At 46.7% G+C, this 72089-nt stretch overlaps 1 protein-coding gene and 1 pseudogene across 1 annotated transcript; one reads left to right on the top strand and one right to left on the bottom strand.

Annotated features, from left to right (window-relative positions):
- Positions 1–25543: 25543 nt before the first annotated feature.
- On the bottom strand, positions 25544–26689 carry LOC115329767 (annotated as a pseudogene).
- Positions 26690–29435: 2746 nt separating this feature from the next.
- On the top strand, positions 29436–35313 carry LOC121835427. The gene is made up of 2 exons (XM_042289608.1): positions 29436–29462; positions 34039–35313. Exons 1-2 carry the CDS (start codon positions 29436–29438, stop codon positions 35311–35313), a joined length of 1302 nt encoding a protein of 433 aa, XP_042145542.1.
- Positions 35314–72089: the final 36776 nt, after the last annotated feature.

The raw sequence follows: 72089 nt of genomic DNA, 5'->3' as shown, positions 1-72089 counted from the left end.
AGTAGAAGTGGCGACTAGACTGAATCATCCTGGCCGGACCTTACCAGGACTCCCGTCTACGAGAAGCAGGGGCCGAAGTGGTGTATTGCCTCACCCGGAAGGCCCCGAAGGGTCCAAACCTACCCCGGGCTCGGCTCAACCACCAGGATGCCCTTTTCCCCGGACACGGGAAAGCCACGCACAGCCATACGTGGGCGGGCGAACCCGCATGGCTCGGAGTCCGTGGAGACGCCACTCTCCAAACACCTGCTTTCACAGGTGCCCCCTGCGGGGTGAAGCAACCTTGTTGAGTTCAAGCGACGAAAAGCCAAGGCTCGTTGGACTAGGAAGCAGGCAAAGCGGAAGTCGTGGATGAAGGATCTCGCTTCTTTAACCAGCTTTGTCTCAGCCAAAGAGGCCTGGGACAGATACAGGAAAGTAAATGGGGATTACAGGTGCTTTGCCATTCCAACGTTTAATGCTCCTTCTTCGTCACTAAAAGATATTGGTAACATACTCGGAAACATTTTTATAATTCATCTAGTTCGGCCAACTTTAATGTTTCCTTCTGACAGTTAAAAGGTCGTGCGGAACGACAGAAGCTTGTCATGTCAGGAGGAAATTCAGCATCCTATAACCAATCATTTACACGATGCGAGCTTGAGATGGCTATTAATGTGACAATGCTCTCTGCCCATGGTCCCGATGGAATTCATTATGAAATGCTGCGCCGCCTTTCTCCGGAATCCCTTGAAAACCTTCTCCTGTTTTTTAATCTTTTGTGCGAAAAGGCATGTTTCCCTCAGGCTTGGAAACACGCATATATCATCCCCCTCCTAAAGCCTAACAAAGACCCCTCAGAACCATCAAGCTATCGCCCAATTGCACTGACAAGCTGCCTTGGGAAAACATATGAAACGCGTATAAACAGGCGACTGGTCTACATGTTAGAATGCCAGAGGGTCTTTGATAAGTATCAATGTCGATTCCGCCAAAGTCGATCTACCCTTGACCACTTAGTTCGCCTGGAAACTGTGATACGTGAGGCATTTGTTAACAGGCAGCACTGTGTTGCGGTTTTTTTCGACTTAGAAAGGGCATGTGACACAGCGTGGAGGTACGGGATTTGGCGAAACCTGGATGCCTGTAATATCCGGGGCCGTATGCTGCGAACCACAAAGGAATATCTGACAGACAGGACTTTCCAAGTTCGTCTCGGCTCAGCCCTATCTGACTTCTTTGTTCAAGAAAATGGAGTCCCTCAAGGGGGTGTTTTATGTGTGACTTTGTTTTTGCTAACAATGAATTCACTCACACGACTGCTGCCACCCTCAATTTAATATTTTCTTTATGCTGATGATATACAGATTTCATCATCGTCTTGTAACCTTTCTAGCTGTGAGCGCCAGTTGCAGTTAGCCATAAACAAACTGTCCAAGTGGGCCGATGAAAATGGGTTCAAGTTCTCTGCTTCAAAAACGGTCTGTGTTCCTTTCTCTTTGTGGCGCGGGCTGTCTTTGAATCCGTCCCTGGAAATAAATAGAACCCCTAACCTAGTTAAAAAGGAGCACCGATTTCTTGGTGTAATGTTTGATAGATAGCTTAATTTTATTTCCCACTTTAAAGCGCTGAAGCAAAAATGCCTTCAGTCGACAAACGTGGAAGTTTTATCTCACAAGTCTTGGGGGTCTGATAGAAAAAGTATCCTGCAGCTATACAATGCCCTCGTGCGATCCCGTCTTGACCATGGTGCAGTACTGTATGGATCGGCTTGGCCCATCTGCTCTTAAGATGTTGGACTCGGTTCACCATCTCGGCTTGCGACTGGCAACAGGAGCTTTCCGGACGTCCCCCGTCCTCAGTTTGTATGCAGAATCCAATGAGCTGTCCCTGAACACGCGACGTACATACATATCTCAGTGTCATGTATCAGCTGGGGGCCAAGAGATGGCGTCACCGGGCACAAGCGCTTATCCCGCGCTTTTGAAGAGCACGGACCTGGGGCACGGGACGGGTGCTCGGGCATTGCAATTCCAGGCTCCATTAAAAGCACATCTGGACGCTCCTCGGTGTCGTGGCTCGAGTTTCGCCCGGGATGCATTACATTTTTGGCGACGAGTCAGTCAACATACAAGGACTACAGCGGGAACAATGACCACGCAAGGAAAGCTGGAAGGATTAAACCGGACAGCTTAGACATCCTGGGTCGATCGTTTTGGTTTATACTGCGAGCCAAACGAGATAGCTGAGCCTTCAAAGAAGAGGGCTCTACTGCTTACGCTTTGTGGAGCACAGACATACTAAGTAGTGCGAGCACTCGTTGCACCCAGGACACCAGGAAGCGTCCCTTTCGACGAACTCATGGCGATGCTGCAGACGCACTTAGACCCCCGGCCGTCAGAGCTCTTCAGCGGAACGAAGTTCCAGCGGAGAGACCAGCAGCCCGGGGAGTCCATTGCAACCTACGCGGCAGCTCTAAAGAAGTTAGCCGCTGACTGCAATTTCGGGATACTGGTGACACAGACAGCTGCGCCATCGCCCAGCTCCACCGGCGTGGCTTCGGCGGCTACTGTAATGACTGCCGACCCCGCCAGCGCGGACGCCTCTGGAACTGCGGTCACCGTGAGTTCACCAGTACCCAACCCTACCATGCTGCCTCTGGACGTAATCCTCAGGGATCGGTTCGTGTGTGGCATAATGGATGAGCACCTACATCAACGTCTCTTTGCGGAAACCAACCTAACGTTTAAAAAAGCATACGACATGGCTGTGAGGACAGAAGGTGCGGCACAGCATCAAAGGGACATGAAAGCCCAAAAATCGAAAATTTACGCCGTTAAAAAAGCACAATTACCTCCTGCGCACCTGGAACAGAAGGAGAAAAGACAGCCAGAACCACTTACATGTTACCGATGCCTAGAACAGCATTCGGCCTTCTCGTGCCAGTCCCGAAATGCACGATGTAACTTCTGCCACAAGAAGGGGCATGTAGAAAAGGCTTTTTTCAAGAAGTCAAGGGTGCATCACCTATCGCAGACGACACACCACGTCGAACAACACGAGGAGACTCTGCATTCTGATGATGATCTTTCGGACAAGTCATGGAACCTGCACGAGCTGAATGCAGTACGGGCATCCAGCACGCTGCCAAAGTTCATGGTCACCCTGAAGATCAACAATCGCGAGCTGGAATTGGAGGTCGACTCGGGAGCTCCTTGCTCAATCATTAGCGAAGCCACGTATCGTCGGTTGTGACCCAAGAACCCTCCAACGTTGAACCAGGACGGGCTGACCCTTCATACTTGGTCAGGCGAGGGTTTACAAGTTCTTGGAACGGCGAACGTGCATGTCAGACATAAATCAAAAGACTACATTTTGCCATTGGTCGTCACCCGCGGAACAGGCGGCAGTATTCTGGGAAGAAACTGGTTTCAAGACGTCAAGATTCTGGTCAGTGGAATTCACCATCTAGGCACCAAGGACAGCGTTGCGAACATTTTGAAGGCTCATGAGGTTGTTTTTGACGCCAACATCAGTGGCCATAGTGGTCCACCAGTAAACCTGGAAATAAAAGAGGGCGCTACTCCTCATTTCCTCAAATCACGACCCGTGCCATTCGCACAACGTCCGATGGTAGAGGCTGAGTTGAAAAGTCTCGAGAGCCAAGGTATTTTAGAAGCAACACAGCATTCCGAGTGGGCTACACCTGTGGTGGTGGTCCGGAAGAAAGACGGGACCATTCAACTATGCGGAGATTATCGAAGTACAGTAAACAGGGAAGCGAAAACAACGGTGTATCCTATGCAAACAATTCCAGAAATCCTGACCAATTTGCAAGGAAGATTGGTATTTTTTACTCTAGACCTCACGCAAGCGTATCAGCAGCTACGATTGACAAGAGATACAGCTGATCTGTTAACCATTAACACTATAAAAGGCCTATACAGAGTCAAGAGGATGCCGTTTTTGATCACCGCGGCACCAGCGATTTTCCAGCGATTCATGGAAACAATACTTGCTGGAATTCCGGGGATCGGGGTATACCTCGATGACGTGATCATCAGCGGTGCGACCGCAGCCGAACACCTGACTCGACTGGACACAGTACTGATGCGACTCGCTCAGGCTGGACTTCGACTCAAGAGATATAAGTGTCGTTTTGCAGTTGAATGAGTAGAATACCTCGGCCACACCATTGGTGCTGCTGGAATATAGCCGACAGATGAAAAACTGAAAGCCATCAAGGAAATGCCCGAGCCAACATGCCGAACAACGCTACAATCGTTTCTGGGACTCTTAGCGTTTTACGACCCGTTTTTGGAAAACCGGGCAGCAATTGCAAAGGACCTCTATGCACTGCTGGGGAAGGACGTCCCTTGGACATGGCAAGAAAAGCATCGGCAAGCTTTTCGACAGTTAAAGCATGCCATCGCACAGCGAATTGTTCTCGCGCCTTATGAAGAGAACAAAAGCCTGATTGTGTCATGTGACGCATCACCCTACGGCGTGGGAGCGGTATTAGCTCAGCTCGATGCCGATGGCAACGAAGCTCCAATCGTTTTCACATTGAGAACGCTCGGCAAAGCCGAAAAGATTTACTCACAGTTGGATCGTGAGGGACTGGCAATTATTTTCGGCATGGACCGTTTTCATCGCTACGTCGCGGGACGTCAGGTGACGATTACAACAGACCATCAACCTTTGTTGGGGATCATGGGCCAAAAATCTTCAGTACCAACTGTGCTTTCGCCACGGATGACACGCTGGTGTGTTCAGCTGACAGCTTACGATTATAATATGATCTACAGGGCAGGAAAACAGAATCAAAACGCCGATGCCTTAAGCAGACTGCCGTTGCCGGAAACTGACGACGAGCAACGTCCTCCAGGCGATGTCTTGATGTTGGAAGCGCTCACGAAACCTCCCATGACTGCAACAGAACTGGCGAACAACACAGCAAAGGATTCCATACTAGCTAAGGTGTTCCAAGCGGTCAAACATGGCGAAGTGAGAAAGCTGGACGGTGATCGCTTCGTCGCATACAGGCTGAAGGCAGCAGAGTTGTCAATTCATCGTGGGTGTCTCATCTGGGGATCGCGCGTGGTAATTCCCGCGCGATCCCCGCGTGCGACGGCCGCCAGAAAGATTCGGGTTCTCAGCCAAGTGAGGGGGAAGTGTCATGTATCAGCTGGTGGCCAAGAGACGGCGTCACCGGGCACACGCGCTTATCCCGCGCTTTTGAAGAGCACGGACCTGGGGCCGGGGGCGGGTGCTCGGGCATTGCAATTCCAGGCGCCATTGAAAACACTTCTGGACGCTCCTCGGTGTCGCGGCTTGAGCTTCGCCCGGGATACATCACACTTAGTCTAACATATGCTTACAAGATTCTGGCCGACCCTCAGCATCCAACTTACTCTTCCCTCACAAGGTCAAGATTCTATCGCCTTTTTGAAAATAAATCGAGCATTGTAACACCGTTCAGCTTCCGCATTGAACATCTTCGCTCTTCGCTGCACCTTTCTCTGAACAAGGTCGGCCTCGTTCGGAAAGTCAACGGTATTCCACCTTGGAAAACACAGCGAGTTGAATCCGACTGGTCTCTCGCGAAGTTCAACAAGCACGGCATTTCCCATGGTGTAATTAAGCAAGAGTTTGGGGAACTGCAAAATAAGTATGATGGTTATCTTCATGTTTATACAGATGGCGCGAAGACTTCATCTCTGTCGGTTGCGCTGTATACTCTGAAAGCTTCTCCAAAGTTCAACGACTTGATTGTATTGCCAGCATTTTTACTGCGGAGCTCTATGCGGTATCAATGGCGATTGAATATATTATCAAAAGGAAAATACTGAGGGCGCGGTCCTGTTTGTTGACTCTCAAAATGTGATTCTTGCAGTTTGCTCTCTTAAAGATACTAAAAATATGCTTGTACAACAAATTCGATATAAACTTAACTCTGCTTTGCATGAGGGTCAAAATATATAATTTTGTTGGGTACCCAGTCACATTGGCATTCAAGGCAATGAAGAAGCCGACAAGCTTGAAGGATCTACCGGGAACCTTCCAAAATCGCTGTCCTGTTTACAATATCAAGATATTAAGCCTTTGGTGAAGTCCTCGATTCTTCACTCTTGACAATTGGAATGGGACATGGAGTAGGATAACAAGCCCCATGTTACCAAACCTGCATTGGGAGCTTGTGAAAGCTCTTCATGCCAGAGCCGACTCCATAAAACGTTGTTGTGCCGCCTGAGAATTGGACACCCATTTATAACTCATAGGTATCTGCTTTCGGGAGAAGATCCCCCTGTGTGTGATCGGTGTGGTGACAGGCTCACTGTTTTGCATATCTTGTGGCTGTGTCCCAGCCTTCAGTCCAAGCGCCGCATTCATTTCCCTGATTTTTTTCAATATCATATCCCATTTCATCCTGCTCTCCTTGTGGGAGAGAATCCTCTAGTCTCTTTTCAACGAGGAATATAATTTATTAGTAGTATTGGACTTTTACACAGACTCTAGCCTTTTGGTCATCCTTTTGTAAAACCCTTCCTTTGATACAATGATCCTTACATTTAGTTTGGCGCAGATGGCGTCGTAGCTTTTGCGCCATAAATTCCAAAATCTCTCTTTCTCGGTAATAAAGGTTTGTCTGCGGAACAATTACATCCTCAACATCTGCGGGAAACAGGAGTTCAAAGTAGTCTTGTTCACATGAGGTTTTCATGATGCCCGAGGTACGGACTCCGGAAGACGACGAGTCAAAACTTTGAAGAATCAAGCATGGGAGCGAAGTCACCTGTAGACCACTTGTAGCCAGTGTTGTTGAATTTTTTTCTTTGAGTAGCCTCTCAGGTGGCGTCGAGTCGTCGCCGCTTTCGTCACTCTCCAAAGTACACTCGGTTTCGCTGTCATGAGATTCTGAATTAATTAGAAGTTCCTGTAATTCGGCATCCGTCAAGGGGCGTGAAGTCGAAGTACGTACATTCGCCACTGGAAAAAAATGTTGACGCGGAAACGCATACGCAAGTGGCCTTTACCCTTTACAAAAATCTCCACCTGCCGTCAAGGGGCGGAACCACCGCTCAAAACATTGATTAAATTGGTTGTCCATAGATGCCGCTTCCTGTTCAGAACAATATTGTCAGCCCGAGTTTAGCCGGGAAAGGCAATGAGTAAATTGAAAACCCGAAACAAGTATAGACTATTCCATTTAGCGCTCTCTGGGCGGCACCATCTTGTTCGACGGCAGCGCCCTCTCCATACATCCGGGAAAGTCAGTGGGTTCGGCGGGGTAAAACGAGAGAGAGGGCACGCGCCCGACTCCGCTAGCAGACGACAAACCGGGAGGTTGCCATTCTCCATCTTTGGGTTGTACGGAACATCGAACTCTCGCTCGTGGCTGCAGTTGTGAAGTGGTTCGCGTTCTTAGAACAGTTATGGCTACTCCAAAATCCGCCTATAGCTCTCTGTTGTTCCAATTTGCTAAATGATCAACTAGCATGTCTTTTTTCCGTTACTTAAGTAGCAGTTGAGTCAGCCGGCAGTGCTACCCTACCCTCAGCTACTGCGTGTATTGCGGCAGGAGAGCACGTTTTTATTTATTATTTTAGACTTCTACTCATGTTCGCTAAAGGCCTCCACCAGTACGAACTTTGTATAGTAAAAAGGGTACAGCAACCGATTTACTTTTCGTCAGAGACCGGCCAATCTGACACAGTTTTCCCTATTTTTTTTATTTGCACGCAGGTTACTGCGCAACTGGACCCTGCTGGTCTTTTTATCTAGCATAGTATTACACGACAACTGGCATACCAAAATCTGCGCATCTGCACTTGAAACTTATAAATTGACGCGATTTTAAACAGAGTTTGCACGCCAGCCGGATGCTAGGTACAGCCCACTCGGCGGAGGAGACGACATGCGGGATGAGAGGGGGAGGGCATTTTTTTCTAACTATACTCTCTCTGCTATGACCTTAACGGCAGGGAGTGTGCAGGGAAGCGCGCCCGAGTATACTCGGGCGCGGCACTCAAAGGCTTAGAAGGTTAAAATAAATAAAAAATTTCATTTTGTTCATGTTAGACCTTATTTAATTATTTTTAATTGGTTTAAACCTGTTATATCGTTTGGTGGTGCAGGTAAAGAAACAAAATTTATTCTTATTCATTTTAGCTCTTGGTTAGAAAATGTAAAATCTCTTTTACCCCCACGAAACGTCCCACTAGAAAAAATAGCCCTTTGTCCCAGTGTCGAAAAACGCATTCGCCAAAAAAACGCCGTTTTTGTCAATCTGTAATTAAAAAAGTAACGCAAAAGTAACGTTCGTTACATTTTATCGGTAACGGTAACGCGTTCCTTTTATTTTGAAGTAACGTAGCTCGGTAACGCGTTCCTTTATTTTCCAAGTAACGTAACGTATTTGGTTACTTTTTTTGGTGACGCCTACAACATTTCTTGTTACCCGCACTAGTCTTTTTTTTTTCCTGAAATGCAGCACGAAGACTACTGGCGCGCGGACAATGCCCACACAGGATGCTGAGTGAAATAAGGGTGCAGGTGACCTGGTGAACGATCATAGCGAAAAAAAAAAAACCTTGACACTGGGGACAAATTATGCGACAACACAATGAAAGCAGCGCTTGAGACGGTGTTGTGTTGTCCCAATGTTTGTCCCAAGTTTCAGCGTTTTTTTCACTATGTAGATGATTATGATGCTTGCAAGGACACACATTGGAAGCAGCTTCAATATTCAAAGCTCGCTGCTTTTTGGACTCTGAACAACAATGTGGAACTATTAAGTACATGTTGTTCGTTGTTGTTTTTAACGGGATATTGTTTAGGAGGTCGTGCCGCAGAAAATCTGACATCGGTGTTTGTGGGATTAAACGTGGCTGCGAGCGTAGCATTGTGGAACAATGCACACATGCATGCACGGCTTGGCTACGAGCACGTGTTTGTATGAGAAAGCTTAGCAAACGGCACCCTATAACGCTAACGCGTTACATTTTTAAAGGCGAAGCTTAAGTGTCTCCCAAGTGTATTTGTATGCAAAAATTAGTCGCCCGACCTCTCATGAAAATTGGGAATACGCTGAATTAGGTGCCGACAAAACTGCCTATGGTACCCGGTGCTAAGGTGACCGAAAATAAGTGGGCGACGGAGAAGCGGAAGGCACTTTTGTCGACCGCTCGTTCAGGGCTTGTACATCTATAGAGATAGATACGTGCTCATATTGAAAAATCTTAGTTCCCTCAACGTATGAGTGAGTGGGCCCACTGACGGGACCGCAGTCAATGTCTGCTTTATATAAGTTTACTCACCTAACACAAATTCACACAAGCCGCGATGGGGAGACCACTCGGTGAACGCGTTATGTAGCGTTATGACGCGGTTATGTCTGATTTATGAACACATTGAAAATGAAACATGTCTGGTGCGGTGATTAAGCGAGTGTCCGTCAGGCTGGTTGATCGCGTCACAGCGTTCGCCGTGCTTTGTCCTCACCTAAATAGTAGTTTACGCCAAATAATTAACTAGAGGAATATATTCTAGCTGGTACGTTTGTATCATACAGCGCGCGTACAGCACCAAATATTCCCTGATCGGCGACAGACCGGGAGCGAGCGAACGCATGCGCATCGAGATACTGAATTCTGCAGGACAGCAAAAACGACTGCCTTCGAACGATGCCAATGACAAAAGGTGACGGCAGCCAATCCTCCGAATTCAAAGGGAAAGCTCAGAAACCGCGCGTGTCTAGCCGTTCTTACTTCTCAAATGCTCTCGGCTCCAAAGTCATTGGAAGGATGTGAAAGGTATTTCCTAGTAAAGTATTTGCTTGCATTTTAGAGTGTGGGGACAAGTCTCGCGTGTGTGCCCCCACTTTCTCATGCCAACGAGTACATTTTCAAGTTCTGTAAAATTGTCTAGCTTTTCTGGGTTCCTCCGACAAGGTACTGTTGTTTTCATGCAGTGTTAGCCACCAACATATAGAGTTTCGCAGCACATAAATTGTAACTCTACCGTTTTCAATGAACCTGTCCGGAGGTAAGTCTGTCTTCTAAAAGCACCGTAAGATACGGGCCGAGAAGCAACAGTAAAAAAGAATCATAGGTCGGAGCGCACGACTAAGCTATGAGCCTGTTTAATGCACATGAACACCAGTTACACGTTACACGTCTTGGCATCAGTGTATTCAGACGTTGCTCGAAAGGCAGTCATCCCCAAGCATTCTTCGAGCCAGCAGGACATCTCCGGCCGTGAGACGCTGTATCTTTCCATGGTAGGAGCACTCGCTGCTTTCTCCGAACCGGCAGGTGAGGTACGTCTCGCTCATGCGCTGCAGAAGACCCAGGACTTCTCTTCTGAACCTGAAGGCAGTGATGCACTTCGGGGCGATCGTTCGGACGAGCCGATCGAAAGGCAGTTGCCGAATGAAAAGCTTGGTACCGCTCTCGTACTGCCGAACTTCCCGAACGTGCATTGGCCCTGGAACGAAAACCCGCCGTTACTGAGATGCGTGTGAATGCAACCAACTCTTACATAGCAAGGCCGTAGTGCCGTATTCCCCAGGTGAGAATACGATTCCCAAGTCAACGTTGACGCAGTACTTGTATCCAATCCGTGCTGGCAGGATGTAAATTACATAAAGAAATAGCACTAACACCCTTCGGGATCGAGTTCACACATTTATACAGGGTGCTTCTTGAAACGTCACTCAAGTCGTACTATCGTGGATACCGTTAGCTGCAACACGGCAGCGGCGGCCGTCCCAAGAGTTCCTCGATATGTAGGTAGCTATAGACCTTTGCAAAAAGAGCTCTCTGGCCGCCGCCATTTTGCGACTCGAGCGACCCTTATGTCAAAAATTTTTGACACCCGCCTGAGCTGTAGAAACCCGGTCAGCGCGACTCCCCACCCGCTATGTGCATTCGAAAATCGCCAGCTTTTCGTAAAAGCGTTTACTTTATTTTGCTGTTCAGCATGCTTACACGTTTTGTGTTATCTTCCACTATGAGAGCCAGGAAATACCAGGGCTCGTAGCCTGCTCGGCCTTCGCAGGAAACGAACGAATAGAGCGAACGTGAAGCAGCTCGCGACGCGGGCCGTTTTACGTTCTTGGAGGATTAGTTCCGTTGAGATAATCTCCGAAAAGCCTCCCCGGCTATGTTCCAGGTTTTCGCGAAAAATAGCTGCTAGGATCCGGGGTGTCGGGACGGAATAGACACATTGGTTCATTTGCTTTGGTCCTGTACAAAAAAGCAGCACTCTTCAAAACGTGCCCCAAGACAAGCCGAATTCCGTTCAGTCGTCGTGAAGTGACTGTCGTGCACACTGTATATTGAATATGCTGTGTTATTGCAGACCTTTCTCATATCCTGTTCGGATAACGCGGACCGTGGGGTACGTACAATAAGTGTTGTTGCATTGATGAGACTCGTTGAATTTTTTGTTGTGAGCGGGGAATAACCATGTAGTTCGACTATCCTGTGGTGTGGTCAAATATTTTCGGCAGCTAATACCTATGTAGATTGACACGGCTGAGTGTATAGTGCCGTAAAAAAGATCGATATACTATGAAACAAACGTTCCAGTTGCATTTGTTCTGTCGGGCACGAACTCACCAAAAATAGATTTCATTTGTTTCTTTTTGTTTTCGAAAATAGTGCAATGCTTTCTTAAACACCTGGAGAAATTCACTTCGCCATAGAACACAAAAGAAAAAAACAAAAAAACGAGGCAATTTAGGTGCCACCAGCGTCCGGAATTGCGCCTACGCAGGCTGCCACAGCCCACTGACGAGAAAAGCAAAGCCCAGCGCAGTCGGCCAACACTGACGTACGCTCTCAAAACCAGGCACGCGCTTTGTAAATCGCTTCCGTTGGGACTGCCGCTGGAAAAATCTATATGGACCATTTCATCCTCTCCCGCATGGGCGCTGACATCTTGGAATAACGTGACGCGGCAGCCATTAGGTTGCTTCAACTTGCTGCTCCGCTCCCCCCCGCGCCTTGGCGGATGCGTTGTATTCGTGTTTTTCGTCGCGTTGCACCGCGTTTCCTTGCCTTACTTCGGAAACTGTAGTCCGATACGTCTCCTCGACGACTAAGACATCACAAGGGTTGAAAGGTCCTTATGACAATTGAGGTTTGTTTGCTAATTGTGGCGGAACATTCTCAGTAAGAAGCGCGTATATTTATATCGCGCATCTAGGATCGGAAGGTGTCAAAAATAGTCAGCGCAAGGAGACTATCTGCATTTCCTGAAAGTATCGTTCTTTCTATTCATAATATATCGAAAACAGTTTCTTTTGATTATGGGAGGAAACGCGCTGAGGAGATAGACAACGAACGTTTAGCCTGTATTTTATCTGAGGCTAGAAGTAATGGTATGTCAACATCAGGCGATTTGTTTGTTCATAACATCAGACCTCCATGTGTATGAGGTTCTCAATCTTTTTTGCTACGTAAACAATCGGTTGGTCGGCAACGTATAAAGTTTAAGAAATTGTATACCACGGTTGCTCCCATTTCGACAGTCATTTAAGTGATTTATTGATTATTTTCAGAGAACCAGTGCCATCCTTTTAGTTTATTTTAACACAAAGGTTGGGACTTTCCGCGTAAGAAACTGCCACACACAACTTAACAGTAGCGAGTTTTAGAATAGCGTGCACAAAGAAATAACGTCGTTTATATTTGCAAATCTAAAACGCGGTTTGGATTCGGCGCATGCGCTATAATGACGACTTTTTTTTTATGTATGCTGTTTTAACTTTTGCCAGTATCTGAAATCCGCAATATGTAATGCTGAAAAAAAAAATAGTTGTCTGCATAACAACAACTTGAGTCCAAGATTGTCGGTGGCGAATAGAGATTTACTTTTGGTGGCTGGCGACGCCGAAATTTACAAAGCGAATATGTTCAAACAAATAAATGTTTGTTCACAAAGGTCCGTGGAGTGATGCCTAGTGCTAGGATTCAGCCAAACTTTCCGAGGTGTTTGTCCTTTTGCGCCCTTTAATTTTATATGGCAAATTTTACGCAAGACGAATGCTAGGTTTAATTTGACGGGCCTGTCACTTATATCATATCTTGAATAAGCAAATGTTCATATAGAAATAATTTATTATCAAGGGCCAATATCGCGAATCGCTGCTTATGAATACTTTAGCAGGGTTGATAATTTAAGAAATGTCCTCCTCGGCCTGTCAAAACATGCTCGAGTGCTGAATAATAATAATAATAAAAAAAGAGGTCGAGACGATACTACTTGTTTATATCAATTATCTGCCTCATTACACGATACATTTTTAGTCTGCAACTTTCACTAAAGGTTGGGTGCTCACGAAAACCAAACAATGTGCAGTAAACTCGCGAGTTCATCTGTTCTGGCCGATTCAGCACATTGCTAATCAAGCTGTCGATATGCTTCTATACGTTCACGTGTTAGTCTCTTCATTAGTTTGTTTTTCTGGAAATTGGTGTCATCGGGTACGGCCGTAAATGATGGTAATCTCTCCTCTACATCGGCCAGGCGTTTTGCAACCAACCATAATCAGATACATCAAAGGAGTTAGTAAAAAAAAGCCCGCAATTTAGGCTAAAATACACCTCGTAGTCCTCAAAGTGGTTCAATACCGCTGTTTGATTGGTTGTGTGCTACAAGAAAAATATTCGTATCACAAAATTAAGTAAGAGGAACGGCAACGTAAAACAGCAGCATAGCAGCGTTCACGTTGAAACCGAAACCAATCAAATTGAAGCAACCTAATGGCGCCGAGTGCGTCAGCGCCCTCTATCCGCCGGTAAGGCAACTACTAAAGTATCGCGACTCCAGCGACCTATAGGGGGCGCCACCACCAAACAAAACATGGCGTCTGAGTCCAGGTCGCGCCGGCTCGGCCGGGCCACCTGAACAGGTGGCGCGTTCAATTTATCGGATTTTCTTTTGTTTAATGAGCAATTTTATAGGTATTTGAACTGAGACGGTTAAGTGTAGCCGGTGCACATAAACTTGCAGAGCATAGTTTTGTTTTCCCGGTGGTTTTTGTTCTTTTCATGTCAAACGTTCGTTTCGGAAATTTCGTTCAAAACCGAAACTATGGGCTCTGGAGAGGCGGTAATAGACTCCAATCAGTTTTGATCATCTAAGCAAAGCGGCAATGACTGCAGAAGTCTTCCACCGACAGTAATTTTCAGCCAACTCGCATGCCTCGACCGCGAAATCAAGCTTTTATGCGTATCCGCGTTTAAGAAACAGCACCAGTCGTCTGCTGGATGAACAACACAGGCTGCAGGAAAATTACGAAAATTAAGCAAGCGCTTCTTGAGCCAAGGAGCATGTTAACCCGCCGGCACCCCACTAAGCAGCTGATACTCGTATTTCAACTCAAGTTTTAGTAGCAATCGAGAAGTCATTTTGACGGGCGAGTTATGTATTAAATTACGTACTATGTCCCACTAAAGCGATATTAGTATATTCTTCGGGTTGAAATAGGACCTTAGTTGACTAGCTATTAGGTGAACTGCTGAATAAAAGTGTATTTGAGAGACAGGGAGATACTACTTAAACTTAGCCAAATGGTTCTAGCCGGAAACACGGAGACAAACTGAAGAGAGTCTTCATTGGGGTTCACGCAGATTCTCTCTGCATTGAACTTTGCTTCGAATCCTGAACGGAGAAAATAAGTATTTTTTGTGGCCGGTCACCCTGAGCAATGTAGACATATATTGCTGCTGGCTTCGACGGGGGTATCATGTAAATATTGGAGGCGTGATTGATCAAAATGCCGTGATAGCTTCTAACGTTGCGAGACGCGTCCCCCACCTTTTGAAAACAGGTAATTTCCCTCATTCATGATTTGCAGCAAGCAGGTTTTCCTGAATCAAGTAATTTCGAAATCAGCCCAACTCCTTCAGAGTGGTCCAGAGGCTTTTTCGGCGAAAAGTAGCCAAGATGAAAAGCCAACGCACCGACCGGCGTGGGTGGCTCAAACTTGAAGCTAATCGAACACAACCAAACTCAAAAAAAAAAACAGCTATCGAACCTTCCCATTCACTTGACTGCAACATTGATTTTCTCTCCAGTGAAATGCCTCGTCTGTCGTCCTCCCACTGTTCTATACTCTGTTTCATACTTATCGTGCAACGCTGTCAAAGCTACTGGCGAGAGCGCATGGCTTCATCTATGGTTTAGTTTGCGCGATAACTCAAGCAAATGATCAACGAGATCAAGCCCCACGCTCGCGCCAGTAGCTTTGACAGCGTTGCACGCTAAGTATGAAACAGAATATACATCCTTAAAAAACAAAAAAAAAAAAAAAAAAAACCTTATCAGTTATCAAGTAGTCGTCACTTTGAATGTGATTCGAGACAGACAAGAAATCAAAACGGTTTTCCGCGATTCCTCCCCATCCAAAAAATCGAAAGCACGCGACCGGGTGTTGTGGAGTAAACGGGCTTTCAAACACGTGTTGGAAGGAAACAATCTACTGAGGCTTCACCACACTAATGACCACTCAGGCAAACTTTAGAAATTTTCGGACCTTCTTGAAATTACACTATTCGCCATCGTGCCGACAACAGGTGTCCGCGAAAGCCACCAGGGACGCGGAGGGGCGCGGAGCGACCTGGACCGGCTGGTTCCCGGTTTTCCCGCTTGGTGGCGTCCGTTTTGCTGGAGTCGCGAAATTCGCGTGGCGTCCCCTTACGGCAAACCGGGGTGACGTCACGGCGAGGAGAGAATTTTTCCCCGACTCGCCCTGCTCGCCCTGTGGTGGCTGTGACGACGCCAGCTGTCAGCGCGCTCGTTTCTATTTAATTTTTCTTTGCGTGCTTTTCGTAGGAAGTGTAAATTTTTATATGTGCCTTTATTGAGGTATGGCCTGTAGCTATACAGACGAAGCTTCAACCAACATTTTAAGCATGGTTGACAGGGCAGGCAACGCATGAATCACAGCTGGTACGTATATGGAAATAAAGAAATATGGCCACAATTGCAGGAACATCACTACACATTTACATCTCGCACAATAAATGCTGCTGATGGTCTGAATGAATGGGCATGTTATGTATACTATCTTTGTTTTGCATCTCTGTTTTTAAACAAAATCGCCGAAGCAGAAAAGCTGCATGCTGCTCGAGCAACATGCTAAATACAGTCTGGGCCATGGGGGGAGAATCACAAGTAAGACAGTACAAGTGCAGGGGCAAAGTAAAAAAAAAAAACAAGGAACATTTGTGATATACATTGCTCGCATTTGAATTTTGCTGGATTCGGATAGTATTTCAATGAACTACGCGGGTGGTATCTGTGGACTTGTTTATATCAACCCTCAAGTAATGTATAACAAACGTAAACGAAGGTGTCTAGCTCGTTATTAGTCACTTAAGCCCTAAAATTGAGATTTTACTTAAATCGAATTGTCCTGAAGCTAAAATACCAGAAGCATTTCTCACGCAGACTGTCGCCCTTCACAGGTTCCACATTTTCTGCTACTAGTGCTGCATCTACCACTGGACACACGTTCGAATGCTTGCTTTTACTCCTGTTTTCCTCTGTTGTCAGAGAGTCCAGCTGTACGGAGTTTAGAGGCTGAGGAAGCTATTGGGGACCTGCAGCAGTATCTCTTTTAATTGGAAATGACAATTCAGACTAAACGGTGTATTTTCCAAATACCAAAGGCTGAAATAAAGAATGTCAGGAAAAAGTGAAAGCCGTTTACAAATCCCTGTAACGCCGAATTGGAGCGCAGCTCTTGAGGAGGAGGAGTGAAGGGTACTGAGGGGAGGGTAGACCCCTCCTCCTCCCCTCATTCTTTAATATGCTCCGGGGGGGCGGTCACGTGACCTCGGGGGGGGGGGGGGGGGGGGTGTCACGTGACTTCGGGGAGGGGGGTCACGTGACCTCGGGGGGTCACGTGACCTCAGAGGGGTCACGTGACCTGGGGGTCACGTGGGGGTCACCTTGGGGTCACGTGACCTTGAGATGACCTTGGGAGGGGTCACGTGACCTCGGGGGTCACGTGACCTCAGAGGGGTCACGTGACTTGGGGTCACGTGACCTTCAAAGGGTCACGTGGGGTCTTGGGGTCACGTGACCTTGAGATGACCTTGGGAGGGGTCACGTGACCTCGAGGGGTCACGTGACCTTGGGAGTCACGTGGGGTCACGTGACCTTGAGATGACCTTGGGAGGGGTCACGTGACCTGGAGGGGTTGTGACCTTGGGGGTCACGTGACCTTGGGATGACCTTGGTTACGCCGACGGCGACGGCGACGGCGACGCCGCTCAAGCCGGGAACGGGCCCCTAAGAGCTGCGCTCTAAAAGTATAAACATTCCAAATTACGGCACTATTGCTGTGCATATTTTGGGCAGTTCAATAGATATACAGGCAACTGGGGGCAATTCGGCCGTGTTTGCTGCTACCATACAAACTAATTTCCAGTAATTGTGCATCTTCTAAGAAGTATGCTTGCATGCGTGTATAAACTATCTAATTAATTCACGAAGAAACTACATTTATGTAAAACAACCCTGTTCCACATGCACTTCAAAGATCATCAGACGCAGGGCCTTTAAAACATCTGCGAACCAGCGCATGCGGAGTGGCAGCACAGAGTCGGGGTCGCGAGCTAATTTGCCGACCCCCCAAATGCCCGTGATATAAATGCCACTTCAAATGCTTTGAAAGCGGAATGTAATATCGTCCTAAATCATGAACATGCAGGGAACAGAATTCCTGCGTCTGAAACACTTGCGCCACCACTTCACCGACCCCTCGCAAGATTACCTTGTGTCGTGTGGACGGACGGGGAGGTTCATCGGCGGAATCGCCTCCGCCGATAGCCTCCGGGCTTCGTAACCCAACTTTAAAGGTAAAAGGGACAAGCAGGCTTATAAAATGCACGGAAGCACGTCAATATCGGCCTAACTCAACGTCTTGTACACCGGGTAAACGAAGTCCCGCTCCTCGAAGAGGTTGCGGCACACAACGCCAAACCAGGAAACCGGTGCTGGGAAGAGAGCCGATACGAAATCGCGGAGCGGAGTCCTCCCCCTGACGTCACGGTACGCCTCACCAAATGAGGGCGCGGCGACCGCAGTGACGCTTGTGTTCGCTCTCGGGGCCAATACAGAAACTCTAGCCGCCCCTTACCCCCAGCGCCACACAGTAGGCGCCGTCCGAGACTCCGCTCATACGCCGTGTGGCGGGCTCGCTCTTCCCGCCTAGGAGCACACCCTTGCTTCGTCGTCAGCTATACTTCGTTTCAGCTGAGGTCCGAGCGCGGCCGATGTTATGGGCCGAAGGACCAATCAAACAGCGAAAGAGGCACAACGTTATGGCGTGCCCTCTGTAGTTGATAGGACCAGCCGGCCGTCTCTCTGGACCGACACGCGGGCTTGACGTCACGGAGCGGCGGCGGCGCTGCGATCGCGCCGGAGCTGGCTGGTGTGGGCAAAAGGGCGCCCGTTTCGCATGGGCGTCATAGCATTTCAGCATGCCGCGAAGCTGTTTTGCCGTTAATTGCACCGAAATGTACAAGAAAAGTAGCGGAGTGAGTTTCCTCAAGTTCCCGGCAGACTCTGAAAGGCATATATAGAAGGTGGATAATATCCGTGGGTGGAAAAGAATGGTCGCCTCGCGCGAACGACCGTTTGTGCAGCAAGAACTTTCTTGAAGGCAAGTGCGGCTTCCATTTCAATTTCCGTCCCGAGGCTTGCTTATGTGCAGGGAAACCGTCGTCTGACCAAGACCACCCGGGTTTTGTTCCCACGGTGTTCGCGAACAAAGCACCGGCCAAGCGCTCGTCGGAGGCTCGCAACACCCGTGGTATACCCAGCAGAAGGGGATCGGCGACAGAACGGCAGTGTTGTAGGCGTTACAGAAAAAAAGAAACGAAATATGTTACTCGTTACTCGCAAATAAAAGGTACGCGTTACCGAGCTACCTTACCTAAAAATAAAAGCAACGCGTTACCGCTACCGATAAATAGTAACGCGCGTTACTTCTGCGTTACTTTTTTTAAATTATGATTTAATACGTTTTACGGTTTTGACGATACAGGTATGCATAAGCTCATATATAAAAAAAAGCATTATGTTCATGCAGAAACGGAACATAATTACTTTATCTCTTTTTACAGTTTCACCTAAATACTCACGAGAAAAAACGCAAAGAAGAACATGAGTTGACGCCTAAAAACACGAAATTACACGATTGAAGTGTAATTTCTTTAAGACTTAGGAAATAGTAACGAGTAACGTAAGTACGTTACCCGTTACTGTTTCAAAAAAGTAACGAGTAAGTTACTACGTTAATGAAAAAAGTAACGCGTTCCTGGTAGCGCCGTTACTTGTAAGGTGTTACCGCCAAGACTGCAGGACGGACAAAGCGTTACCTCTTGTCCCGCCTTGTGGTCATGAGGGTAGGAAGAATACCATACCTTGACTGCAAGACGCTGTGTGTATTTAATCAATTATTAGATACACTTCCGTTGACCCACAGTCGAAGCGATCGACTCGAAGCAATCGTAGGCCTCGAGACACTTGCACGCCTGCACCGTGCCGGCCGTGAACTGGCTTGGCGAAAAAACTAAGTAAAGGACGACGTGAGCCGTAGACTTCAGTGGCAGCAACTTCACATCGGAAGTCCAGCAGGCCTTGTTTACGGCGTACGAATCCTCGTAGGCAACGCCGTCCACGCACAGTTTGTTTCGGTACCGCTGCCTTTCAGGCTCTGGTAGCGAGCTCAAATAGTCGGGCATAGCATACGACATATGTTGTCAGGAAATGCGACGCACAAATAAAGCTAGAAGCGTCCCTACAACGTCAACAACGAGCGCACGCTACAGAACGCAATGGCGAAAACACGGAGAGCCGAGCCGCTTTTGCCCACACAGCTACCGCGCATGCGCGGCCTTCCGGCCGTGTCGGTAAACAGAGCCGCTCCGCGTGTCGGTCTATAGTCAAGCGCAGAGAGCACGCCATGACGTTGCGCTTTTTACGCTGTTTGATTGGCCCTTCGTCTCATAACATCGACCGCGCTCGGACTGGTGAAACGAAGTATAGGCGCAGAGCAGACGACGCCACAGCGCCTGCCAATGTTCGCTCAGCAAGATTTCGTGGCGCATCTTGCGCTGTGAACGATTTCCTGACTCAGGAAAACGTGTCTGCCAAACAACCAGTGACCGTAATCTACCAGGCTACGGATAATGTAAGCTAGGTATGACGGTAGCCTAAATGTTTTCATATACTCACGGCTGTTGATGGTTTTTTTCTTCATTCAAATGCTTCCCAATCTGGTTTCAAAACGCAGTATTAAAGTAAGCTTTCACACTGCATCAGATAGAGCAAGTTATTTCTTTACAGTCATTTTCTCAGTTAATAAAGTGTGGGTACTATATGAGTCTATCAAAAACATCGTTACAAATGATCAAATGAGACGCGTTATAACCTATAGAAATATATTTTGTATTTGAGGATAATTTTACAACTGATCAATAACGTTTTAAAGGACAAAATAAACATGACTGACTTGTTAGATTTGTCCTGGAAAAGAACATATCGAAAAAGATAACAACAACAACAACATAAAACTGACTCTTAAGTACATTGCAAGAACCATTTATTCCTTTTCAGTCTGTGCAATAGTGGGTCAAAGGGCACTATGCAATTCGCGGCGACATCCTTAATATCGTGTCATTTTTCCGTTGCCGTCGAACGCAGCTCTCATCAGTGATGGTTGGGAATCATACAGCTGGGCAATGAAATCCCTTTTGTTGCGGAGCCTCTTTCACTCCTCCTGTACGAAGCGCCACAGGTCGTCGGCAGTGGCGCTGTGGAGAGGACGCCGCGCCATCGCTGTCTTCATGGGCCCCCAAACGTGCTCAATAATGTAGAGGACTGCACCCTTGGGTGGCCATAGAAGCACGTTGACGCAGCGTTCTTCCAGAAAGTAGCGGACTTTGTTGGCCGTGTGAACTGGGGCAAGTCCTGCTGGAGCACGAAGTCGCCGTCACGGAATGGGCCGTCGAGGACATAGGGAAGCAAGACATGGCCAAGTACGTAGTAGTAGCTTTGACTCGTCAATCTTCCCATGATCCTGAACAGTGGCTCGAGCCCATTTCGGGAAATGGCGCCCCAGACATAAACGGCGCTGCGGCCACTAGGGGCGACTTGCTGCACAAAGTCGGGATGGTAACTGTAAAATAATTGCAGAAACAACGCAACAATAAACCGCTTAGGGGCCAGATGAATGGCCTTTAGTCAAATAAACCCTTACCGGCAGTAGTCGGCTCGCCATACTCGTAGCTTTTTTCCGCTGGTTGCTCCGAGTCATGGAGGTAGACTCGTCAGTGAAGACCACTTGTCCCCAGTTGTCCGTGGTCCACATCACGTGGTCGGCAGCAAAGTGGAGACTAGCACGCTTGTTGTAGTCAGTGACACGTGGCTTTTGGGCCGCAGATCGGCTTGACAGCCCAGCCTCCGCAAACCTGCGCCGCAACGTGCGGTCGCTTACGGCTACGCCTGCTGCTTCGCGAACGTCAGAGGCAGACTGGAAAGGACTTTCTGCCAGAGAAGCAACTAGCAGCCGGTTCTCTTCAACTTACGTAGATCCAGAACGTGGCTTGCTTTCAGCGTCGCTTACGACCCATCGTCCCGGTACGCTTGAATAATTCGGTTAACTGTAGGCAGCGGCCTGCCAGTCATTTCCGCGGTCGCTCGCTGTGAATACTCTTTTAGGCACAGAGCAACTATCAGCCGTCTCTGCTCGTCTGGTACCCTCCCCTTAGCGAACTGGTCTTGAACTCATTTTCAACCGGCGATTTTTATTGGGGCAGATTGCAGAGTAATTGGGACATAAACCCTGTCTAGTACGTTTCTGTTTTTGCTTTTTCAGAGACGGGCGTGCGGTCATGCGCAATGCATCGTTAACGATACACATTCGCAAACCTGTAGGAGCGCAGCAGGTGTGACACGGAAATCAACGGTTATACTCCGTTTTACCTTAAGTCCGAGCGCAGCGCGCGCTACAAAACGACAGAGCCAATAAAGTAGCGGCAAAGGTGCAACGTCACGAATTGCATCACCGGTGACCCAATCAGGTGCAAAATGTGCGCTTTCGTCGCTGCTTGGTTGGCACTATCTTCTCGAAGCGTCCGCTGCGCTCGGACCTAAAGTGAAACGGAGTATAACCGCAAGTTTGTCCCATAAAAAATGTAATCTACCGTGATATTACGTACATTTAGTGGCGATGATTATCTTTAGCCAGAGAACACATATCCACGAGTCAGGGAATGAACCGTGGGCTCCTCTTACACGGTGGTTCGCTGAACCGTCTCAGCGAAAATTTGCAAGCGCTGTGGCGTCGTCTGCTTTGTGCCTAGCAGACGACAAAGCGACGGTGTGCTCGCATGCGGCAAGAGCGATTCCGCCACACGGCGCGTGCGTGGAGTTTTGGACGGCGCTTGCTATGTGGCGCTGGGGGTTTCGGAGAGTTGCGCGTTTGATTCCATGTGCCGCGTGCCGCCCTTGCCGCTATTCGCCGAGATCCAATCACGTGAGGAGCCGTATCAAGTGTCGTGCAGCAAAGTAGACGTTGCACGCGGCCCGGCGTACGCTCCCCGGCTTTTGAGCGTGCCGCGCGCCTCGAACGCGCGGCGCTGCTATTCGCCGAATTCAGTCACGTGAGGAGCTGTATCCACATGCCATGCATGAACGCGCAACTCTGGCTCCCGTAGGGAGCCTATACAGGAACTTTAGGTACTGCCGCCGCTGCCGTGTTACAGCTAACAGTGTCCACAATAGTACATTCAGAAATACAGAGTAAAAAAGTTTATGTCGTATTGGTCTTTGCTAAAGGGCCCATTCGGGAAAATTTACAACGTTCGGTTTAAGTAGAGTACGAATTACTTCAAGTAAATCACTTTTCCAATTGATGAATTTCAAGGCAAAGTCTCAAGAGAAAAGAAAAACACTACATCATCTTATTTGAAAAATATTGAAAGCATGTGCAATATTTTACGGCGTTCCGATCAAAGAAAAAAAAAACGCTCAACTTGGCCGTGTTTTTAGGTGCCGGATTTTCACCGGAATCATATTTGCGCCATCGGTCCTGCCTGCCTCGTTGCGGTGTAGACGCGAAAGAAAGGTCAGCGCCCACGCAGTTCCATAGAAGAAGGATTCCTCGTTTATGTGGGCGCCGCTTAAATAGGCATTGAGCCTGCCAACATGCCACAGCGATAAGCAGGTACGGGGCAAGCGATCTGATAACCCTTCACTGGGCCCCGTGGCCGAGGCGCACGACTACCACTTTACCCCCCCCCCCCCACCCCCCCTGGCAGATGGTAAGAAAATGCGGCCACCTAGAGACGAGCCTAAAGTTAGCGTTTTCCTCGAACACGTTAAAAAGCTGTGCGTTCCTTCTATATTTACAGAATAAGTTAATTTAGAGTTTTTTCATGATGCTCGGAGAGTTTTTAATGAAAAAAAAAAAATACATATCTATTCACCGATTGAAAAGTTACCTACTCGAAAGTAATTAGTAAACTAATTATACCGAACCTTTTCCAGAAACCAATACAAAATTTTCTGTGCGATACGTATTTTACGCAAGAACACAAGGTGCGACAGCTTGTGTTCTTGCGTAAAATACGTATTGCACTGGAAATTTTGTATTGGTCTGATGTGAACTGTTTTTTTTTTCCTGCAATGAGCGGCGCAATGTAGAAAAAAAACAGTTAACAATTCTTTGTGGATAAACGAGAACGCCTGACCTTGAGGCACAACCCCACCGTGCTGAACGTTTTGGCCCTTTTTTGACGGTTTATAACTTTTTTTTTCTATTCATCCTACACTCATAAAGTTAATGTCAAATTATAGAACTGTTTTTCAACTATGTTTTAATTTCTCAATATTACAGTTATTTTGAATTATTTGTTTAATATTCAGCTTTTAGTAGACTACACTCTCTAATATATAAAGAAAAAAAAAACATTTCTTTAGTTATAACGTTCCATCGTCCACGATAATCCGCGTAAACGGTCTGTTTGATGTTATGAATTTAAAAAAAAAAATGTGGTCAACGAATTGTACAGATTATGCATATTTTAGAACAAAAAAAAAATGAAGTTTAAAATGGTATTACTTTCTCGTGCTATAAAAACAGAATCACGTCAATTAATCAAAATTACGAGGCATAAAATCACGAAGCATCCTTCGATATTAGATTTTTCTGAAATTTCTTATCAATATATTACACGTGAAGAATGTTATTAAACCTCAAACTTTCCGCTTTCAGTTACAGCAAGTCGCAATTTTTTTAATAGAACAGACAGTTGGCGACACGTGTTTAAGAATAGCTTGATGTGCATTTGACGTCATGTGCCGCTAGGAACGTTACGTGAAAGAAAGAAATAGCGCCAAATGTTAGGGTTTCAGATGCCTGGATGCCCGCAGTGAGCGCTGGGAGATCGGTGGCCTAGTGGACTAGCGCACACCAGCTCGGAGCACGTGGAGCGAAAGCTCGCGCTGCAGAACCCACAGATCCTGGGGCCAATCCCCACCCCTGCCCCTTTCGATCTAGATGAGCATCGTACCGGCGTGCGGTCGTATACCACTACTGTGTGATGCACGTTATATTAACTCTATTATCTCGACAGAAAGCCTTCGTACCCAACTAAGCGTTTGTGGACTGTACTTCGTGTCAGCTGAGGAACCTCTTTACGATTGACCAGGTCGGCTGTATGACTGTACGGCACCATTGCTGCCACAATAAGACGCCGATTGCCTCCAACATTGCACCAAGGCACTGATAGCAGACAACAATGTTGATATCTGTTTTGAGTCTAACCCGAAGCGACATCAGGTGCAAGAAGCCTATACAGCAGGCATCTGTCAAGGTGTGCTGTGTATGGTAATTTTTACATTCGGACGAGGCACAGACTAAGCACGGCGTGCGGACTATCTAAGCAGAAACTTATTTTTGACCTCAATTTCGCCTTTGCGGACTATAGTTTGGAAAATACGGTACATATTTTCACTGCACGGAGACCTGAACGCCAACACAAACCGGTAGTTCTTGTATCGATCTGCACATGAGCAAAAAATGTACCTATTAAAGACATTAAGACTCGTATTCTCTCTCACCTGTTTTAATTGCTACTGCTGGCGGGGTGGGACATGGTCATACTATTTCGCAATCTTGGCGTACTTTTGTTAAAAAAAAAGAGGAATACCCTATCTGGCCCTACTGATTGCCAGAGGTACTGGCCTCCAGCTCTAATCGTTGGCCAGCTGGAAAGCAAGTGCTATATTTCTCATATGACACGCACGCCGGAACAATAATACCACATGGTTTCTAGCTAACTCATGGTTGGACTAGGCGGCTTGTAGCTTTGGCTCTTTGTCCACCATAAGACGAGACAGAACGTAGTTGCGAACGGCACAGTTTAGTATTAGCATTTCACTGCAGTGTCCAGCTGCACATCAGACATAGTCTTAATTGAATGACACCTTTAGGCAGTCTGCATCAGGCAAATGATTTGTTTGCACAAGTAGTTTACTTTCCCCCCTCAAACTTCTTGGCTGCCCTAAGCACATCTCTTCTGAGGCGCTGTGGGCACAGTCCCATATTGTGGGCCATGATTCGATCGAAGAGGGCGCACTCGTCAACCTCTTCACCTTGATCGAGCTGCTCGTCGACCTTTTCTAGTTCGACATCAACTCTGCTTTTCCGGTTTGACTTTACGCCACATCGCTTTTTGGGAGCAGTTGAAGTGCTGGCCTTGGTGCTGCCTTTGGTGATGCAGCCTGACTGAACAGGTCGCTAGAGCTGTCTAAGCTCAGGATGTCTAAAGGTGCGTCATCGTGCTCCAGCGCGTCTAGAAGGAAAATGTGTGCCATAAAAGTCATAACAATAAATTAACACTGCTTTTATTCATAATTCATCAGGTATAAAGATGTCTTGACAACTTATTGTCAAGCAGGCCAGGCTTTACATTAAAGCATGACTATAAAAGCTCTAAAAATACACAGGAAGTATAGTTGACCCCAAGGTGGCTGGTGCAATAGTGTATCAATAATGTTTCTTCCTCTTTAAATACATTTAGTTTGTTACCTTTTCTTTCACTGTATATCTCCTTGAGGACGGCCTCTGCGCTCTCCCGAATCTCTGTGCACCCATGTGCCATGCTGCTTGTGGCACTAAAAAATAATGTAAAAAGGTAAGCAATAATTATTGCACTGCTTAATAAAGCATTCGCCACTGCCATGTTTTACCACATAATCGAAGCAAAAATTGTATATTTCTTTTGATATCAAGAACAGACACCAACCTTTATGTAGGCAAGCAGGTTTGTGTTACTTTTTACGCCGTGCTTTTTGTGTTGTGGAAGCTTAAAATTCCATATGTATCGGGCATCTCGCCTAAAAAAGATTGAAGTTAGCCTGATATGAGAACAAAATTGGGACCCTAGTAGAGTACACACATTCGAAAATCGGGCCCTGCAGTAATCAATCTGCAGATGTGTTTGGTGTGGATCAACTAAATCTGACCTAATTTCTGATATCTCTACGACCTGCACACATACCTTGGAACATCAGCAAAGCCTTTTAGGAAGAACAGCATTTTGAAGCAGCACCAGCGGATTTTCTTTGCATCATATGCGCCGGAACCACATAGTGAACCCACCTTCAATTTCCACATAGTGCGTCCACCTTCAATTTCTTGAATTCTCTTAGTGAGTGTGTCACGAGGACTATTGCATCGGGATTGCCCGGAGTGTTGCCTAGAAATCTATACAATTCATGTAAGCGAATTTCCTTTCAACATCCCTCTGCAGTAAAGTACCAGCCGGCTAATCGTAGAATTGCGCAGTGGTAAGTCCGTTAGGTAGAACAGCATCTTGAATTAGCACCAGAAGACTTTCTTGGAACCTGCGCCGGAACCACCTGGTGTGACTAACTTCCATTTCTTAACGTGTCACAGTGGCGTAGGCACAGGGTGGTTTCATTTCTTAGCGTGTCAGGTGGCCGACCCCCCCCCCCCTTCCCCACCACCACTACCTCCCGCGAAATCATGTTTTTTTTTTCGTTAGTAAAGGAAGACAAATATTGAATGCCGTGAAATGTACTGTGCATCGCCTACTACACGCAAAGGTGAGAAATAGCCCTCCCCACGCTCCCGAATATAATTCCTGGCTACGCCACTGAGTTGTCACAAAGAATCTTCCATCTGAAGTGCGGAGTGTGGCTATCGGCCTACATATCGGTACAATACATGTTACCAGCTTTCCTTGCAACAATCCTCTACAGTACAGTACCGGCCGGCTAATCCAACAACTGCGCAGGAGTAAGCTGCGTCATGACGCCACCAAGAAAAGTGCACTTGCCGTCAGGCTCTTCGCCGACCTCCTCCAACACGTCGTCCCAGATCGAGAGCTTTTTTTCTGAGATTTTTGTAGTGATTCAGGGTGAAGTTACACGAAATCGGCCGCTACTGTACCGCACAGATGAGCTTGTCATTATAAGCCAACCGCGCTGTTTTTAAGTCTTTTTTCGACTTCGGCGCGCTGGGACTCCATAGCCCAGGCTGACAGAATCACGAAGTGCGCGCGCACCTTCGAACTTCGGTGCCAGGCGGAACTAGAACCGCGTACTACATCCTCATTGGCCCGTGTCCTTCGCCGCGCATCGGCTGCTTCTGGTAGTGGCGTTCGCCGGGCGCACAATATCCAGCTCGGCTAGATGTCCGACGAACAGCCAGTTTTTTGACGCCGGGGCAAGAGCGAACGCCGCCGCAAAACGTTTGCCAGTTATTCGTCGCATATTCGCTCCATCCTAAATGAACCCTATAGCCAAGGCGTTTAACTTTACCCCATGCATTTTCCCTCATGTACATACCCCATATATTTTAATTTTGGAGCTCTCCAATTTCAAATTGTTTACGTTTTATGTGTGTTGCATTGTGATTAATATTTTGAGGTCAGAATAATCTGGCTTTTTAAAGTTTTGTTTCCCTTTTAGCGACCGTTTATCTACTGGCAGGAGGCTTTTTACAGTGGAATAATCAGAGGACGTTTTCAAAACCTAGATGAAGTTCACTCCTTGCTTCAGGAGTACACCCCCTCTGCAGTTTGTCTCCAGGAGACATATTTGAGACAGTCAAGTAGTAATTTCCTGCGATGATTTCAAGTCTTTCGTAAAGACCGCAAAGATTTTTCGGCAATTCCGGAGGAGTTGCCATTGTCGTGGATGGCTAGGCATGTGATTACATTAGTTGCCCTTTTTAAGATAAATTTAAAAGATAAAAGCATCTGTTTGCTGCAACTTGCTTCGGCATTTATAATATGAACCTGCCCGATAACCTGCCCCACCAACGATAAAAAAAAAAAGAATTGTGGTGTAAAGAAGGTTATTTGCAAGAATAACAAAATCAGCTCCTCTCCACAAAACCCTCCACTCTCTCCAATTTAGCAGAGCGAACGCAGTAAAGGCGTCGTTGAGTGGAGAAAAAGTACGTTCCTGCTGTCCAGTCTCCCTACACTATGAGTGATCCAGAAGCTTATAATGTTACAGTTTAAAATGCGCCCTCACGGCAAAAATGGGTTCATCTTGGGCATACGCCTTTTGTCAAGCATGGTACGCAGTCTTTACCGTTCTGTAACTGTGTGGTTCAACGGGGGTGACTTTTTTTAGGGGCACTATTGATAAATAAAGAGTTTGAGATAATGGGCAGTGCATAAAATGGCACTAAAAGAGGAGCTTAAGCATAAATTATCTTCCGATTTCGCCACGAACTGCACCCTCTCCACGTAGCACCGTTCGGGAACAAATGCATTTCTACAAGAATCTGTATCTGCATTCTGGAATACTTTTTGGCCGTTATTGCGGAAGTATCTCAGGGATATGTCGTTGCATAAAAGAACGAGCGCCAAATTAGAGCGTTACGGATTGGGTGGTTTCGGCCACCCAATCCGTAGCACTCTACAGCCAACAATATTTATACTGATTTGAGATTGTCTCTTGTTTTAGCCGGCTTGATTGGGATTTACCCTAACTAATATTTGGAAACAAAAAGTAGTTGCTAAGCGCTCATGTTTTACTTTTTTTCAATATTTTTCTTTTTGACATTAACATTTTATTATTTTTAGAGGCAAACAGAATCCTTTCTGAAAACAAGCCTAACCTGGCTGGTATAAACAAAAATGTTTGAGGGACGGGCCTTTCATAAGTTCTTTGTATTCAATATAAACAATACACAGTAAGTTATAAATAATATAACTGTGTGCTCATAGGTCCTTATAAGGACTACAAATATCACGTGGTTGCGCTCCATAGCGCTTTAAAAGCATGTTTAGGTGTTCTGAAAACTGCTTCTTAATTCTAATTTTGCAGTAGCATCACTAGACTTTTGATAAATACGAAACTCACTTGGTCTGATGCGACACGACATGGTCACCACGTTAGTCACACGGGGAGTGCGTGTTCCATTGTTCTGGCCTGCTGTGGACGTCTGCCTGGAACGGCCCATCGGACGGAGGGACAGACGGTTGCTGAAGCCTGGGCAGTCTGAACATTTCTAACTGTAGATGGGAATACCGCCGTCTTTTTGAAGCTACAACTTCAAGGCCACGCCCGTTGACAACGCGTCTGATTGGCTGGTCCACTTGGGGTTTACCCCGAAACGACCCTAGCCTGCACCAGGTTTGGCTAGCCGACATTAAAAATAAGGTCACCGGCCTCTGTTGCACTGCGCCAGGACGGAGTGAACGTACCGACTCTTTCAGTGTTTCAGGGGAGCGTAAATAGGTCAAAGCATTTAAACCCCAATTTCGAGCTCATTGTTCGACACGGAGGAAATTTGCTTTACTCACTATATTGAGTAGCCCACTTTTGATAGCTGTGATGTGTACTTCCTTTTCTGTGTATATATGTATATATATATATATATATATATATATATATATATATATATATATATATATATATATATATATATATACAGTATCGAACAAAAATATGATATTTCGGTTTTTCGTGGGTAACTTTTCCTCGAACTATGATACAGATATAAAAATTGTAATAGAAGACTACATTAGCGTATTTATAGAGTAGAATCAATTTTTTGTAAACAATATTTGTTGCAAACCTGGTAACAGCAGTGCAAGAGGACATCGTCAATAATCTGGCTGTTGTGACAAAATAGGACACCGCGTAAAACCCTATGTCTAGATATAAACTTAAGCTGATCAGTACTTTGTAGGGAAAGCCTTCTCATCAATCACCGCTCGGCACCGACGATGCACGAATTCAGTAAGTTGTCGATGTTGCCCCCAGGGGCCAGATGTTGCGACCAGGGGTCGGTTGTGGCGACACCTAACGGTGTCGCAACAACCGACCCTTGGTAGCTAAAAAGGCTGCATTATGGTGTACCATATCAAAACAAAATATTATTGGTTATTCACTAGATATCGATCAATACTTCTGTAGGAGGAACGAAATATCATATCTTTTTGTTCACTACTAATTATATATATATATAATATATATATGTATGTATATACATATATTACAGTACGAAGTCCGGGGCTTGGCTGCAGAGAGTTTGTATAGAATAAAGAGCCACTTCAATAACTTAAATCCTTTACTTAGATGTTTCGACCCGAGACGGGTCTTCATCAAGACCCGTCTCAGGTCGAAACGTTTAAGTAAAGGAGTTAAGTTTTTGAAGTGGCTCTTTACTATATTGTCACGGGTGGTGACCAGAATAACAATAAATAAACAGGAAGAACTAAACGTTTAATGTGGCGAACTTGTGCCAAAACAAAAAAGAGAATAGAAAATAATAACAAAGCGTCGCGAGCGTCGAGGTCGGCGAGACAGCAGAGCCGAGCGCTGGGGCGAAACTGACTCGACAAGGTCACGGGCGGCCTCTTATTTAGAGTGAGTCACTATCTCGAAGATTCGGCGATAGTCCACGCAGAACCGAAGAGTCCCGTCTTTCTTTTTCACCAGGACTACCGGTGAAGCCCACGGGCTGCTTGAGGGCTGGACAATGTCGTCATCGAGCATTTCTTGGACCTGCTTCTGGATGACTTCTCTTTCTTTCACGGAAACACGGTACGGCGACCGATGCACAGGAAGCGCGTTGTATTCAGTGAAAATTCGATGTTTCGCAACTGTCGTTTGGCGCACCTTTGACGACGTGGAGAAGCACTCATTGAACTCGGCGAAGAAGGTCACTGAGTTGTCGTCGTTGTGGGGTAGGCAGGGTTGGGTCGATATCAAACTGCGAAGGCGGCGTTGTCTTAGGTGGCCACGAAGAGAGGTCTTCTGATATTCCGGCGATTGCGGCTGCGTCCGGGAGTTCCTCGGCGTGGCCCACGGCGGTGCCTCTCGTAAGGTGCTGGGCCTCCTGTCGGAAGTTCGTTACGAGGGCGACAGTAGTGCGTCCGTCTTGGAGCTCCGTGACGCCTCTTGCGATGCCGATCCCTCTTCCTAGAAGCAACTGGAGGCTTCCTTCGAGCAAAACGTCGCCACAGAAAGTCTCATCGACCCCGACGGGTACGAAAACACTTGACTGCGGCGGTAGGTTCACGTGGTTTGCGAGGACTCGTACCGCGGATGACGTCATTTTGGGGTCCTCTTGTGGGGGAGCAGGCTTTCGAAGCGTCAGCCGGTTTGCTCCGAGGTCGATGACGGCGCCATACTCGCAGAGAAAGTCCATTCCGAGGATAACGTCCCTCGAACAGTCGTGCAGAACGACAAACTTGACAGGGCACGCCTCACCGTGGATCTCGACGCGAGCAGTGCATCTCCCCACCGGTGTGATGAAGTGCCCTCCGGCGGTTCGTATCTGAGGTCCATCCCACGGCGTCGTGACTTTCCGAAGGCGGCGGGAGAGCCTCCCACTCAAGACTGAGTAGTCTGCTCCAGTGTCCACGAGCGCTGATGCGTCGTGGCCGTCGATGACGACGTTTAGGTTATTGGACACCGTTGCAGGGGCGTGGTTTCGATCTCTGGTAGCGTTCGAGTTGGGGCCCTCCGACGTTCGTGGAGGATCTTGGCGTCGGTCGTCTTCGGCAACTCCACCTCCAGGGGTTGCCGCGCCTAGTTTCCCCGGCGAGGAGCGAGGGGCGACAGGCTTTCACGTCGGGGTCGGTGCATCGGCGAAGCTGGACGTCGTGGCGACGGCGACCGGAACTCTCGGCGGGACGTAGGCTCGGGGGACTGAGGTCGTCGCAGGTACTCGTCGATCTCCCGAGGGCGTTCACCATAACAGGGTCGCGGGTCGTTCGGGTGGAACCCGCGAAGCCCGAGTCGTCGGTATGGGCATCGGCGGTAGGTGTGGTCCGCTTCCCCGCAATGGAAGCACAGAGGGCGTCGGTCGGGCGTTCGCCACACGTCGGTCTTGCGGGGTGCGCGAGGCTCCAGGCAGGCGTACTGGACCTGGTCGTCGTGGTGTCGGTCGTGCTGCGGCGCAGGAGACTGACGTCGGGGCGGCGCGACATAGGTGCGACGAGGAGGAGGCGGTGGCCGTCGAGCCACTGCGGCGTAAGTCAACGTCGGCTCCTCGGGGGCTGCCACGACGACGGGAGCCTCTTTCTGGAAGGTTCTTTGGACTTCTTCGCGCACAAACTCGGCGATGGAGAGTGAGGCCGAGCGTACTGCAGCGGGCAGGAGCTTCTTGAGTTCCTCCTGGACGACCTCACGGATAATTTCACGGATGCCGGGCAGGGTGGTGCCAAGGTCGGATCCGGATGTCGCCAGAGTGGTTACGCCGGGGTGTCGCTGGTAGTGTCTGGCGCGTGCTTGTAGGGCCCGTTCCATATTCGTCGCCTCCGTGACGAACCCGTCGACGGTTGTCGGGGGATTGTGAATGAGGCCGCCGAATATCTCACTTTTCACACCCCTCATCAAGTGGTGCAGCTTCTTCTCCTCGGTAGCCTGAGGATCGGCGCGGGCGCTCAGGCGGAGAACATCCTCAACGAAGCTGGTGACGCTCTCATGTAGGTCTTGGGTCCTTGTTCGCAGGAGATCTTCGGCCCTCTCACGTCGCTGTTGGCAGGCAAACGTCTTCTTTCATTCTTGCTTGCACACCTCCCATGACGTCAAAGAAGCCTCGTGGTTTTCCAACCAGTGCCTCGCAGTTCCTTCCATCGAAAAGTAAAGGTTCTGCAAGCAGTGCTCGGCTGACCACCCGTTATGGCGGGCCACCCGTTCATAGTGTTGCAGCCAGTCCTCGATGTCCTCGTGTGCGTCTCCGTGGAACGGCGTCGGAGTTTTGGGTGCGACGGGCAGGTATACGACGGCAGGAGCAGCCAGGGCCTGCGCCTGGTCGGCCATCGTCGTCTTCTTCGGCTTGGGCTTGTCCAGTAGCAAACCGTATTCAGGATCCTCTCCCTTGATGCGCCGGCTGGTCCGAGTTTCGGGTTCCGCGGGGAGTGGTCTTCTCACTGGGCTTGGTACCGGACTTGCACTGCGGGATCTTGGAGGGGAACGCTGTACAGGCATGCGGTACCCCGCACCTCCACCAAAATGTCACGGGTGGTGACCAGAATAACAATAAATAAACAGGAGGAACTAAACGTTTAATGTGGCGAACTTGTGCCAAAACAAAAAAGAGAATAGAAAATAATAACAAAGCGTCGCGAGCGTCGAGGTCGGCAAGACAGCAGAGTCGAGCGCTGGGGCGAAACTGACTCGACAAGGTCACGGGCGGCTCTTATCTAGTGTGAGTCACTATCTCGAAGATTCGGCGGAGAAGGTTCGAGCGTAGCGCGCTCGGGGCGAGAATGAACGAGAACTTTCTGCAAGTCCGTGACCCTGCGCGCGGCAATATATATATTGTAAGGAAGAAGTGGCACAGACAGACAGGCAGGGGTTTGACCAAGTGCGCGCTCGGCACGGGCGCTTCTTGAATGCTGTACCGCCATTCATACTGGTCGCATTTTCCTCCTATCTTCTATTAAATCTCTTTTATCAACGTCTCAACACTTGGTGGAGGTGCGCTAGCGATCCCCAACCTGATCATCTGGTAATTCCGACCTGGAGCTGCGCAGCGGACGGTCGACTGTCACAACCATGAACGACGATAACGGGAATGTAAGAGACCAGCGCCCCAACAACACTTCAACGGTCAAAACTCGCCAACGTGACCCCCAGGATTTCACCGGTTCAGCCGACGCTGACGTTCTGGACTGGCTCAAAAATTACGACCGGGTGAGCCAACACAACCGTTGGGACGACACCATCAAACTCGCCAACGTCGTATTTTTCCTCAAAGGGACTGCACTCCAATGGTACGACAATCACGAGGAAGAAATTAATTCATGGGATGCGTTCAAAACCGCCTTCGCAGACGTCTTCGGTACACCTGAACGCAGAAGACAACAAGCGCGGGACAAACTCTCCAGGAGGTACCAAGCCCCCTCCGAAACATCGACGTCCTACATCGAGGACGTCCTTCGCCTCTGCGGACGTGTCAACGCAGCTATGCCGGAGGACGAAAAAATCAAGCACCTCTTCAAAGGATTATCCCAAGAGCTGTTTTCCATCGTCGCACCCAGGTCACCTCAGACCGTGCAGCAGCTCATTGCACAATGCAAGCATTATGAAGACCTTCAAAGTAGTCGGATCTCCAACAGCGGATTTGAACGGCTCCCTGAAGTTTCAACTACAACTGCCGACACTGACCTCCCCAATATCATCAGACGAATAATTCGAGACGAACTGCGCGACTTCTTGGGATCCCTGCGCCTCTCAGCCAGTTCTTCAATCTCGCAACCCGAGGCGCCTAAGATTGAACAGGTAATCAAAGACGAACTTCGTGCTGCCCTTCGTCCTATTTCTTCGTCGTCTCCCACATGCATGGCACCATCGACTTCCTCACCACCCATCTGCTCTTTACAGCACTCAGCACCACACATTTGCGCTCTGGAAACTTCTCACAACGTCTCAATTCCATCCACACGCTACCTATCACCCCGGCGGACAGAGGAATGGCGCACTCAAGATCAACGTCCGATATGCTTCTACTGTCACACCCCAGGTCATATCATCCGCTACTGCCGACGCCGCATGAATGCTGAAGCCTACAGTCGCACCCCACAGAATCAAACTCGACATTCTGACGACCACGACACGCGCCGAAATTTCGACAACCGCGGCAGTTCCAACGACCGCCGCAATTATGACGACCATCGCAACACACGTCCCTTTCCAGCTGCTGAATTCCGACGTGGTCGATCACCCTCCCCCTATCCTCGACGAAACCGCTCCGTCTCGCCGTTCACTGACGCTACTACCGGACTTCCGTCGTCAAACTAAGCAGCGCAGCCTGTCTTAACAATGGAGGTCAGGCTGCACTACCGTCTCCGGTCCTAAATCCTCCTTACCTTGGCCCTACAACTATTACCGTCTACATTGGAGAAGAAAAACTTTTAGCATTAGTTGACACAGGTGCTGCAAAATCCTGCATTTCTGATCAGCTTCGCCGCCGTTTACACAAAGTGCTCACCCCTCCACCCGCTGGACATTTTCTACGGATGGGAAACAGTGAACTTGTGCACCCTCTTGGCTACTGCACTATCCCTATTTCTATCGGAGGCACTTCCTATATCATTTTGTTTACTGTACTTGCTAATTGTGTCGTCGACGTCATTTTGGGATGGGATTTTTTGTCGGCCACCGAGGCATTCATTGACTGCGCCAGCCGCGAACTTCATTTGAGCACTCGGCAAACTAGTTACGACGTGTACGAAAATTCACCCATTTCGCTTCACACCGACGACAATTACCTCTTGCCCCCCCTTTCCGCTATTGCTATCACCCTCCTGCCGGACCGTCCATTCGAAAGCACCACTGGTTTCATTGAACCCATCGCAAACTTTGTCGCAAAAAAGCCAGTTATTCTTCCCTACTGCATCGCCACGACAACTCAAGGACAAGTTTCTCTTTTCGTCACCAACACATCTACTGAGTCGCAAATTGTTCCCCGTGGTGCACGTTTGGCCGCTCTAACATCTCATTCTTATACCACGCTTGCAACGCTCTCCGAACTTACATCTACGAGGCTACCGTCAGCTGCCCAAAGCACCGCCGCACAAGTTGCTAAAATGATAGACTCTAGCTTGCCTCCTCACCAGAAGGAAGCCCTGACAAAGCTTCTTGTTTCGTATGAACAACTCTTCGATTTTAATAGCCGCTCTCTAGCTAAAACTTCGGTAGTCTCTCATCACATTGACACCGGCACAGCATCTCCCATTCGAAGCCGCCCTTATAGAATTTCACCCACCGAACGTAAGGCCGTCGACGATCACGTCAGAGATATGCTCCAAAGAAACATAATCGAGCCATCATCCAGCCCATGGTCGGCCCCTGTTGTTCTCACCAAGAAAAAAGACGGATCATGGCGATTTTGTGTAGATTACCGTCGACTTAACAAGATCACCACTAAAGACGTCTATCCCTTACCTAGAATCGACGACACCCTCGACACTCTTCAGGGATCATCATTTTTTTCTTCCATGGACCTTAGAAGCGGTTATTGGCAGATACCCATGGCCGACGCCGACAAGCCAAAAACTGCTTTCGTTAGACCCTCCGGCCTATACCAGTTTAATGTCACGCCGTTTGGCCTGTCCAATGCGCCTGCCACATTCGAACGCATGATGGACACTGTGCTACGGGGTCTCACGTGGAGAACCTGCCTTTGTTACCTCGACGACGTAATTGTTTTCTCCGCCTCATTCAACGAGCACTTGCACAGGCTAGAAGAAGTGCTGAATTGCTTTCTCACCGCCAATTTGCAACTAAACACAAAAAAATGTATCTTTGCAGCTCGCCGAATTCAGGTCCTCGGTCATATCATTAGTGCAGATGGCATTCGCCCTGACCCATCTAAATTACAAGCTGTTTCTGAATTTCCATCTCCGAAAAATTTAAAAGGCCTTCGGTCCTTTCTCGGCCTTTGCACATACTTCAGAAAATTTATACCCGGATTCTCCCACATCGCTGAACCTCTAAACACGTTACTCCGTAACAACACCGCTTTAAAATGGAATCGCACTCAAAGCAATGCTTTTCAAGCCCTAAAAACCGCCCTAACCACTGTCCCAGTGCCCGCGGTCACTTCGTTCCTGGCTCTGACACTGAGATACGTACAGACGCCAGTGGCCATGGCCTCGGCGCCGTACTGGCCCAGAACATTTCCGGTGTCCAGAGAGTAATCGCCTACGCCAGCCGCACATTAACGAAAAGTGAACGTAACTATACCATAACTGAACGCGAGTGCTTGGCCGTTGTGTGGGCGATCTCGAAGTTCCGTCCCTACCTATACGGCACACACTTCACTATTGTAACCGATCATCACGCCCTATGCTGGTTAGCCACCCTAAAAGACCCTTCAGGAAGACTCGGACGTTGGTCCCTAAAACTCCAAGACTATTACTACACGATTCATTACAAATCTGGAAAACGACACCTTGATGCTGACAGCCTTTCCAGATGCCCCCTTCCCCATGGGTCGCAATGTTCGAACTCCTCCGCCCACGAAGACACAACTGCTGTCCTGAGCTCCGTCAACATTGCACAAGAGCAACGGTTCGATTCTTTATTGCACCCCATTATTCAATGCCTTGAAGGTGCTTTGCCGCATCCTTCTGTCCAAATTCAGCGCCGTGCCCGTCTTTTTCAACTCAGAGATGGCATTCTTTATAGGCGAAACTACGACACACAACAAGGACGGCCATGGCTTTTAGTGATTCCCCGCCGACTACAAAAGGATCTTATCCAAGCAAACCATGACGACCCTACAGCTGGCCACCTTGGATTTTCTAAAACTTACTTTCGCATCCGAGGCAGTTACTTTTGGACAGGCATGACCCGCAGCATCAGCAAGTACGTTCGAGCCTGCCACCACTGCCCGACCAAGAAACGTCCTACCACAAAGCCTCCAGGTTGCCTACAACCCCTTCCCCAACCGCATCGCCCATTTGAACGCATCGGAATTGACTTCCTTGGCCCCTTTCCCCAATCCACTCGCAACAACAAGTGGATACTTGTTGCGATTGACCATTTAACACGCTACGTCGAGACGGCCTCCGTTCCCGCCGCTACCGCCCACGAAGTCGCAAACTTTTTTATCCACTCGATACTGCTGCGCCATGGAGCTCCACAATACATAATCACCGATCGAGGCACTCCCTTTCTATCCAACGTGCTCGAAGATGTCCTCCGCCTTTCTTCGACTGTTCACAGCGTTACAACAGCCTACCGCCCACAAACAAATGGATTAACAGAGCGCTTCAATCATACTATCGCTGACATGGTTTCAATGTACGTAGCCGATCATCACGACAATTGGGACATCATCCTCCCCTACGTAACCTATGCATACAATACTGCACGACAATCTACCACGGGACACTCTCCCTACTACTTGCTCTATGCATCCGAACCCCTAACACCCCTTGACACGATATTACCCTACCAACCTGACAACTTCATGCAACCCTACGCAGAGGAGATTGTCTCCAGAGCAGAAGACGCCCGTCAGCTTGCCCGCATCCGCACCCTTAAATCCCAGCAACAACAAAAACTGCGCTATGACGACCGCCACCTCCCCACTGCCTATAACATAGGTGACGAAGTCCTCTTGTGGTCTCCACGGCGAGCACCGGGCAAGTGCGAGAAGTTTATCAAACAGTTTGTTGGCCCTTTTCGTGTCATCCGACAGCTTTCCCCAACCAATTATGAAGTCGAGCCCGTTACGCCGTACCGCGACCTTCGCTCCAAGTCCTCCGACGTGGTACACATCAGCCGCATGAAGCCCTATTACCGCCAAGACTCATAATCTAAACGCGCCGGGTGACCGGCGCTTACAACACCGGGGGGATATTGTAAGGAAGAAGAAGTGGCACAGACAGACAGGCAGGGGTTTGACCAAGCGCGCGCTCGGCACGGGCGCTTCTTGAATGCTGTACCGCCATTCATACTGGTCGCATTTTCCTCCTATCTTCTATTAAATCTCTTTTATCAACGTCTCAACAATATATATATATATATATATATATAATATTCTTTTTTACTACTTTTGTTGGAGGTGTTGGCCTCGAAAACTGAAGGTTAAGGTTTCTGGATGTCGGAACAATAGGTGACCGCCTTATCTTTTGTCTTATTTGTTTTCCTTTTTTTTTTATCTCTTTATAATCCTTGGAGAGGGAGGCACACTTCTGTCTGCGGCAATGACGACTTTGAAACGCCATATAGGGGCTGGACAAAATATATTGCGGTGGCTTAACTCGGCTATGCCAGGATGTACGTAGCGTGAGCTTAAAGGGGTACTGCACTGATTTTTTGAGCTACCTCAACTAACTATATTTTCTGACTCCCCGGCCTTTAGCCTTTCCGGTATGCTATTTAGTATCGCAAAATTCATAATAGGTCTTGTGAAGTCGGCAAATGAAAATAGTGCAAAAACCAACATCCAAATATACGCGCACTTTTAAGTGCCTTGACGTCAGTGGCAGGCAGGCTTGCCAGTCAAGCAAGCAGTCTAAAAATAGAATATGCCAACCTTTTTGTTCCGTGCTGGAGCGCGGATACTGGAGCGAGCTTCCAAAGCATTCATTTGACACCATGAAACTGCTTTGAATCCGTTGGGAACAACTTCTATAGTCCAAAAAGTGGACCCCTGCCTTCCACTGACGTCACTTTGTTGTTGTTGCCAGTAGAGACTTTCAGTTTGAAAAACACGGTGAAGACCAAAACTGTAAATTCAATAACTTTGCAAAAAAAAACAACAATGTTTTGACCTAATATTTTGGATACTATTTTAGCGATGTTTGTTGGTTAGTTTAGCAAAATTTCAAGCAAATCGGAGACAATGAAAAAATCTGTGGAGTACCCCTTTAAGCGCACAAAATGAGAGGCGCTATCAAACGGCTCAGATGCAGCGTCGGACTTGGCTTCGGCGCAAAGGAGGCGCACAGGTGGGCACGCGGCGGCGCCAGTGCGTCTGCCGCGGCTATGACGTTTTTCCTCTGGAACGCGCAGACCGGTCAGGCGCGCGCGGCGGCGGCGGAGCGCGCGGCGGCGGTGGCTCCGGCACGCCAGCTGTGCGCCGTGTGACGTCACTGCTCCTCGCGCTTGCGCAGCACGGCTCCTTGAGAGCCACGCTAAACTGCTCAACCTCGACCAGTGTAGCTCACGCTACAAACTGGGCACCGATCTATTCTTTCAATTGTTTGGAAGACATTACACACTCGTTCCGGCAATGAAGAACTGCTATTTTTATGAATTTTTCGAAAACGGAATTTTGTTTGAAAAAGGGGGGGTGGAGGGGGGAATGGAGGTAGATGCGAAGGAAGGGAGGGGGAAGTGCACTGTAGAAGGCAGGGGAAGGCTGACTGAAAAAAATGAGAAGAGGGCGAATGCGCTGCAGGAGGTTGAGAGGAGACTTTGGGAAACGGAAGAGAGGAAGAGGGGAGTGGATCGATGTGTTGCGATATGTACATTTCCTCGCTTAATTTAGCTGGTAAACTGAATCGGTGTATCGCGTGATGTCCATTTCCTTCGCTAAATTTGGCGGGAAAACTGAATTAGTGCTTAGGTTATGCGACATCAATCTCCCCCTATACTTAGCGGGGGAAATTTAATTGGGGCGTAGGTCACGTGGCGTCAACTTCCGCGCGAAGTTTAGCGGGGAAACTGATTGGGGGTTTAAGTCTTTACTTTTTCCGCTGTATTTCCCGGGGAACTGAACTGATGTAGATGTCACGTGACGCGAATTTCCCTACGGGTTAGGTCCCGTGAGGTCCCTTGACGTCAATTTTCCCATAAATTTAGCGAAGAATGCCCGGGCGAAGGGTCGGACGAATTGTTTCCATTGGGGTTTCCCTTGAACAGCGAATAATGCATGACTAAATATTGTAACTGAGTTTAAGACGCTTTTTTTTTGGCGGCTGTTCGCGGTAGCAGATAGAGGTTACGGTTTTGTTCACCTCGGATAGATGGCGCCACTAAAACTCCGTATAATAAAAGTTTTGCCGATGTTATTAGGTTTTTTACGCATTTGTATTTACGTTCGAACGACAATATTTATAGAAAAAATACCTTTTATCGAGCAGGTATTTGCACAACTTGCTATTCTTTTACAAGTCCCCATTGACGTCACGCCGCGCGGTTCTCGTAGCCGCCGCTCGCGGCTGCAGGTCGGTAAATACTCTAATTTTTGGCTCGCCATTACGCGGAGGAATTGCAAAATTTTGAAGAAAGAACGTGTGCTTTCTGTCCTTTATGACAAATGGAAATGTGAATGTAGTCTTTATTTCAGAGGAAAGAGAAGTCTGTTGGCCTGCGATAAAAGAACACAAACTTGTCTTCTGACCGGGACCTCAGCCCCTAGTTTTTTACAGCACTGAGCAGAAAACAAAACAAACACTGAAATGTATTATATTGCCAACGGGCATATGTAGAAAATATAAATAAATGCAACTCAAAAGCCGGGATACGAACAGCAGATCATGGAAAACCTAAGATATATGTTACAGTGATATATTTGAATGTCCGAAAGGAAGCGTTCTTTTGCACCATTTGAGCTGTGGTAGGGTGGGTATTCAATGTGTCTAGAATTATACATGAAACTTGCTGGAAGCTATAGTTTGTACGAGCATTGCTTTTTACGTAATGACTACATTGTTGACTGTAGTTTCCGGGTTTTTTTCGGATGCGTGTTAAAAAATAGTGATTGATTCTGTCTGATCTTGCTAAAAATACTGATTAATATTTTTGCGGTCATAATTTGCTCTACAGTCAGTATGTTATACTTCCGCAAAAGTGGCATTGAGTGATCATATTTCTAAAGGTTTGAAATAAATCGAACGGCTTTTTTTTTTTTTGCAGTGTAAGTAATTTGCTGATATTTTTTGTAGTTGTAGTAGAATTTGGTGCTTCATTATATCAAGCGCTTTTTAAAGTATACTAATATACAATATTGCAGTGACGAATAAAAAAAAGTATAGTACAGTTGTAACTTTAAACACATTGGTAAATATTTCCGGAGTTTATTTAATGACCCTATTGCTCTTGATATACAGATTCTCATTTTCTCAATGTGGGGAGTACAACTTAAGGTTTCTAGAAGCAAGATACCTAAATATTTGTGTGTTCTAACGCGCTCAATTTTTAATCCTTCGAAACAAATATTAAAGTCTTAGAAATGTGGTTTATTCTTTGATCTAAGAATAATATATTTTGTTTTACTAGCGTTTGGAAGCAATTGATTATATTTTAACCACACAGATAATTTTTCTAGCCAGTTATTGGAGACCTGTTCCAGGTAAAACACACCCCCACCTAAAAAAAAAACAAAAAACGTTTGAATTATCAGCATATAAAATAATATCGCGTGATTCAGGTATAACCACAATATCGTTTATATATAAAAGAAATAATCAAGCTCCAAGAATAGAGCCTTATGGAACTCCCTATCTAATGGGTGCCAACTCTGACTGAAAACCATGTAATGTTGTATATTGAAAACGGAATGATAAGTAACTACGAATTATTTCCAGCGCATTTTCTCTGACTCGAAACGACTCCAATTTTTGTTGTAGAATTTGGTGCTTGATTGAATCAAACGCCTTTTTTAAAGTCTAACAATATTCCAACTGTATAATCATCGTTTTCAATATTTGAAATTATTTTGTCTTTAATGTGCGTCAGGGCAGATTCAGCTGATTTTTCCTTCTGAAAATCAAACTGGTGATCCGTTATCAGTTTATCGCTTGCACAGTAGTTATACAATCTCGAGTTCATAACTTTTTTCGCAACTTTTGAAAAAAGTGGCTATACAGATGTGGGTCTATAGTTATTGAGATTTTTAAATGGACCACCTTTGTGGTCCATTTAAAGGTCAGGCTGCACTACCGTCTCCGGTCCTAAATCCTCCTTACCTTGGCCCTACAACTATTACCGTCTACATTGGAGAAGAAAAACTTTTAGCATTAGTTGACACAGGTGCTGCAAAATCCTGCATTTCTGATCAGCTTCGCCGCCGTTTACACAAAGTGCTCACCCCTCCACCCGCTGGACATTTTCTACGGATGGGAAACAGTGAACTTGTGCACCCTCTTGGCTACTGCACTATCCCTATTTCTATCGGAGGCACTTCCTATATCATTTTGTTTACTGTACTTGCTAATTGTGTCGTCGACGTCATTTTGGGATGGGATTTTTTGTCGGCCACCGAGGCATTCATTGACTGCGCCAGCCGCGAACTTCATTTGAGCACTCGGCAAACTAGTTACGACGTGTACGAAAATTCACCCATTTCGCTTCACACCGACGACAATTACCTCTTGCCCCCCCTTTCCGCTATTGCTATCACCCTCCTGCCGGACCGTCCATTCGAAAGCACCACTGGTTTCATTGAACCCATCGCAAACTTTGTCGCAAAAAAGCCAGTTATTCTTCCCTACTGCATCGCCACGACAACTCAAGGACAAGTTTCTCTTTTCGTCACCAACACATCTACTGAGTCGCAAATTGTTCCCCGTGGTGCACGTTTGGCCGCTCTAACATCTCATTCTTATACCACGCTTGCAACGCTCTCCGAACTTACATCTACGAGGCTACCGTCAGCTGCCCAAAGCACCGCCGCACAAGTTGCTAAAATGATAGACTCTAGCTTGCCTCCTCACCAGAAGGAAGCCCTGACAAAGCTTCTTGTTTCGTATGAACAACTCTTCGATTTTAATAGCCGCTCTCTAGCTAAAACTTCGGTAGTCTCTCATCACATTGACACCGGCACAGCATCTCCCATTCGAAGCCGCCCTTATAGAATTTCACCCACCGAACGTAAGGCCGTCGACGATCACGTCAGAGATATGCTCCAAAGAAACATAATCGAGCCATCATCCAGCCCATGGTCGGCCCCTGTTGTTCTCACCAAGAAAAAAGACGGATCATGGCGATTTTGTGTAGATTACCGTCGACTTAACAAGATCACCACTAAAGACGTCTATCCCTTACCTAGAATCGACGACACCCTCGACACTCTTCAGGGATCATCATTTTTTTCTTCCATGGACCTTAGAAGCGGTTATTGGCAGATACCCATGGCCGACGCCGACAAGCCAAAAACTGCTTTCGTTAGACCCTCCGGCCTATACCAGTTTAATGTCACGCCGTTTGGCCTGTCCAATGCGCCTGCCACATTCGAACGCATGATGGACACTGTGCTACGGGGTCTCACGTGGAGAACCTGCCTTTGTTACCTCGACGACGTAATTGTTTTCTCCGCCTCATTCAACGAGCACTTGCACAGGCTAGAAGAAGTGCTGAATTGCTTTCTCACCGCCAATTTGCAACTAAACACAAAAAAATGTATCTTTGCAGCTCGCCGAATTCAGGTCCTCGGTCATATCATTAGTGCAGATGGCATTCGCCCTGACCCATCTAAATTACAAGCTGTTTCTGAATTTCCATCTCCGAAAAATTTAAAAGGCCTTCGGTCCTTTCTCGGCCTTTGCACATACTTCAGAAAATTTATACCCGGATTCTCCCACATCGCTGAACCTCTAAACACGCTACTCCGTAACAACACCGCTTTAAAATGGAATCGCACTCAAAGCAATGCTTTTCAAGCCCTAAAAACCGCCCTAACCACTGTCCCAGTGCCCGCGGTCACTTCGTTCCTGGCTCTGACACTGAGATACGTACAGACGCCAGTGGCCATGGCCTCGGCGCCGTACTGGCCCAGAACATTTCCGGTGTCCAGAGAGTAATCGCCTACGCCAGCCGCACATTAACGAAAAGTGAACGTAACTATACCATAACTGAACGCGAGTGCTTGGCCGTTGTGTGGGCGATCTCGAAGTTCCGTCCCTACCTATACGGCACACACTTCACTATTGTAACCGATCATCACGCCCTATGCTGGTTAGCCACCCTAAAAGACCCTTCAGGAAGACTCGGACGTTGGTCCCTAAAACTCCAAGACTATTACTACACGATTCATTACAAATCTGGAAAACGACACCTTGATGCTGACAGCCTTTCCAGATGCCCCCTTCCCCATGGGTCGCAATGTTCGAACTCCTCCGCCCACGAAGACACAACTGCTGTCCTGAGCTCCGTCAACATTGCACAAGAGCAACGGTTCGATTCTTTATTGCACCCCATTATTCAATGCCTTGAAGGTGCTTTGCCGCATCCTTCTGTCCAAATTCAGCGCCGTGCCCGTCTTTTTCAACTCAGAGATGGCATTCTTTATAGGCGAAACTACGACACACAACAAGGACGGCCATGGCTTTTAGTGATTCCCCGCCGACTACAAAAGGATCTTATCCAAGCAAACCATGACGACCCTACAGCTGGCCACCTTGGATTTTCTAAAACTTACTTTCGCATCCGAGGCAGTTACTTTTGGACAGGCATGACCCGCAGCATCAGCAAGTACGTTCGAGCCTGCCACCACTGCCCGACCAAGAAACGTCCTACCACAAAGCCTCCAGGTTGCCTACAACCCCTTCCCCAACCGCATCGCCCATTTGAACGCATCGGAATTGACTTCCTTGGCCCCTTTCCCCAATCCACTCGCAACAACAAGTGGATACTTGTTGCGATTGACCATTTAACACGCTACGTCCAGACGGCCTCCGTTCCCGCCGCTACCGCCCACGAAGTCGCAAACTTTTTTATCCACTCGATACTGCTGCGCCATGGAGCTCCACAATACATAATCACCGATCGAGGCACTCCCTTTCTATCCAACGTGCTCGAAGATGTCCTCCGCCTTTCTTCGACTGTTCACAGCGTTACAACAGCCTACCGCCCACAAACAAATGGATTAACAGAGCGCTTCAATCATACTATCGCTGACATGGTTTCAATGTACGTAGCCGATCATCACGACAATTGGGACATCATCCTCCCCTACGTAACCTATGCATACAATACTGCACGACAATCTACCACGGGACACTCTCCCTACTACTTGCTCTATGCATCCGAACCCCTAACACCCCTTGACACGATATTACCCTACCAACCTGACAACTTCATGCAACCCTACGCAGAGGAGATTGTCTCCAGAGCAGAAGACGCCCGTCAGCTTGCCCGCATCCGCACCCTTAAATCCCAGCAACAACAAAAACTGCGCTATGACGACCGCCACCTCCCCACTGCCTATAACATAGGTGACGAAGTCCTCTTGTGGTCTCCACGGCGAGCACCGGGCAAGTGCGAGAAGTTTATCAAACAGTTTGTTGGCCCTTTTCGTGTCATCCGACAGCTTTCCCCAACCAATTATGAAGTCGAGCCCGTTACGCCGCACCGCGACCTTCGCTCCAAGTCCTCCGACGTGGTACACATCAGCCGCATGAAGCCCTATTACCGCCAAGACTCATAATCTAAACGCGCCGGGTGACCGGCGCTTACAACACCGGGGGGATATTGTAAGGAAGAAGAAGTGGCACAGACAGACAGGCAGGGGTTTGACCAAGCGCGCGCTCGGCACGGGCGCTTCTTGAATGCTGTACCGCCATTCATACTGGTCGCATTTTCCTCCTATCTTCTATTAAATCTCTTTTATCAACGTCTCAACAATATATATATATATATATATATATAATATTCTTTTTTACTACTTTTGTTGGAGGTGTTGGCCTCGAAAACTGAAGGTTAAGGTTTCTGGATGTCGGAACAATAGGTGACCGCCTTATCTTTTGTCTTATTTGTTTTCCTTTTTTTTTTATCTCTTTATAATCCTTGGAGAGGGAGGCACACTTCTGTCTGCGGCAATGACGACTTTGAAACGCCATATAGGGGCTGGACAAAATATATTGCGGTGGCTTAACTCGGCTATGCCAGGATGTACGTAGCGTGAGCTTAAAGGGGTACTGCACTGATTTTTTGAGCTACCTCAACTAACTATATTTTCTGACTCCCCGGCCTTTAGCCTTTCCGGTATGCTATTTAGTATCGCAAAATTCATAATAGGTCTTGTGAAGTCGGCAAATGAAAATAGTGCAAAAACCAACATCCAAATATACGCGCACTTTTAAGTGCCTTGACGTCAGTGGCAGGCAGGCTTGCCAGTCAAGCAAGCAGTCTAAAAATAGAATATGCCAACCTTTTTGTTCCGTGCTGGAGCGCGGATACTGGAGCGAGCTTCCAAAGCATTCATTTGACACCATGAAACTGCTTTGAATCCGTTGGGAACAACTTCTATAGTCCAAAAAGTGGACCCCTGCCTTCCACTGACGTCACTTTGTTGTTGTTGCCAGTAGAGACTTTCAGTTTGAAAAACACGGTGAAGACCAAAACTGTAAATTCAATAACTTTGCAAAAAAAAACAACAATGTTTTGACCTAATATTTGGGATACTATTTTAGCGATGTTTGTTGGTTAGTTTAGCAAAATTTCAAGCAAATCGGAGACAATGAAAAAATCTGTGGAGTACCCCTTTAAGCGCACAAAATGAGAGGCGCTATCAAACGGCTCAGATGCAGCGTCGGACTTGGCTTCGGCGCAAAGGAGGCGCACAGGTGGGCACGCGGCGGCGCCAGTGCGTCTGCCGCGGCTATGACGTTTTTCCTCTGGAACGCGCAGACCGGTCAGGCGCGCGCGGCGGCGGCGGAGCGCGCGGCGGCGGTGGCTCCGGCACGCCAGCTGTGCGCCGTGTGACGTCACTGCTCCTCGCGCTTGCGCAGCACGGCTCCTTGAGAGCCACGCTAAACTGCTCAACCTCGACCAGTGTAGCTCACGCTACAAACTGGGCACCGATCTATTCTTTCAATTGTTTGGAAGACATTACACACTCGTTCCGGCAATGAAGAACTGCTATTTTTATGAATTTTTCGAAAACGGAATTTTGTTTGAAAAAGGGGGGGTGGAGGGGGGAATGGAGGTAGATGCGAAGGAAGGGAGGGGGAAGTGCACTGTAGAAGGCAGGGGAAGGCTGACTGAAAAAAATGAGAAGAGGGCGAATGCGCTGCAGGAGGTTGAGAGGAGACTTTGGGAAACGGAAGAGAGGAAGAGGGGAGTGGATCGATGTGTTGCGATATGTACATTTCCTCGCTTAATTTAGCTGGTAAACTGAATCGGTGTATCGCGTGATGTCCATTTCCTTCGCTAAATTTGGCGGGAAAACTGAATTAGTGCTTAGGTTATGCGACATCAATCTCCCCCTATACTTAGCGGGGGAAATTTAATTGGGGCGTAGGTCACGTGGCGTCAACTTCCGCGCGAAGTTTAGCGGGGAAACTGATTGGGGGTTTAAGTCTTTACTTTTTCCGCTGTATTTCCCGGGGAACTGAACTGATGTAGATGTCACGTGACGCGAATTTCCCTACGGGTTAGGTCCCGTGAGGTCCCTTGACGTCAATTTTCCCATAAATTTAGCGAAGAATGCCCGGGCGAATGGTCGGACGAATTGTTTCCATTGGGGTTTCCCTTGAACAGCGAATAATGCATGACTAAATATTGTAACTGAGTTTAAGACGCTTTTTTTTTGGCGGCTGTTCGCGGTAGCAGATAGAGGTTACGGTTTTGTTCACCTCGGATAGATGGCGCCACTAAAACTCCGTATAATAAAAGTTTTGCCGATGTTATTAGGTTTTTTACGCATTTGTATTTACGTTCGAACGACAATATTTATAGAAAAAATACCTTTTATCGAGCAGGTATTTGCACAACTTGCTATTCTTTTACAAGTCCCCATTGACGTCACGCCGCGCGGTTCTCGTAGCCGCCGCTCGCGGCTGCAGGTCGGTAAATACTCTAATTTTTGGCTCGCCATTACGCGGAGGAATTGCAAAATTTTGAAGAAAGAACGTGTGCTTTCTGTCCTTTGTGACAAATGGAAATGTGAATGTAGTCTTTATTTCAGAGGAAAGAGAAGTCTGTTGGCCTGCGATAAAAGAACACAAACTTGTCTTCTGACCGGGACCTCAGCCCCTAGTTTTTTACAGCACTGAGCAGAAAACAAAACAAACACTGAAATGTATTATATTGCCAACGGGCATATGTAGAAAATATAAATAAATGCAACTCAAAAGCCGGGATACGAACAGCAGATCATGGAAAACCTAAGATATATGTTACAGTGATATATTTGAATGTCCGAAAGGAAGCGTTCTTTTGCACCATTTGAGCTGTGGTAGGGTGGGTATTCAATGTGTCTAGAATTATACATGAAACTTGCTGGAAGCTATAGTTTGTACGAGCATTGCTTTTTACGTAATGACTACATTGTTGACTGTAGTTTCCGGGTTTTTTTCGGATGCGTGTTAAAAAATAGTGATTGATTCTGTCTGATCTTGCTAAAAATACTGATTAATATTTTTGCGGTCATAATTTGCTCTACAGTCAGTATGTTATACTTCCGCAAAAGTGGCATTGAGTGATCATATTTCTAAAGGTTTGAAATAAATCGAACGGCTTTTTTTTTTTTTGCAGTGTAAGTAATTTGCTGATATTTTTTGTAGTTGTAGTAGAATTTGGTGCTTCATTATATCAAGCGCTTTTTAAAGTATACTAATATACAATATTGCAGTGACGAATAAAAAAAAGTATAGTACAGTTGTAACTTTAAACACATTGGTAAATATTTCCGGAGTTTATTTAATGACCCTATTGCTCTTGATATACAGATTCTCATTTTCTCAATGTGGGGAGTACAACTTAAGGTTTCTAGAAGCAAGATACCTAAATATTTGTGTGTTCTAACGCGCTCAATTTTTAATCCTTCGAAACAAATATTAAAGTCTTAGAAATGTGGTTTATTCTTTGATCTAAGAATAATATATTTTGTTTTACTAGCGTTTGGAAGCAATTGATTATATTTTAACCACACAGATAATTTTTCTAGCCAGTTATTGGAGACCTGTTCCAGGTAAAACACACCCCCACCTAAAAAAAAAACAAAAAACGTTTGAATTATCAGCATATAAAATAATATCGCGTGATTCAGGTATAACCACAATATCGTTTATATATAAAAGAAATAATCAAGCTCCAAGAATAGAGCCTTATGGAACTCCCTATCTAATGGGTGCCAACTCTGACTGAAAACCATGTAATGTTGTATATTGAAAACGGAATGATAAGTAACTACGAATTATTTCCAGCGCATTTTCTCTGACTCGAAACGACTCCAATTTTTGTTGTAGAATTTGGTGCTTGATTGAATCAAACGCCTTTTTTAAAGTCTAACAATATTCCAACTGTATAATCATCGTTTTCAATATTTGAAATTATTTTGTCTTTAATGTGCGTCAGGGCAGATTCAGCTGATTTTTCCTTCTGAAAATCAAACTGGTGATCCGTTATCAGTTTATCGCTTGCACAGTAGTTATACAATCTCGAGTTCATAACTTTTTTCGCAACTTTTGAAAAAAGTGGCTATACAGATGTGGGTCTATAGTTATTGAGATTTTTAAATGGACCACCTTTGTGGAACACGACAATATAAACCATATCAAAAGTAGAAGATGCAAATTCTTTCAACGTTAAAATTGTTGCACAGCTTCTTTAAAGGGGCACTAAACCACTTTCTGCGATAGCCTCTTTATAATCTCAATCTATGGGCTCAAAGTAAAAAAAAAAAAAGGTTTTTCTTTATGGGTGACTGATTTCTCTATGAAAATCGGTACCAAAGATCCCTTACCTCGGAACTATCGCAGCACCAGAGGGCGCCGTTGGACAAACCCTTCTCCTCAGAGCCGTATATTGGGAGAGTTTGGCCATTCATTGGTATCAATGGGGCGAAAATCTATTGGTCGAATAGTTTATTGACAGGCCGCTCGTGGCCAATCACAAGCCGCAAAACCTCCCCTAGCGGTGGTTGTGAGCCTCAAAAGTAAAGCAGGGTTCGGTAATTATTTTTAGCGTTGCTAGAGTTAAAAAAGTTAACGCTTGGTGACTGAAAACTTGGTGCATGTGAGCTTTTCGTCATAGCCTTATTTAATGGTGGAATAAACGAATGCGCACGCGGACACGTGCGTTGAAATAACGTAAACAAAAGTTTGTGTAGCCGCAGGAGTTCCGCCGTTCCGGTCTTGTTTGAAAAATGGGTCGTTGTTGTGCTCTGAAGTGCCGGAACAGAGCTTCCAGGGGAATTCGCTTGTTCAAGCTGCCGAAATCCCCGAGGAGACGGAAACTGTGGCTTTCAGGAATCAACCGTGGCGCGGGGTGGAAACCTCCCGACAGAACGTACCTTTGCGAGGTGAGGTATTGTTCATTGTTAATATTGTGACGCGAGCACAGTGGACGCGAGTGCACTGTGACAAAACCGTGTATTTTGTGATCTATTCTCTACTGCCGTGGAAGCGTCCTGTGCGCTTTCGCTTCACCGCAGAAAGACGAGTGGTTCAGGCCTGTGGCGGTCGTGCGATGATGGATTTGTAAGATCGCGTACTTTGAAAGCGTGAGCCTCTCGTCAGCGGAATAACTGTACTGCGACGCGAGCGGCTGAATACACAGTTTTGACGTCTACCAAAACGTTATTCGCTGCAGGACCACTTCGAGCCCTCCCAGTTCCAGACGAGGTGCTCTGACGGCTGGAGGAGGCTAAAAAAAGCCACAGCTGTTCCGAGCTTGTTTCTGCATTCTGAAAGTCAAGTGAGTGCGTGTAACGAGGATAAGTGAGATTTTTGTTCTTTTGGTATTTACCTAGATTATGAGAGTGAATTAAAAGCAATAATTTATCTTGTGTTAAGATGTTTTTACTGATATTATTTGAAAGAGGCACAGGTGACCTATAATAATGTGGACTTGGTAGGCTGTTGCCATCTCTGTTCCATGTCAGAGACCTTTTTTTTTTAAATCGGAGTGGTCCTTGTGCAAGACTGCATAAGACACCATCATTCAGTGTTGCAGCCTGACACAGCACAAAACCCCGCCTCATGGAAATGTAAGTCAAAACCCAATAACTCATATTCTGTTGCTTCTATTAAGTTAATGCATGAGGCATTCATCACTCTCAGCTGCCTTTTAATGTTATGACAGCCTCACCAGCTAAGTATCTGTCATGGTTCTTGCATGGCTTGGAGTGATCTCGTGAGGTGGGCAACACCCAATGGACCATTGGCAGAATTAGTGGTTCGAGAGTGCATGGCTAAAAGACGAGAGTTCCCTGGCCGCAGGCACGTCCACTGCGTCCCATTGGCTTACTGTGTCGCAGTGACTTAGATAGAGCTCCCCCAAAACCACTTTTGTCCCCCTTGAGGATTATCTTTCACCCCGACGTAAATACAAAGAAGCCTTCGTCCCTCTCCGCTCGGCCAGCATGAAGAGAGAAAGGGCGACAAATCCATTTATTCTCGAACCCATATTTCTGCAAAACGAGGATTCTCGTACCGTGTTTGCAGCAACCAGCGGCCAGGACCTCTGTAGCGACCCTGCAGGTCGGCCTGCTGACGCAGCCACTCCCCACCACCAGCGGGGCCTGCTTCGTAAGCATCTTCCAGGGTCCTGCGTACCCCCGTGTAGCAATACCACCACGCTCTTCGCCGCAGGTGACCAGTGACAACCAGCGCGGCCAGGCCAGCTCAGCTGCCCGCGGCACCTTGGTGTCGGCAGACTCCACCAGCTGGGTATGTGGTTCTTGCACGGCTTGGAGTGATTTTGTAAATGGGAATCACCCGATTCTCATACCGTGTTTGCAGCAACCAGCAGCCAGGACCTCTGGAGCGACCCTGCAGGGCGGCCTGCTAACGCAGCCGCTCCCCACCACCAGCGGGGCGTGCTTCGTAAGCATCTTCCAGGGTCCTGCGTACCCCCGTGTAGCAATACCACCGCACCCTTCGCTGCAGGTGACCAGTGACAACCAGCGCGGCCAGGCCAGCGCAGCTGCCCTCGGCACCTTGGTGTCGGCGGCCTCCACCAGCTGGGTATGTGTCATGGTTCTTGCACTGCTTGGGGTGATCTCATGAGGTGGGCAACACCCAATTCTTGTACCGTGTTTGTGGCAACCAGCGGCCAAGACCTCTGAGCGAACCCTACAGCCTCTTTCTCCATCACCCGTTTCACCTAGGCTCACTGAAGATGTCTTTCTTCAGATTAGCCGGAAGATCAAGCAGCTGGAGAACGAGAATCATCGCTTGGTGAGGCAGGCTGCCTTACAAAAGACAAGGGAAGCGACATTCCGGTCTCACTTGCACAAGTTCTTCACTGCGGACCAACTGGCAGCTCTATCGAGATCCAGCAACAGGGGGTCCAAGTGGTCTAATGAGGCGGTGAAGAAGTCGCTGCAGATGCGATTTGCATGTGGCAGCTTGGGCTACGACTTGCTACTGGAGGGGAGCTTCCCATTGCCGTTGTCTAGAACTCTGGGGCGGCGGCTTGAAGGCAAGTTTGTTGTCAGGCTACTCAAATGCTTCAAAGCCCCCTGTTGATTATTTGCAGATATAATATCCTTGTTAGTAACTGTAGTGTTTTTGTATTTTACACAATTTATTTTTAAATGATAAGTTGGTGTCATTGTTCCTTTTTCACTTAGTTGCAGTGTGGTATGAAGGGGTAGATTATTGATATTGTGTTGGAATGATTCTCTCATCGCAGGCATACAGCACTAGTTTGACCTCAGTATCTTGCACGCGTCGAGATGTGAATTCAAGTTTAGGGGGGGTAGTGTTTCCTTCACTCCCAATTTTTGTAACCTTGCTGATGCAACCATGGAGGTAATTATGCTGACGGTGTCTAGGAGAGCACCCTGTGGTGATGATGGTCGAATGAGGCTTATGGATTCCATACGAGCACTGCATGAACACTTGACTTGGGTTCGTGACAACAAGTGCCTCGGCAAACATTTGGGCAGCTCATGACTAATCTCTGCACACGAATGGCCAAAATTAAACATTGTTTACAGCTCAGCACATGCTGCACATGTTGCCATCCCCAGCCTATGGCTATACACAGTTCTCACGTGACGTCATTCTAGTCACCATTCCCAGGTACTAAGCGTCCCATTAATGTAGTGGAAGGTAGGTCTAATCTGCACCCCATGATTGGCGCGGCCCTACTAGAATAAAACGTCATCATCTCACCTATCAATCGTGTGTGTCCTGTGTCCTGTGATGTCGAGATCGCTCTAGCGCTCTTATCAGTTGCCCTTGGGACTCGCGATGAGTTGGCCGCGTGCCGTTCGTTCGGTGATGTGCACAGTTTCTAAGTGCTGGCAAAGTCGCAATTGCAGCGAGTTAGCGCAGTTGAGTGCGCTTCTTAACGAGCACCGGTGTGCTGTGCAGAAGCGACACTTACAGAGAAAACACCGTGATCGTGCGTATTTCGCTGGCACTGCGATTGTGCATTGAGTGGAAGGCACACCTCCAGAGAAGAAGAGGTCACGCGCGTGTGCGACGAATTCAGGAAAACATTGTAATGTAGCGTAATGATTGTTCATGTTCCTGGTCAATATGAGTGCTTACCTCAAGGCCAAAAAAAAACAAAAAAACTGGCTTTTACCATGAATATGTGTTACTGTACAATTGAGGTCCCGTCAAGCAGTGTGCATCATTGCTCATCATTTCTTTAGTCTAAGATTTAAAACGAATATTTGGGTATAGCAAGAGGACTGACAAATCTCTCATCTACTTAAAATCTCTATGTAGGGCTTGATTTATTTGAAGCAAGAGTCATTCAGTAATTTAGATCAGAATTAACTGAGCCTTGGCAGTGGGTAGGCAGATACTTGAGAATAACCTAAATGAAACCAGCTAGATTTTCCTTTACAAAGTGTAATCATTGCTCACATGCTGAGTTTGTGCACTAGAAAGCTATCTCTACAGGAAAAATGCTGTTGACAAGGAGAACGAAATGACAAGCTTCATTTGTTGCTTCGATTAACAACTGCAGAATTTACGCACATCCTTGAGAACGTGAACAAAACATACTCAAAATCACTCTTGTCTAACCTCATTTCAGTGGATTACTGTGTGCCCCTTGATATTGGGTGTTCTAGGTATGATAGTCTTTATATCATATCTAAAATGACTTTTTATTCATACTCGTTCACACTCATCCATCACTCAAATACTATAATGTTTTGAAAAATGTGTAGTAAGGTAAGAGTGCTAAGCTAAGTTAGCATGTAGCTTAGCTTGTTTGTAGCTAGCTAAGCTAGTTACACACGACTGGAAGCTAACTTAGGTTAGCTTCCATTAAGCTAAGCTACCTTCCGCCATCTTGACATCAACACTGTCAAGATGGCGGAAGCTGAGCGCAGTGGCAGTATCAGAAAGGCACCGCAAATATTCAATATGCGATTCGAAATTATTCGACCCAAGTCACTATTAGCTTCTTATTCGCTTGAAACATAAAATTCGTTATTCGCACGTGCCTGCTTAAGGGGAAACTAAAGCGGTTTTGTACCTTTAAAAAACACTTGCATCATCTTCATATGGCCTCCAGTATCACGAATATTAAAATTATTTGTCAATTTGAGGCCCGGAGTAGCCATCAAAGCATTTTGACCATAACGCTGAAGCCCCGCCCTCCAGAGGTGTAAGAAGCTTGGAGGAAATTTCTGAGAGACAGCAGCGTCGCAACAAGGATCCTCGGAATCTCTGCAGCTATTGCAAGCTTATTTGAGTGGTCGACAAATTGTGTGCGATTCACCTCATGCTCACGATTTTCGCTCGCCTGTTTGTTTTGACGTAAGTTTAGTACACCTATAAACTTTCATAAAAGATTTAGCGGATGTTGGTCAGGCGTGAAAGATTGTAGCGGGAACTAGGCGTCTGTAGCAGATGACGCACCATTTCACGAGAATAAAAAAAGCACTGCATTGGGCAAGGCTGGTCACATGTGCCGGAACACTGCACGAGAGATGGTGCTTGAGCTTCGGTGGCCAGGTGAAAGTTCTTGACGTGACATCATGCCGAGTGAATTTTTTAAATATTTTTTTGCGTTGGGTGATACTTCTTGAGCAAATAGTGCATATTCAAATTTGCAGGATACAAATACGGAAGAATTTACCTCTAACTCATTTTTTTTTAGAACCTCTTTAGCTTCCCTTAAAGTGTTTTCAACAAAATCAGTCAGTGGTTCACAAATCGGAGTCGGTGACACTTTTAGCGACGCACAGCTACCAAAGTAACCATGGAGTGTACTTTACTTCAGTGCTGACATTCATCACCTTTGCTCAGGAAGTGGAACTGCCAACTTTAAGAGAGTGGCAAAAACTCGTAAAAAACCAGCAAAAACTCTTCGTATGGACAACAGAAATGGAAGTTAGCAACCTTTTCTTCATTTAGTGCCCATGCTGTTCTTTTATTGACTGAAGGGGAAGTTTCAAATCATTGATTCCTTCAGTCCAGTTTACCAAACATTGCATACACTTGATGATCTAAAGCAGTTCTGTGTTTGTAGGTGAGCACTGCCCTACGGGTCCTCAGTCACTCCACGGCCACTGCCCTGCGCTTCCTGGTGGAGAATCACGGCTGGAGCACCAACTTCCTCACCACAGCTTGGTTCTTGGAACAGGTCAACAAATGGTTTGATCTTATGAGCAGCAGGCACCCAGTCTTTGCGATCAGCAGGCAATATGAGGCCTGCTACAAGAACACCCTTGACTTTCTGGTCAAATTTAAGGATCTTTTTCTCCACCTCACTATTGGGGATGGGGCGTTCAAGCCAGTGCAGGCGGGAGTAATCCTCTCTACCAAGTCCATTCTGGACCTGCAGCAAAGTCTCATTGAGAGACATTCTTTTTCATTTGTGCTCACATCCAGATTCACGCAGGACTGCCATGAAAACTTGTTTTCGGTAGTGCGACAGGGCAACCCTATCCCAACTTCTTGGAGTTTAAGATGACCTTGAAAATCATCACACACTTGCAGGTACCTGAAGGCGTCCAAGGCAGGGTCCTACGAACTGGACGATGCCTCCTTTTACCTGGCTGACCTCGCAGACTTGGATGTACAATCTGCTGTGCCCACCGACATTTTTCTTGAGGAGGTAGAACTCACCATGTCACAACCTGAGGAGAATAGCTTTGACTATTACGCGGGTATGTGGTACGAAGAGTTGTAAAAAATAATGCTACATGTGACACGTGTGCTGCAGCTGTTCAAGTCCCCATGGCACCTGCAAATAGCCTCCCCAGGCTAAAGAGTTATGTCCCTGACGCTCTGACCTGCCCCTCTGAAGCTGCACGCGCCCTCTTCACAATTTGTGAAAGTGTCTTTCGCAGCCTCATTGCAGATTTGATGCATGCACGGAGCATCCTGGACGGCCTATCGGCGAGGATGGCTGCAGATAGCCAATGTGTTCAGCTGCCCGACTGCCATGAAATCAAAATGAAGCTCATCAGGCGATTCTGCCATGCACGGCTGCAACTGTTCCTGCGGGAAAAAGTCGCGAGTTGGCGGCTGGGGCAGCTGAACGCAGGGACTTCGGCAGTCGATGGCAGGACCTCGGAGAACTAATTAGTGTTTTAGATTGCCTTAGTTGATGAAACTGTTGTCCCATTCTCATTTTTTTTTACTTTGCGTTCTTCTTTGTGTTAAGGGCAGCTTTCATTTTTTGCGTTCCTTGTTTACCGAGGCACTTCTGAATTTTTTTTACTCTTGCAACGGTTGTTTGTGCGAGGCCCTTTTTCTTGTGATCTCCATGTAAGCCTACGTGAAGCCTCTGCATTTTTTTTATGCTTACTACACATGTTTGTGGGAAGTTTCTTGTGCTGTGCTTGTAAGCATCTGTAATTTTTTTATGCTTGCTACGGGTCTGTGAGAAACCCATTTTCTTGTGCTCTGCCTGAGGCCTCTGAATTTTTTTACGCTTGCTATGGGTCTTTGTGGAACGCTTTTTTTGTTAGGCTCTGCCTGTAAACCTGTGTGAGGCCTCTGAATTTTTTTTACGCTTACTAGAGATGTTTGTGGGAAGCTCTTTTTCTTATGCTCTACGTGCAAGCCTGCATGAAGCCTCTGGATTTTTTTCACGCTTGCTTCAGATGTTTGTGGGAATCCTTTCTTTTTCTTGTGCTCTGCATGTAAGTTGGCGTGAAGCATCTAAATTTTTTTCACACTTTCTTCAGCCCTTTGTGGGAAGCTTGCTTTTTCTTATGCTCTGCATGTAAGCCTGAGTGAAGTCCCAGAATATTCTTTTACTTTTACGCTTGCTTCAGATGTTTGTGTGAAGCTTTTCTTTTTATTGCGCTCTGTGCGTATGGCTGCATGAAGCCTCTGAATTTTTTTACGCGTGCTACGGATTTTTGTGGGGAGCACTTTTTCTTCTGCTCTGCGTGTAGGCCTATGTGAAGCTTTCGCTGTCATGCAAACTTGCTCTTCTGTATCATGTTTTTTTTCTTTCTTGTCCTCCTTCTTGTACTGTGCACTGCTTATGTTTCACTCATCCCTTTTTGCTTCATGTGGATGTTTGTAGCCTACACTCTCCTTCCTGGTGTCTTGCATGAAAGCCTATGCAGAGACTTCCTGCCCATGTTAGCTTGTCTTTTCCCCTGTCATTCTTCTGTTCACTTGCCTCGTGTCATTCACACACCTCAAAATATGCACTCTCTTTGTATCCTCAAGTTTTTCACTTCTGCACTTGCTTAAGACATTTGCAAGCCATCCCTTTACTTCATGAGCTTTCCATGTGAGCCTTCACCGTGCAGCACCTTTACGCTTCTGGGAGCCTATGCTTTGCCTCCGACCCTTTTGGTTTATCCACTTGCCTATTTTAATTTTGCAGTTTCTATGTTTTTTCTTGCAGAGGCACGAGACCCATGTCCCCTCCATGGTCATCGGTTGCAGCTTTTGGGTCTCTCTCATTTTATTTCATTGTAGTTGCAGACTTAATTATTGTCAGGTATCTGTGTGTTAGTTCGTTTGCAGTAGACCTAACGGCCGCCATTTCCTTTCCGTGAGTTAGTTTTTGTCAGACGCTCGTACTCAGTGTAACAGGTGCAAGGGCTGGGTTTCGTTGCTGTGTCCAGGATGTTGCAAGGAGACTGCTGGCCAATGGACTTCTTCCAAAACCGACGCGCCCCATTGCGGCGAAATACCATGCAGTGCATTCTGGGAACTAGTTGGCCACTCAGTTTCGGTTTCGGCTGAGCAGATTCATCTCATGCTATCACGCCGCGACCGAACGCACTGCTTGCAATTTCGATTATTTGACTTTTTTACGAATGTACAATATACTCATTCTCAAGCGATACAAAACGAAGGCCGGGGCACTTTTTTTGGTTCACGAAACACCGGATATTTGAGTGCGTATGCAAACGTAGTAGGACGTGGCTTAGTCACATCATCTTTGAGTTCGATTTCAATAATCCCGTCTAGTACCATTGAACTACAAGTGAAATTCGGACACCTGGAGCATTACACATATTTTGTTTGCCAAATGTCCGCTTCTTGTTACTTCATTGGGCGAAAAGCAAGCCGCATCCTCACAGGAGTATCAAAGTTGAGCCAAGCATTGACGCGTAAACTTTTAAGGAAACGCAATTAATTCGACCTCACTACTGCACCAAAGTTACTATGATGTCTTCCTCATGTCATCATATATCTCAAACTCAAATTTTATGCTGATAGACGATTAAGTTTTCGCAAACGCGGAGATGGGCTAGCTACGACGGAGGCCCTAACAAGCGTCCCCTACTCCTCGCTAAGCCTTTTTGGACGAGCTTTTACTGACGCCCAAGATCTGTGCCTGAACGGTGTGTCCGAAATTATCGCGGCATACTCAGGCAGGAAGAAAGCTAACACATGACAATTATTATGGCCATTAGCAACCGTCAAATGCACTTTGAATAATTTCGTTCGTTTAGCGCACCGCATAGGGGTTCATACCCGTCCGGCGTACTTCTGGCGAATGGTGCAACATTTTTCACACAAGTGCTCGACTTTTGCTTTCTTAAAACGGTTTGTATGCGCGAATGTGCCTATACGATTGCAGGATAACTTTACGTGCATACGCGATGTTGAATATTAGTAAAATGCAAGTGGGTGGGGACTTCGCTTCGTGCAGTGCTGCGGGTCAGTACAGATAAGAGATAAGAATTGTGTTATAATTGAGCTTTTCAATGGCACCTTCGAGTTTTACTTCGCGTACACAGGCGTATTAAGAAAACAGTAATTGCAAAAAGTAATATTTCTTCTATGGACGCACGAAACTAACAAACTTCCTGATCAACAACATATAATGTAAAGGCGCGAGCTTGATGTATGCATACTTATTGGTTGCTACATCCTGTTGATTCGTACATAAGCAAGATCCCCGAGCTTCGTAGCGTCGAGATTCCCAACACTGGCTCGTCCAGATACCCAGAAACGCTAACAAAAAGGCTCAAGTACAAAAATAGAACAACCATGTGTTAAGAGAAGCTATATACGTCTCGGGCTTGTGCTAAAGCTTCGAGGTCTGGCCATTTAGGTTAGTTTATAGACCACAAATGACGCTCTCGGGACCAGAAAACATGAGATAATGGCCGTTTATAGTCCACGCTCCGTGTGTAATCTCTGGTCGACGTACGTGTCGATCGAAACCGAAACCATGCCACTCTCCTCCCTGGCCAACTAGTTCCCAGAGTGCAACGCGCGCCGTGTTGCATGCAGGGCTTTATGGTTGATGATGATGATGATGATTAGGAGTTTATTGGCGCAGCAGCAACGAGGGCCATAATGCGCCAAACTTAATGTATTTAGAACATATTATAACAAAAGTTTACTTTGAGGTTACATATTTACAAATGGTATAAATATCCAGTTTGTTTTAAAAAGTCTAAGACACGGCTGAATGGAACTAAAGGTTTATCACCAAGCAAAAAAGAGGGATGAAATGGGAGATGATCCCTAAAAAGTTCGAGAAAACATGATTGACGGAGTGGTTGATGGGACGAACAATGCCACAAAATGTGCAACACGGTCAGAAGCTCTCCACAATGTTCACATAGTGCAACATCCTCACCACAAAGCAGATACTGATGTGTCACACGGGAGTGACCTATTCTTAGACGGCATAGAAGAACCTCCACACGACGTTCCCTGTTGTAAGAGCTCTCCCAAACGCCCAGAACGGGCTTGATAATGTGAAGTTTGTTGTTGCTCTCTGTATCCCATTCAAGCTGCCATTTGAGAAAAATAGATTTCCTCAGAAGTGGTTTCAAGTCTTGGTAAGGTAAGCAATTGAATGTTATAGACGAGCCTTGCGCAGACACGGCCAATTTATCCGCCTCTTCATTGCCCAAAATCCCAACGTGGCTTGGCACCCAGCAGAACTTAATGTCCCGACCGCGTCGCAGGGCGCTATTGATCTTACCATGTAGATGTTGTGCAAGGCGGTTCTTTGTGGGCATCAGGGAGGACACAGCCAATAAGGCACTCTGCGAGTCGACAAAAATTACAGCTTTCATTATACTATTGTCGAGTATATGTTCGACCGCTAGTAAAATAGCATAAAGCTCTGCAGTGAAAATGCTTGCGCAGGGCTTTATGGAAGTAGTCTATTGTGTGCATGCATCAAGAATAGTTGTGTGTCAGAAGTTCCTTTATTTCCTTGCTTTTTAACTCCATACAGACCAATGTTGAAATTGTTGGTGGCTGCTTCATCCATGGAGTGCAAGGATCATACCTATTTGTTTATTAGGGAATAATTGACATGGCCGTGTCATACATGTTTGTTACATGGTCACTGGAAAATGTGGGAAAAGAGAGAAAGCCCATGGCCGTTGCACAGGGAAGCCCCCAGAAACACTGACCCCTGGTGGTGGCCTGATCCAACACTTTGCCGCACAAGCTAAAGGTTCATCTTAGTTGGTGTCGCTCGTGCCTGAGTGGGGCATCCTTGCACTGCTTAGAATGCCTGCTCAGTTCCTGGTCCATAGCCTGGTTTTTTCACTTGTTAACTGCCAATCAAGTTAGTGCCCAGTGGTAATTTCATCATCTGACTAAAAATGAGTTGAGTTAAAGCGTCTGGGGCACAACTGGCCCAGGTGGTGCTTCATTGTGCCATAATGAATTTTACCAAAGTCATGCAGTTTTCGACAACCTGGAAGATGATCTTGGTCCCCATTCTTCTACAGCTCCCATGTTTCTTTCAAAAACAGGGCTGCTTTCTTTGAGGTTGCTAGGTCTTTCCAGGTCTACCTTTGGCTCCTGGGTCTCAGTGATGAGGTCCATGCAGCAAACTCTAGGACAAAAGTTGAACACGAGCTCTGTTGGAGATTGTCCTCCTGTGGTAGGTGGTGTGCGACGGTACACAAGGAGCCATCTTGGCAAGTATGCGGCCAAAGAACCACCCGAGGGTTTCTTTAGACTGTCCTTCTCTCGGGAAGTCTGTTTGACTGTGGATAGTTAGGTGCAGTCCTTAGGTGGCCAATTCCATTCTGAGTAATGAAGTCGGTAAACAGCGTGCCGGGGAATGGTGTTCCATTATTGGACACCAAGCAAACAGGAAGTCCTAACCAGGCGACCGTGTTCCTCAGATATTCGACTGTTGCAGTGGAGTTGGCTGGCTGCTGATGCCAGTGGTTTCTTTCAATCTTGGTAACTGTTTACCACAATTAGCACCGTTTTACCTTCGATAGGTGCAGTGCAGTCCATGTAAATTCTTGTCCATAAAGCCGTGGGTTCTGGCCAAGCTTGTGGCTCTGCTTCTGGTGGCATTAATGCAGCCTGTTGGCATATTGTTCAAGGTTGTACGCCATCAACCATTGCCTTACCTCATTGCGTTGATACCCATGCATGTGTCATGGAATTCTGGGAAGAATGTTAACCTCCTATGGGCCTTTTGACTCCGTGGATGTTGTGTGACGACACTGGTCCAACTGCCTCTGGAGGTGTGGCACATTCAGGATCAGTTCCTCAGTGTGGTTGCGATACACCAGGAGCCTGACGCAGCAGTGTCTGCTTTGCCTTGTTAAAGCCGTCGTCTTCCTTTAATACACACCTCTATTTCACATTATTCCGGAGCAGGTGGTTGAATGGAGCCAATAGCTGAAACATTTGAGGCAGGCAGCTTGCATGCTATAGATCAGGGGTGGCCAGGCTGACCCAGCCTAAGAGCCGCAAACAGAACCACGAACCTTCCAAGAGCCGCGGGGGGGGGGGGGGGGGGGGGGCAAAGCTTTGTTTGGAGCAATCAACAAAACTCGAACTACGTACAACCTATCCGAGTCCAAAACAGTCCAATTATACGTAATGTAGCAGTGGCACCACACTACCAAACCGCAACCTGTCTTTCGATTTAACCCCCGTTCCTTTTCTTTTTTCCTTTCTTTTTCTGGGGGGGGGGGGGGGGGCGAAATGGGAGGGAGCCGCGAGCCACACTTTAACACGCGAAGAGCCGCATGCGGCTCGCGAGCGGCAGCTTGGCCACCCCTGCTATAGATGATGAATCCTGAGAAATAACAAAGTGCATGGCAATTCCGTGGAGCAGGAACCTTCAGGTTGGCTTTCAGCTTGTTGAGATAGGTAGGTAAGTCTATCTACCTAGTGATCGAGCTGAACGACTGACTTGCTTGCATCCAAACTCGCAGGAAAGTCCTCAGAAGTACTGGCCCTCTGGTAGCCGGACCCATCAGTGACATTGCCTTTATCTTTCGTAATTAGGTGAAAGCTTGGTAACTTACTCAGGTGGACGAATATCAGATTTCTGTCATTTCACATCATTCATGCTATCTGATTAATAAATTTGAAGTTTTTTTGAGTGTCCAAATTGTGAAAATATTTTGAACTTTTCCATGGTATATACTGGTAGTTTAGTGGCTGGATATTAAAACTGAATGTGTGACAAATGTTAGAAAGAAGGTCCTGTCGGTGCCCATGCAAACGACCAGGGGCGGATCCAGACCTCCATTTTAGGGGGGGCGGTTCCTCGATGTAAAACGGCGGGGAGGGAGTGTTTATATTTTTTGTAGAGTTATCGTTTTTACTAAACTCTGATAACATAATATAGTTCTTGAGAGCTTTTGTATCGGTTTACCTGTCGGGGATGAACTCTTTGAATTAAAACCTTTCGGGTGACCACGCTAGAGGCAAGTATCTCAAAAATTGTGGTGGCACTATCCTTTCTGAAACTTGGGTTTCAGACCGACACTACGTGAGCAGTTGATTTAGGGAAGCTTAAAGACATTGCCTTGGCAGACATTCTGGTTGGAGCTAGTGCTCAACTGCTGCGGCAACGGGAAGAGCGGCTTAAATCAATGGAGCGAGTACGTTGCAAACAAGCGACAAAAATGGCCCGGCGGCTTCGACGCTGCTCGCGGCGTCAAAACACTGTTGACGCAGCGAGCAAAACGAAAGCTGTCAGGCAAGTTCGTCGGTTGTTCGCCGTATATTTGGAATGTCTAGAGCGCAGCACATGCGGCATTGCCAACCCAAACTCGTGTTTTCTCGTGTTCTGGATGCAACTCGAGAGAACGAAAGCGAATAATTGTTGAATATTTATGAAAGCATGTTGCAGTTCTGCAACTATAACTTTTAAACTTAGATAAGACCTTAAACCAGCAATGGATCCTTCCAAATTATATTCAATTGCAATTCGTCTGGATATTTTCTGTGTGAAAAGAACACTTGTTTCTGGGTAGTTAGCTCATTCGTCAGGGTCGAGAGGACAGGTTCAGAGATATGATGGGGCAGAGCGGTTGTCCGGTCGGCGAATCTCAACTGGGCTAAAGGCCGATCACGACTGCAGCATGGATGTTTGGGAGTCGGTGTTCACTCGAAGGGGCACAGGCACTCTCTATTTAATTTATGTATAGTCGGATCTTTGAAAAGGCTCGTTTTCCCCAAGTCCCTTAGGTAGGGAATTCGAAGCCGCAGTCGGAAACCAGCAAGCCCCGCCTCTGTTCCCTTAGACACACACATATTCGCTCCTGCAAAGCCGCGCGAAAGCTCTGCCGTCAATCCACAGAAGCCGCGTTTAACTTGAAAAGTAAAGACGGCGCCAAGGGGAGACAAGGGGTAGCGGGCGCCTTTCCTAAAATATGTCCCGCCACCCTAAGTTGAAACGGCATTGTATACAAATAAATGCCTACGGCGTCAACTTGAGGACCCCGTGTAAGCTAGGGTGCCTTCATGAGCGCACATGAAAGCTCCCTAGCGTAAGCAGCCTCCAGCCTTTAGAGTGCTCATACCGTTTATCTTTCTTTTATTAGCTTCCCGCCACGAGAAGTCGTACCGCAGGCAGTATGAAGCCCATTAGAGAAAACATCTCCCCCTTCTGGCGCTCGTCGGCTTCTTTCTGTATTCCGCACTGCGGCGCTGATCTGATCCTCAGTGAGGGATGGAGGCGAGGACGAAAGCGGGCTTATGTTTAAGCCAAGGTCGTGGGGAAGTCCGGAGCGTCTTCAGGAGAAGCTCAGACCCAGACTACACTGTACCCAGAGCATTTGCTTCCTCTCTCAGTTGAGAAGAAAAGCAATTGGTCACCTGGTTGTACAAGCTGCATCCTACGTCGATTGCTTACGTTTTTTCTTCGAGCTGACGAAGAACCCCCGGGGGGGGGGGGGGGGGTGCCTGGCGAGGCGTTTGGGGGGGCGATCGCCCCCACCGCCCCCACCGCCCCCCCCTTGGATCCGCCACTGCAAACGACACCGCTATTTTAGAACCCCATAAATTGCCGGAGCAGTATAGAAAGAGAGAACAGTGCAATTTATTAGAAACGAAAGAAGGGGTCCACCGTGCACATCGGTACTGGTTTGGTGATTGGATGAGTCAATTCAGGACGTTCAGTGCTTGTATGAAGGCTTCCTAGAGGCCGTTTCATTCACATAATGTGATCCTTCCAAGAAAAAAACGAGTAAACTGACCTTGTAGTATTTTTCTTCGTTGTTGAATTCATTCATTCCAGATCTCAGTTTAGTTGGTTAAATTATTCATATCCTTTTCATTAAAAGTCTCTATATAGCAGCACGTGTCGGTATCATTCTATGAAGTCTGTTCGTAGACGATAGCGTGGCACCTCAACAGGACCCCGTGGAGCAAAATGACTGATCTTGTTGAGGCGAATGAAGTGCCTCATGAACGAAGGCAACAGTGAGAGTGAGAGACGCACCCACTCACGGATATTTAAGTCCTCACAAAGGAAAATGTGTCTAACGAATTTAGCAACGTTTCTATTAGAGCCTCGTCTGTCTTCACTGACGTACTCAGCAACTCTGGGCATTTCCGTGCCCAGCGCCAGTGCTCACCATTAATAAAACGCAGTCTTAAAATGTTTGCTTAGTAGAAGAGCGTGTTGGTTTAAGTCATGGATGAAGAAAGAATAAACAATTAAAACAGGGACAACACAACTACATCTTTCATGTGAAAGATGTAGTTGTGTTGTCCCTGTTTTAATTGTTTATTCTTTCTTCATCCATGACTTAAAATGTTTGAGTCGTGTATACGCTCTGTGCAGGATTATCTCTCTAGAAATTATTAACTATACCAGAAGGGCGCAAACTTCTGTCGCGATGAACAAAGAAGGTAGTGTTCCTCGGCCAGACAAGTAACTCTAGCGCGACTAACATCACCGACATAAAAAACTAGCTTTTTAGCAACCTAGTTTTTTCAAAAAAGTTGTTTACGTTAAAACGTAGAAAACACAATCAGCAGGCCGTGTTTGGCTCGCCTCCGAGCAGCGGTTGCTGTTGTTAGCTTGGAGAGACTATGCTGAGCTGTCGATGAGAAAGCTGTCGTAAAATTTCCAAAAATATATATTTATTATTGGCGCAGTTGGTTCTGTAATTGTTTACTCAGACTTCTTTTCGAGCGTTTTCTAAGAGCCATCTTAACAGGTAAAAAGAAAACTAAAAAGTTATACTTCTCTTATTTGTTTGCAGCACAGTCAACAAGCTGCAAAGAGCAGCATGAACAAAATGAACCGGAAAAGATGTCCAGCCACCAGCAAGCTGACGACTGCGCCACTTCACCATGCTGTGCCACGACGCCAAATTGTGTGCCAACGCCAAGCTGTGCCACGACGCCAAGCCACATCGCTGATACACCAGATGAGCCTCCGAGATTTTGCTCAACGCTTTCCACCAACCAGAACCAAATGTCTGACGACAACCCGTCGCTGCCAATGCCGACTAACGACCTGGACAAGCAAGCCAGGCAAGCACGGGGTCCTTTTCAGCCTCATCTGGGCAGCTATGCCCAAACAGAAACGAATAATCGAAAGCGCAGGTTTTGTGAACACTGGTTTGCAAAGTTCAGCTGGCTTGAATACAGTCCAGCAAAAGATGCAGCCTTTTGCTTTTGTTGTCGGGCGTTTCCGCCGGGCAGTGGTATATCCAAAGCACATTTAGACCCATCCTTTGTTTCAACTGGGTTTCGAACTTGGAAGAAGGCGATAGAAAGGTTTAATCAGCATGAAAGGTCTGAGGGCCATCTTAACAGTGTTGTGTCATGGAATTGCTCCAAAGCAAACAGATCGATTGCTTCAATGCTGGATGAAAGCTTTGAACGACGAGCGTCTCAAGTTGAAGAAAAACGAAAACAAAATCGTGAGGTGCTAAAGCGCCTTACTGACATCGTTGTTCTTCTCTCAAAGGGAGGAAGGCCATTCAGAGGGCACAGTGAAAATAAGGAAAGCGCAGAGCAAGGTCTATATTTAGAGATAGTTAATATCTTAAAGAAGTACGACCCCGTTTTGCAGGGCCACTTAGAGTCAGGCCCAAAAAACGCCTCCTACATCAGCAACAGAATACAAAATGACATCCTAGAGTCACTGCATGCAGCCATTTTTTCTTCGATTGTCCACCGCATAGAAGGTAAAACAGTCTCTCTCATGTGCGACGAAACAAGTGACTGCAGTCATCATGAACAACTCTCCGTTGTTATTAGGTACTTCTGCGAAATTAAGAACAGGCCAGTGGAGGTCTTCCTTACTCTCGACAGGCTTAAAAATTTAGACAGCGACTCTGTGTTTTCCACATTGCAAGCAGTTCTCAACACCATCAATATTTCCTGGAATTCTATGAGTTCCGTCTGCTTTGACGGGGCTTCTACTATGTCAGGGCACGTTGCTGGCGTTCAAGCAAAGTGCAAAGAGTAGAACAACAAGCTCGTCTACGTTGACTGCTATGCCCACAGCTTAAACCTGGTGCTTGTCGATGCATGCTTGTCTTGAGCAGAAAACAGAATGATGTTTGATTTCTTTGGCGTTGTGCAACTTGCGTACAACTTTATTGAAAACAGTGTTGTGCGCCATGCTGTTTTTGAGCGAATTTTCCAAACTGTCGGCACACAGCTGAAAACTTTGAAGTCTTTGTCTACAACCAGATGGGCATGTCGTGCTGAAGCAGTATAGGCCAGTTCGCTGTGAGAGCTACAGCGAACTGTCGAGTGCAGTAAGAACGATTGTGGACTCCACAAAGCACCCGGAGACGAAAGCAAAAGGCAAGGGACTCCTTTCCCAGGTGATGAGCTTTGACTTTGTCTGCAGCATGGAAATAGCTCACCCTATTCTACAGCTTATTTTGAAGGTTAGCCGAGCTCTTCAGGACCCTAAAATTAACCTTACCACTGCACTCAATGAAGTCAGGCATCTGCAAAAAGCGCTGCGAGAGATGAGGCAAGATGGGACAGTCTTTAAAAAGATGTTTGCGGAAGCTTCTTCGATCTGCGAGATGAATGAAATCGAGATTCCCGAAGTTCGAAGAAGAAAGGTATCGAAGCGATTTGACCAAAACTGGGCGAATGAATGTTTCTATGTGACGAAAGAGGAGGAATTTCGTGTCGGTGTTTTCTTTCCGATGCTTGACTCCTGTGTTCGAGGGATCGAGGAAAGGTTCACAAAAGAAACTTTTGAGCTTGTGTGTGCTCTCCAGAACCTTTTGGGCCTCTCTGTGAGCGACGAACAAATATCTCTTATTTGTAGCTTTTTGAGGTAGATCCCGACAGCTTGGGTGCTGAAATGCAACTCCTGAAGTCCCGAACCAGCGACGAAAAAACAAACAGCATGACCGCCTATGACTGGCTGGATTCACTCAAAGAAAATGGGTTGGACAAGTCAGTATTCAAGGACTTTTCTCGCGCTCTTCAACTTTTTTCCACGATTCCTCTAACCAGTTGCTCGTGCGAAAGGACATTTTCGAAGCTCGCACATGTAAAGACCAAGTTAAGATCCATGATGTCGCAGGAACGGCTTCGTTGGCTGATGCTGCCCTTTGTGGAGCAGGACCTAGCAACATCCATCAGTTTTGATAATATCTTAAAGTATTTTACGACTAAAACGCGCAAACTTTTGTTATGAATGTGTTTTAATTTCGCAGGATATGCTATCGCATTAACCTACAATGTCACATAATTCTACTTTATCCTTAATTGGTTGACAGCCGGAGGAAGAGGGTGCTTTACAGCCGATTCCGTCCGAACTAAGGTTCGCCTCTCACACCAATAGTATTTTTGCACAGCTCAGCTTGAATAGTACTTTTGTATAGCGTAGTTAATTTTACTGTGTGTTACTGTTTTCATTTGCACCAGCCCTGTTGTGTTGTGTTAAATTTTTTTTAGAGTCTACCGTTTGTGAATTGAAATTGTGTATCGTCTGAGCCCTCGTGCGATTCATTTTCTTTCTGTGTTTTGTGATGGCGCTTGTGCCCTATGAGTGCAAGCTGTGGTTTCTTTATCGTGGGGGTCTCCACTTTTGTTTGGCAATAAATCGTTTTTGTTGTTAGAAAAGTTATCTCATCTTCTTATTTCTCCCACACTTCAAAGCGCATGTAAGTCCACTTTCACGCAGAGCACTCGCAAATCCAATTACTGCGGTCTACGAGGATATGGATACGATGACACGTAACAGTGGCAAGTATGACGTTTTGTGGCATTACGTCATGTTCGGTGTCACAGCTCAGATTTAATTTTTAGGTTCAAACATATTTCAAGCCTTATCATTCTCCGGGCTCCACTCGTAAACCGCAATAATTAGACTTCCAAGTAATCTGCGGGAAAGTAAACTGAAAGGTAGTTTTATAGTGACACTGAAGTGAACTTGGAAGTCATATTTCGCGGTTAAAATATGGTGTTCTAGTGCACTCCTACTAGGGTACACTAGAACACCTTACCCCCAGAGCCTTACCCCTACGGCATAAGGGTCTCGGTGAGACGGGGGTGAGGGGGGGGGGGCGCTGCAGTGAATTTGGCCCCCCCTATAGGAGGACCCTGTGCACGCCTATGATCTTGCAGTATGCTTTGCATGTTATATTTCTCAATTTAGAAATGATTAAGTCTTGATATATTGATTGGAACATGTCATAGCATCAGTAAACCTAAGATGCAAGGGGACAGAGAGGAGATAAAAAAAAGAGGGACAACACACACACCATCCCGTTCAGTGTTGTCACTCTTTTTTTTTGTGTCTTCTCCTTTCGGTCTTCCTGCGCCTAAGATTTAGTAATGTTTGAAATTCACGGTCTTGCCTGTGCCGTGATATGTTACAATGTCTGCTATGTTACAAGTCAAGAGAGATGCCTAAATAGTTGCCATAGCACCCTATTTATAATGGCATGCAATAGCGTTTTAAATGTGTGGGATGTGTATGGGGGGGGGGTATGTCGCCATGACGAAAATTGTATAAATTATAGGAGGCATGTTGTCTCTAAAATGTTGTGTTTTATAAACTTTACTATAACTTACCTGATGCAGCATAAAATGCCCCAAGTTAACTTCTTTGCCTTCCTTTCTGCACTTCCTTCTTCCTTCTAATGCAGCAGTAGTCACTACTAACCATTCATGTTTTTAACTTTCCGTGACGCATAACACATCATTTCGATGCATTTCTACTACCCGCCATTGTGATAGGCAAAATATTTGCCTTATTTTTTTATCTCTGCCATTCCATGTGCCATAAAATGATGAGCATGTGCTCATATCGCAATAGGTGTCCACCCCCACTTTTGAAAATTTAAAAAGTGATTAAGAACATATCAAGCACCCACGCCAGTAAACTTCTGAATGTATTGAATGAAACAAGGTGCTCCTCCGCATCAACCACATTTCCCAGTGCGCTGGTGCAGAGCGGTGAAGCTTTCCATGCTCACTCCGGTAAGAGGCAATGAAGCTTCACATGAGAGTGCCAGCACAAAGCTGGCTGGATGCAAGCGGTGCAACTGCTTTAAGAAAATAGGGGTCCCACCAGACTACAACACTGCTCCTGCACCGTTCTGACTTTCAGCGCTGGAACCGGCAAAGTGCCCATCCCATATTTTTTACAATTATCTCCAACCATTTGATGAGCGCTTTCTCAATATTTTACGGCACGTAGCTTCTGGTAGGAATGCCAGTTTCTTTGTCTTAAACACCAGCTGGTGGAGTACCTGCGAAACTCTTGAAAACCCATTGACAAACTTGGGGATTATGATTCTAACCCATTGTTCATAAAGCGATTGTGGTAAGATTTGTTTGTTATACCAAGAGCACAATAACACTGATCTTGGGAAGCTGTTTTTAACCACATTTTGATATCATACATGCATAGCATGTATGATATAAAAATCTTTCCATTTACTGCAAAATTAACCGGGCACCTGAGCATGGTAAGTTATCTTGAGTATTTATCATTCTTCTGTTCTTTTTGGGATGAGTTTTGAGTGGAATCTTCTTGCTTGAATGGGAACAATATAAGGCTTAAAATTTCACTGTTAATTATTTTTCAGTAATTTTTAATACATTTTAAATAAACTTTTTATTACAAATGAAAGACACAGGACTTGTTTATACTAACACTTCTTTTTACTGTAGGCTGCAAGTCTGCAAGCAAATATCAAAACTTGCCAATTTTAAATTAAGGAGTGCACAAATCATTCTTCTCTAAGAAGCTTAAAGGCTTTACTGAAGATTGGTACTCATATAACTGACACTGCCTCACACTCTTTATAATAAAATGTCGTGCTTTTGCTTTAACATGTGTGGTACATGCCTTAATGCTTTCTGTAACTCTAATGGGATGTCTGGATCACCAAATGGAGAAAGGTAATGAACTCCAAAATTTATGAAGGGGCAATAGGCTCTCAGAATTTATTGTTAAAGGTTTGCCGTTTGTCACCAGATCTAAAAAAAAAAAAAGTGCGCACAAGAAGTTGCGCTTACAATGGTAGAAGAGTGGCGTATTAATTCCGTAAACACAATAATTAGGAGGTGCATCCACCAAGGACGCGCTGTCGATAT

This window comes from Ixodes scapularis, unplaced genomic scaffold, assembly GCF_016920785.2.
Source record: "Ixodes scapularis isolate PalLabHiFi unplaced genomic scaffold, ASM1692078v2 PGA_scaffold13__105_contigs__length_92229423, whole genome shotgun sequence".
Taxonomy (NCBI): domain Eukaryota; kingdom Metazoa; phylum Arthropoda; class Arachnida; order Ixodida; family Ixodidae; genus Ixodes; species Ixodes scapularis.
The sequence above is the reverse complement of the archived record's forward strand: the minus strand, read 5'-3'. Positions and strand labels throughout refer to the sequence as shown.

Coding starts and splice junctions, on each gene's coding strand:
- LOC121835427 (XM_042289608.1), top strand. CDS start 29,436: ATGGTCACCACGTTAGTCACACGGGGA. Junction 29,463..34,038: donor CCACGTTAGTCACACGGGGA/GTGCGTGTTCCA, acceptor TCCGACCTGGAG/CTGCGCAGCGGACGGTCGAC.